This window comes from Lycium barbarum, chromosome 2, assembly GCF_019175385.1.
Source record: "Lycium barbarum isolate Lr01 chromosome 2, ASM1917538v2, whole genome shotgun sequence".
Lineage (NCBI taxonomy): Eukaryota > Viridiplantae > Streptophyta > Magnoliopsida > Solanales > Solanaceae > Lycium > Lycium barbarum.
The window spans coordinates 21,921,344-21,993,432 of record NC_083338.1 but is presented as its reverse complement, the minus strand read 5'-3'; the positions used below and the strand labels follow the sequence as shown (position 1 = coordinate 21,993,432).

General features: G+C 37.1%; 1 protein-coding gene and 2 long non-coding RNA genes across 3 annotated transcripts; 1 reads left to right on the top strand and 2 right to left on the bottom strand.

Annotated features, from left to right (window-relative positions):
- Positions 1-27,038: 27,038 nt before the first annotated feature.
- LOC132626346 (uncharacterized) lies at positions 27,039-30,918 on the top strand. The gene is made up of 2 exons (XR_009577244.1): positions 27,039-27,599; positions 30,535-30,918. It is a non-coding gene; the product is annotated as an uncharacterized LOC132626346 (long non-coding RNA).
- A 4,737-nt stretch (positions 30,919-35,655) lies between these two features.
- On the bottom strand, positions 35,656-38,553 carry LOC132629401 (uncharacterized). The gene is made up of 2 exons (XM_060345062.1): positions 38,439-38,553; positions 35,656-37,924 (listed from the first exon to the last, which is right to left on the bottom strand). Exon 2 carries the CDS (start codon positions 37,436-37,438, stop codon positions 36,089-36,091), a length of 1,350 nt encoding a protein of 449 aa, XP_060201045.1. The 5' UTR covers positions 37,439-37,924; positions 38,439-38,553; the 3' UTR covers positions 35,656-36,088.
- An 8,699-nt stretch (positions 38,554-47,252) lies between these two features.
- On the bottom strand, positions 47,253-50,977 carry LOC132626345 (uncharacterized). The gene is made up of 2 exons (XR_009577243.1): positions 50,727-50,977; positions 47,253-50,285 (listed from the first exon to the last, which is right to left on the bottom strand). It is a non-coding gene; the product is annotated as an uncharacterized LOC132626345 (long non-coding RNA).
- Positions 50,978-72,089: the final 21,112 nt, after the last annotated feature.

Below are 72,089 nucleotides of genomic sequence, written 5' to 3'. Positions count from 1 at the left end.
CAAGTCACGGCCACACACACACCTTCATAACACATACATTTCATGCATCTTTATACTCTACAACACACTTAAGCATCTATAATATATAAGAAAAAGCTCAAATCTTACCTCTTTTACTTTGAATCTTCACTTGGCTACACTTGCAAACTTGCCAAGATTTGTGTTTCCCTTGCTCCAAAGAACTCTTCACTAGGTTAAGAACCCTTCAAGGAATTGTTTAGCTAGGAGAGGTATATTGTTGATGAAAAAAATTCCCAAAGTTCTTATTGCTCTTGCTATGGCCGAAATGGCCTAGGAGTTTCTCTCCTCTTCCTTTTATTCTTTGCCTTCTCTTGAACTTTCTAGAGAATTAATGAAATAAGATGACTTAGTCATCTTTTAAATTGTTTCATTAAATTCATATGTGGGCTTAAGCCCACCACCATGTTGGACGGCCAAGCATGGCCCAACACCACAAGCCCACCTTTTTTTTTTTTTGTTCTATTTTTGCACTTCATGAAAAATTAAATTTTTCCAACTTCCAAATTTTCCCTTCGTCTTCCTCCATGTTCTCCACGAATCATATTGCGAATTTACCTTTATGCCCTTGACCTTTCTTAATATTCCCACTCCCAAATTCTTCATAGCAACTCATATTCTTAACAAAATAAAAGTAAGGCCTTGCTTGTCATCTTCCCGCAATTACCTTGAATTATCCGATTGTAGAAAAATGCGGGATATAACATCCTCCCCCCTTTAGAACATTCGTCCTCGAATGTTAAACTAGCCTCATAGTGTATTGTAATACTTCGGGGAGGTCTCCTTTGTAGATACCTCACATATCCCTTAACATATCCATTTTAGGAGCTTAGGTTGCCTTTAAGTCGTAGGTCAATTGATTTAGCTCCGAACGCTGGCTCTGCGTTAACAAGTCCCTATTGTTGGATCTTGAATCGTCATAATCCATTTTAAGTCCAACATGTCCTCCCCCCCCCCCCCCCCTTTGTTAAGAGGGTCTGCACACGCCTATGCCCTTTAAGTAATCGTCGCTTCCCGCGATCTTTTACCATTGTAATTCCTTCTTCGTAGAGTTTGTCACGTTTATTCACTTGTTAGATATGTTCCCGTGTATCCTCTGTCAGCTGAACTTATAACGTCCATAATTCTCTACTCTGATGTCCTATCAATGAGTGGTTTGTTGCGTTGGAAACTAGACTCGATGAACTTCATTTTAGGCTTTCGTTTCACCTTAAAACACTTCACATGCTAAGAGATATTCATCCCCAAAGTTGAACTAAAATTTTCACACAAAACATTACCCATCCCTTCTCCAAAGTCGTACTACTCCATTTCTTCCACTCATTTCCTTATAAAACCTTCCGGTATACCTTATATACGTCCTTCACTTATTAAATATACTTAATAATGCTTTCTCCTTATATTCCAAAGTGGTTTTACTTAACCCTAACTCAACGTACTTCTGTTTCAAATTTGATAAGTGTTCTTCGAAGATACGGGGTGTAACATCTGAAAACCATGGGCAGCAAGTGCCACTTATTTTACATGTTCATGATTTTGGGAGTTGTTTTAATTACCGAGGAAGGCTTCAGATAGCCTGAAACTACATAGCCACCGTAGGCTGAGGATCGCTCCACCCATGTCCTGGACGATCTCTCATAATGACTGGATCCTTTCATAATTTATTAAATCTCATGTTCCCTGGCAAGGACTGAGTGTTCTGCTGGCGGGACGCATGCACCAGACCATGTATTGGTTATAAGTTATTGCTCTCCCTACTTATGATATTTTTACCATGTTATATATATATATATATATATATATATCTGCGTGTGTGTGTGTGACTAGGTTTCAGTTTCAGTTTCAGTTTCACTTTCAGTTCTTGTCATTATTATTTCATGTCCCATGTTATTTCATTCAGTTGCTTTACATACTAGTACATTCAAAGTGCTGACGTCCCTTTTCTATTTCCCGGGGGTCTGCATTTCACGATGCAGGTACGGACTTACAGGACGACAGATGTACTCTATAGGATCATCCACGTATCAGCTTTTGGTGAGCCCCATCTTCTTCGGGTTTAGTAATTATTTACTTTTATGATAGCTATGTATCTAAGGTATGCTGGGGGCCTTGTTCCAGTAAGTATGTTTAGCATTGCAGACTCATGTTAGAGGTTTCATAAACTAGTCAGCGTGTCATGTCAGATACTCAGAGTCGTGTATCCATCTTTGGCTCAATTTATGATGTTTCCGCATTAATGTTTTAAACAAGTATTATATTAAATATTATGACATATCATGTTTTTTAAATGCTCATCACATTACATGCTATAGTCCGCTCATGTTATGCCTCATGATGATTCAGCAAGCCATGTGGTTCGCTCGGTCACATACAGCAAGGCACCGAGTGTCGTGTTTCGCCCAGGCCATGGTTCGGGGCGTGACAAAGCTTGGTATCAGAGCACTAGGTTCATGTGTCTTAGGAAGTCTATGAAACCATGTCTAGTGGGGTCACTTTTATATGTGTGTGGCGCCCACACATATAAAAATTTGACCACCAAGAAATTTAGGATTGTCTCACTTCTTTCAAGTCTTGATCGTGCAATAGAGCTATATTCTCAGAAATCACTCGAACTAGTGTGTTGTTTCTCATTCTACCAAATAATCCTCGTCTCAATGGATGAGGAAGATGTAAATCTAATCATTATTGATGTGCTGCTTTTAGCTAGAGTCATCAGGAATTATTCTAACTCGTTCCATGAAGCTTAGAGCAGTAAGCAACATTCTCTTTCCATCAAATTCCGAACATATCGAATAGGTAAGCGGTGAGAAGGAAATTCGAGACCCAAGACTTGCCAAATGGTGAATGGTGTGTTTATCAGGTGATAGTACAATTTTAAAGACACGTTTCGGTATGGTAGTGCACATAGGTTATATACCTTACAGAATAAGTTTATTTGGATTCTTTGACCATGGAGCTATAGTATAAGGATGATAGTTCAGATTTAATACCCTACAAGGTAACATGTTATGAAGTTAACCACGAGCAGATGATATTGAATTTCTAGGGATAGTTTTAGATTATTTAAGCTTATTCAAATCAGACCTAGAGAGTATGACGTTGGTAAGTTACTACAAGAAGCAACTATTACTATGAGATAAAAAGATATGACAATTCCCTCTTAGGATTATGTGATTAAGTATTTATCCCCGATGTGTACAATATGATATAATTTTGAAAGTGTATAGGAAGTTTGGGGTTAGTTGTTCCAATTTCTCGTTTGAGACATATGAAATTTTCCTAAGTGTGATCCATGTCTATAGTTTAGATGAGCAGGAAAAGTTAGAAATAACCTTATGTTTCACTTTAGTACTCAGAGAAGAATTAGAGAATATGGTGCTAGCAAGTGGTTAAAATAAGCATAGTAAGTAAGTTTGAGTAGATACAGTGAATTAGAAATTTTCAGCAGAGTTAGTAGAAGTACGATTTGAGTTACTTAGTCAAGTTAATACTAGTGAGCGTGTAACCGTTTGAATACACCGAAGGCGTATTATAACCCAAAGGGTTTAAGTTAAATTCGAGGTATAGAAATGGGTGAAAGAAGAAAACCATCTAAGCAGTAAAAGAGCAAGCTAAAGAAGAAAAGCCTTAAGAGTTATGAGAAAAAAGTTTTCCCCAAGACTGATCAAGCTAGTATGCCAGTTATGTACGTTAGAAACCCGTTCAATTAATTAATCCAGTTTTTCCAGTAAGTAAGACTTGCTAGAAGAAAGACGAAGAAATGAGTCGTCACTATTTTAGAGGAAATTAGCAGAATCATTAGATAACCACTTATCACTAGATTAAGAGATCCACGGGCTTTAAAACGTTAGCTTTTGAGCTAAGGGGGAGATCGTGCGATAAGGTTCCAATGTAGATTATGTGTTTCATAAGTTGATAGGTGTTAATGAGATTATGTCAGATGATCAAAGTTTCATGTATCCAAGATAAGGTGTGTAGAATACAATTTTTGTCATGCCCATTGAGATCAAGTACTAGGTAAATATGTAATGATAAAGTTCTAGATCGAATAGCGAGTTTAAGGGCGTAACGATTCCAATTCCAGAGTAATTCATGCACTACGCGTTATTAATGGTCAAACGTACTCTACTCATGTCTAGCATACATAAATCATGCCCATGATAAAGCTTAAACTTCACTTTTAAGATACAAGAATTAAGACTCAATACGATAGTAAGCTGTGCAAGGGAATGCCTTTTCATGTTTCACACATTAGGTTGTGCTCATGTCTAAAGTTAAAAATTGCATTCATGTCCCAAGTATCTATAGTGCTTTTATACCCATGTCCACGTTCTAACTTCTAAGTACATTCCGGTTATGATGTTGACTTTGATAATAATTGAGGGGAGGGTAATATAAGGCTTAAAGACTAAGAATCCTATGGGATGCACACTTAATCCTTAAAAATGAGGGGAATGACTTATTTTGACTCCAATGGTATACTACCTACATTTTCACGTACTCGTGCCCACAATAGATTTATTCGAGCATCCACCTATAGAAATAGCATAATAATGATGTCGGTAGCCAATGAAGAGAGTAAGTCAGGATGGATGTCAAACTCACGATTCTATATGATTTGTACTTATGTTCCTTTGGCTAATGTTTTAAACTATCTCGTAACTTGTCACAAAGGATGCCCTCTCTCTCACTAAGTACATATATAATGTTTATGATCAAGGTGACTTTCCACTTATGTCTTAGGTCCTTGACGAACGAAGTGTTCACGTAAATGCCATGTTGCTTATGTCTCTATCTTTCATGTCATGCTATTCGCGTATTTATGTTTCATGTCATATTAATCACGTTTCCATGTACGCATGCTCCAAGTTACGTCCTTCATGTTCAATGTACCCATGTCCCGCCTATACTCTAAACTGAAGCATTTCATATGATTTGTACCTACAAATTCCTTTCCTTTATGATCCTTTATGATTCGCTCACGGTAATGGGGTTGATGAACGAAAAGCAAGATAATCTAAGGTATTCACATCTAAGTTTCAGTGCGAATAAGAGTTCCTTTCCTGCACCCTATAGTGCCTATTTTTGGGAGTACTCTACTCACATTTGACGTACTCATTTCATGCCATGCTCGAGTTTCACACTATATGTTGGAATCCTATTTCTATTATATGACTCATGTAGGACTCATTTGCACCAATTTGCGATTTCAATCAAGGCCTAAGTCGTACTCTTATCTCATATGTCTACCGTAGTGACATACAAACATCTATGATCAAGTCTCTAAGTGTTCAAATCCTACCCGCGCTCAGTATTTCAACCCTCATGTTGTAACAATCATATTTTCGACATTCAGATCCCATGTCATGATATCTATGTTTACACGTATTCGTATCTCATGACAGTTTAGCACTCATGTATTCATGTCAGCCAATCTTCATAAATTTATGTCCCACGTTATGCTTCTCACGCCCAAATAATCATCTCATGTTCATGCCTATTTTCCAGTACTCATGTCATTCGTGCGTACAAATTCTCTTCCAAACCCCATGTATAGTAAACAAGTAATTATTCAGCCAATATCCATGTGTTCAGTCTAGCTCAGTATCCATGTTAGCCACATTAAAGATTAATTAATCACGCTATATAATAACATCATATGTATTAAGATACCCTGTGAGGTTTCTGTTGGTACTTTAGTTAATTGGCAGGCGTTTGAGAAATGTTGTGAGAATCCGAATTACGAAGGAAGTCCTGCCATAATTTTTGTAAATTCCAGAGATAGTAGTAATTCTTAACCACTATTCATAAATCGAGGAAAAATGTTTCCTGATTCTAGTTTATGTAGGTACTACTCAGTTTCATGTTCCCACGTACATGTTTATATGTAATCATGTATTCAGTTCTCATGATCCATGACTATGTTTTCATATAATCATGTCAAGCTCTTATGTTTCAGGTCATTTGCATCACGTTCATGTATTCATGCCATGTCCAGTCTCATACCTAACCAAGACCCATCATTCGAGTATGAATGATCCCAAGGGGGAGATATTGTAACACCCTGTATCTTAGAACTCATGCTAGACTCGTATCGTTAGAGTTTTAGCGAAAAATTTGAAAGTTGTACGTATTACGAAAGTGATTGACCAGCCTACTTCGGGCACCTGTAACTCCGTGATTAGTTGATAATTTGAGAAAACTAAAAACAATAAAGTTGTAGCCCTTTGGAATAGCTTTCCAACGGTATCTTGTGGAGCTCAAACAGAGCTCTGTGCTAAGGGTTATGCCTATTTTACTAACGCTAGTTAGAGCAGAATTTTCAGATTTTAGGTTACGTTTTTTAGCCTTTTCCTACTTGAATTGGGACTCCTTATTGTATTATTTATGAAGCAAAAACGTCTATAACACTATTATAAAACCTAAGAGACTATTATTTTTCTCTCTACCTCCATCCCTAAAGAACCTAGACACTTCAATCTTTTAAGAAACTCATTCTTGCAATCAAGAAAAAATCAAGAAACCTTCAAGAATTTGGTTTGGCAATCTAGTTTCCTAAGGTTTCCTCCAAGGTAAATATTTTAATCAAGAACCTTTGTATTCTACAATATTTATCATTTATAAAGACTAGAACAAATCCATCCATCCCGTTATCCTATTAATTTGGTGTTTCCCGATAATCTAACCGTTGAATCGAGCCCAAATTTTAACTAAGTGTTCATAACACATAAGTCTAAAATATGAATGGTGGAGATTGGATTTGGAGGTTCGGAGCAGTACCCTTTGAGCCACAAACAGTAGCTACGAAAATCAGTGAAAACTCTTCTCAAGGTTTCAAATTCAAAGCTTTTGGAATTCTTCTTCAAAGATTTAGACTTTTCTTCAAGTTTGGGAGCGATTAAGGTATGTAGAGTTACTATCTATGTGTGGGAACATCATTGTTCTTCCCCACGCTTCATAATCCATAAATTATGATTCTTTACGAAAACTAGGGTTTCTATACCATGCTCATGATAACCCTAGGTTCATGTCCATGATTATAGTATGTATGAATTGTTATAATTCCATCATTGAGTTCTTAATATTTCTTTATGATTATTAAGAATCTGTACGTAATCTATGAAATATCCATATATCTCATTCCATGGGTTCATGCATGCTAGTTTATGATATATTATGCTACTTTCAAGAAAATACTATACATGTTTTACAAGTTCATGCAAGCAAGCTATAATTTATGATATCCATGTACAAGCAAGTTATATTCATGAAAACCATGGGCAGCAAGTGCCACTTATTTTACATGTTCATGATTTTGGGAGTTGCTTTAATTACCGAGGAAGGCTTCAGATAGCCTTAAACTACGTAGCCACCGTAGGTTGAGGATCGCTCCACCCATGTCCCGAACGATCTCTCATAATGACTGGAGTCTTTCATATTTTATTAAATCTCATGTTCCCTGGCAAAGACTGAGTGTTCTGCTGGTGGGACGCATGCACCAGACCATGCATTGGTTATAAGTTATTGCTCTCCCTACTTATGATATTTTTACTATGTTATATATATATATATATATATATATATATATATATATATATATATGTATTCATGTTCATGACCAGGTTTCAGTTTCACTTTCAGTTCTTATCATTATTATTTCATGTCCCATGTTATTTCATTCAGTTGCTTTACATACCAGTACATTCAAAGTGCTGACGTCCCTTTTCTATTGCCCGGGGGCCTGCATTTCACGATGCAGGTACGGACTTACAGGACGACAGATGTACTCTATAGGAGCATCCACGTATCAACTTTTGGTGAGGCCCTTCTTCTTCGGGGTTTAGACATTATTTACTTTTATGATAGTTATGCATCTAAGGTATGCTGGGGCCTTGTCCTAGTAAGTATGTTTAGCATTGCAGACTCATGTTAGAGGTTTCATAGACTAGTCAGTGTGTCATGTCAGATACTCAGAGTCGTGTATCCATCTTTGGCTCAATTTATGACATTTCCGCATTAATGTCTTAAACAAGTATTTTATTAAATATTATGACATATCATATTTTATAAATGCTCATCATATTACATGTTATATTCCGCTCATGTTATGCCTCATGATGATTCAGCAAGCCATGTGGTTCGCTCGGTCACATGCAGTAAGACATCGAGTGCCGTGTTTCGCCCAGACCATGATTCGGGGCGTGACACGTACTCAGTAAGTATCATCAGTCACCCAATAAGAAAGTGACGAGGGTTGGACCAAAAATACTCTCTTCGATAACCTGTGCAATAAACATATAATATTGGTAGAATAAATCATTGAAACAATATAATAAGATATGCATATACATGAAATGCATGAATAATGAGTCAAAAATCAAGAACGCGTGATAAAGATTTCAAACTTTACGCAACACTAGACAATCCTCGTTTCAGAATCACGTGCGTACACTACCCCGAATACTTGGATTATGCAGTGACTCATGGGGATGAATTCATATCCACGTCATATCTAGCCTTAGGATCAACCAAACATGGACAATTCACGTGTACACCTTAAACCTCACAGAAAACTTACGTGTCATAAACACATCCAGGTATGAAATGAGATGTAAATTATAATTCATATGTACAGTGTAATGAGTAACAACTAATCATTTATTAGATTGGGTGCACCTTAATAACTCAAGTGGGGGGTGAATTGGGTCATACCTTAATATTTAGGACTTTTACGCTATTTGTCAAATTGTGTGAATAATTGATTTTCTGCAAAGAGTAAATAATATATTATTTTATTAGTAAGCACATAAAAAAGGAGACCACATAATTTGGAGATACTATCACGTAAGGAAATTCTAACCAAATTAGAGTCCTTAATCAAAAAGGATTCTCAAACCGTGTATTACCAAAAATATAATCAAACACCCCACAAAACCCCTCCCTCAATCCTATCACACAAAACATAGATCTCCCATAGGAACATATTCCTTCAATGACTCAACAGATATCAATTTAAGATGAAATACTAATCCTCGACACAATACAAAATGTCATTATAATGGAGTAGTCCACCAAAAAATATTGTCACGCTTGCTCACGCGCTCTTTGAAAGTGCTCCCTAAATATCTAACCCCTAGTAAATCCAAAATCTGAAAAATTATGGTCATCATAATTTCAACTCTCCGCAAGAGGAACAAACGAGCATACCAGAATGCCCAAGAGTATATTTTGACCATTCGGATTGTGATCCTCCAATGGCTCAGACTCCAACACTGATACTTGTAAAAATGGACGTTATCCTTTGAAACTGTTGGGGCTCTCAGCACTCAAATTTTAAGAGAAGCTTAAACTGTATATTTAACTATCATCATCCAATATTTGTTGCTTTATTAATTATCTGACTGACCATCAAACCCTTGTTAATGACCTTAATTTTACCAATATCTCGGAGGTTTTGGTTGTGGTCAGTCAGTCGGTATGGCCATTCTGTAGGATAATGCTGTTCTTAAAGTGGATAAAATAGACATGACGAATCAATAAATCATTGCATGATTGAGGTACGTAATTTCCCCCACCCCTAATTCCATTTTCATAATTTATGCTAGCCATACATATGCTAATTGTTCCTTACTTGAGGATAACATTAAGAGCGTAGCCGACTCTTACAGTGATCCAGGCTAGCACGAGGTGATTTTAATAAATTTTTAACACAATTCGAAAGATGGGGAGGCAACCCGCTAAAACCCAACTGCTTGAATAAATTTACAGATTGTATTAATCACTGTAATCTAATGGATCTAGGGTTTAAATGATCTAGGTATATGATGCAATAAAGGATATGGAAAGACAAGAAAATAACAAGGAAATAAAAGGGATAAATAGATTGACACAAAATAAGACACAATTTGGCAACCAAAGTTCTAGATTAACTAAGACCTCCAAATTGCATACAACTAAGCACCTAATATCTTAGGATGACCTCAAGGGAATCTTAAGTTCCCAAGCAACCAATCCTCTCAACAATCACACAGTCAAAAGCTTCCACAAGCTCACAACTCTCAAAGAGTATGTTTAACATCAATATTCATAAAAAATTAGAGAAATGCTTAAGTCTACTACTTATACTATGGAAATAAGGAAGACAAGCTAACTATTAGAATTATACCCTTAATAAGGGGCATTGTTTGGTTGGTCTTTCTTGGAACTGAAACTTGAAAACGTTTGCATGTAAGTAGTAGCCTTTTTGCATGCATAGCCATCTTCATCACGCTTCTCCATTCCGTCCTCCCATGCAATCAGCAACACTTGGAATCCCAGGAAGGCTCTAGAGTGTACTCAAGTACGTTTATCTTCATGAACAACCCTTGCAATGCTTGAAGCTCACGAGCCTGGCTCTTTGTGAAAGGTCTTAATGTAACTTGAGTTGTATCATTCTACCCTTGTTGAAAAGAATTTTTCCTCAAATTTAAGGGGTCACCATCATTTATGCCCATAGTTGAGAGATCACACACATTGAAGGTGTTATGAACTTGATATTTCGGAGGAAGATCAATCTTGTATGCATTGTCATTGAGTCGCTCAAGCACCTCAAATGGACCATCTCCTCTAGGCATCAACTTGGTCTTCCTTTTGTTGGGAAACCTTTCCTTGTAAAAGTGTACCCAAACCTAATCACTGGTTCAAGTACAACTCTCTTGCGGCCTTTATTTGCTCTCTTGGTCGTCTCTTGATTCTTCTTCTCAAGGTGAAACCTCACCTTTTCATGAAACTACTTCATGGCCTCGGACCTTTTGTTTCCATCTAAACTTAACAAAAATATCTTGAGACAAAGGGGTGAGTTCTAGAGAAGTTAGTGGGTTAAAACAATAAACAACGTAACCTTAAATGGAGACATGCCAATCGTACTATGAATGACTATATTATATGCAAATTCAACTGAAGGCAATTGATCTTCCCAAGATGCTAGTTTTCCCTTAACCATGGCCCTAAGCATAGAACCCAAAGTCCTATTCACAACCTCGGTTTGGCCATCGGTTTGTGGGTGACAAGAGGTAGAAAACAACAATTTAGTCCCAAGCCTTCCCCACAATTCCTTCCAAGAGTGGCTAAGGAACTTAGAGTCCCTATCACTCACTATGATTTTGGTAATACCATGTAATTTGACCACATGTTCAACAAACAATGATGCAACATGAGACGCATCATCAATCCTATGAAATGCAATCAAATGAGCCATTTTTGAGAAACGATCAACAACAACAAAAATGCTATATTTTCCCCTTTTAGTCTTTGGCAAGACCAACACAAAATCCATAGAAATTTCAAGCCAATGTCTTTGAGGGGTGGGGAGAGGGGTATACAATTCATGGGGAAGGAGCCTACACTTAGCACCACGACACTCTATGCATTGACCATAAATTTGAGCAATATCCTGACGCATATTAGCCCAATAAAATTGCTCTTCAAGAATTTCCAAGGTTTTATCAATCCCAAAATGTCCCATTAATCCCCCCATTGTGTGTCTCTCTCACAAATAGTTCCCTTTAAGAGATCATGGGCACACATAGTCCCTTGTTCTTGAACAAGACACCACCAAAATTCGAATAGGGAGTAGAAGACCTATCCCTAATCCATATTTCCCTTTCCCATTCTTCGCAATCTTGAAAGATTTTTGCAAAGACGGGGTCCTCGGGATGTAATGTCTTCATACTTTCAAAACCCTTCAATTTGGAAGACAAAGTATTTATCAAAACATGTTCTAGACAAGGCATCCGCCACTACATTGTCCTCCTCTTTTTGTATTGGATTACATAAGGGAAAGTTTCAAGGAATTCAACCCATTTGGCATGCCATTTGTTCAACTTACCTTGGGCCTTAAGATGTTTCAAGGACTCATAGTCTATCCTAATAACAAACTCTTTAGGCCACAAGTAGTGTTGCCAATTACCCAAAGCTCTAACCAAAGCATACAATTCAAGATGATAAGTGGAGTAATTCAATGTTGCACCCTTAAGCTTTTCACTAAAATAGGCTATGGGTTTTTGGCCTTACATCAAAATGGTGCCAATACCTACTTTACTAGCATCACATTCAATTTCAAAGATTTTGCCAAAATCGAGTAATTGCAACAACGGTATGGAGCTAAGCATTTGTTTCAAGGTCTTAAAAGCCCTTGCTTGCTCGTCACCCCAAGAAAAAGGCTTATCTTTTTGGATTACCTCGGTTAAGGAAGCGGCTATGGTACTAAACCCTTTAGCAAACCGCCTATAGAAACTAGCCAATCCATGAAAACTTCTCACATCACCAATGGATTTAGGAGTCGGCCAATTCTTAATAACGTTTATTTTGGATTCATCAACCTCAACGCCCCTTGAACTCACAAGAAATCCCAAGAAAACAACTTCATCAACACAAAAAGAGCATTTAGCAACATTAGCATAAAGTTGTTCTTGTTTAAGCACTTCAAAAACACATTTCAAGTGATCAACATGCTCATCCATGGTTTTACCATACACCAAGATGTCATCAAGGTAAACAACCACGAATTTGCCAATAAAAGGTTTCATCACATGACTCATTAAATGCATGAAAGTACTAGGAGCGTTAGTGATACCAAAAGGCATCACCACCCATTCATATAGACCAAATTTGGTCTTTAATGCCATTTTCCACTCATCTATGAGTTTCATCTAGATTTGATGGTATCCGATCCTAAGATTTATCTTAGAAAATATGCATAAACCATTCAATTCATCAAGCATGTCATCAAGACGAGGGATAGGATGGTAATACTTTACTGTTATCTTGTAGATGGCTCGGCAATCAACATACATGCGCCATGTTCCATCTTTCTTTGGCACTAAGATCACGGGCACGACACATGGACTCATACTTTTTCGCATAATTCCCTTTTCAAGGAGTTCATCCACTTGCTTTTGAAGTTCTTTGGTATCATCTGGGTTGGCTCTATAAGTTAGTTTGTTTGTCAATTGATATCTCGGGACAAAGTCAATTTGGTGCTCGATTCCCCTTAAAGGTGGTAATCCTTTTGGGAGATCTGTTAGGAACACATCATCATAATCCTGCAAAAAAGAAGAAATAGAACTAGGAAAAGACAGTGTTAGTTCGTTAATGTGCAAAACATAGTCCCTATGTGTGAGGAGGATCACCGGTTGACGCTCCTCCAACTCCTCCCTAATCTCTCCTAGATTTACCAAGAGGTCTACCTTAGCCTTTCCCTTTGACTCTTTATTTTTCTCGCTTCCCTCTTGTGGACTACTTCCCTCACTATTTCCTTGTACACCCTTGCCCTTCTCCTTCAATTCCCTCATTTAGTGATAGACTTTACCAACTTGCAAAGGTGTTATAGGACATAACACATGTTTGAGCCCATTGTGCACAAGTGTGTACCGATTTGTTCTCCCATCATGCTTGGTCGACCTATCATATTGCCAAGGTCTTCCAAGCATAGAAATAACATCACAAATAATCTACTCTTGGTACTTCCCAACTTTGAACTTGATAGAAGCTTGATAAGTCACCTTCAACTCTTCACATTCATTGAGTCATTACTGTTTGTAAGGATGTACATGATTGGTGGTGGGAAGTTTCAAGAAATAAACCGACGTAGTACTAGAAACATTTGCACAACTCCCACTATCAATGATCATGACACACACATTTTGGTTGATGACACACTTCAAATGGAAGAGATTCTCTCTTTGGCCAGGATCATCCATGGCCTTACTTATCATTGTTCTCCTTACCCCATAGTTAGGGACGGTGATCTCCCCTTCTTAAGGATTGGTCATATATGTAAACACCTCATTTCCAAACAAATTGTAATGGTGATATCTCCATCACCCTCCGTATCATCTTACTCTTCATCACTCCTAATCTCATCATTCCCATGATTACCCTCACCATCCTCTTCCTCACTCTCTCTCACATTATCATCACTACAAGCTTCTTCATACTTCACAACAAAGGCTCTCCGATTGGGGCACTCACCTACCCTATGGCCATATCCTTGACACTTGAAGCATTGGAATGGTTTAGATTTCGTACCTCCTTATTTTGGAGCAAAATTTGGAGGTTTCTTCTCAACTTGATTGTTCTTCACAATGGGCTTCTTGGATTCTTGCATGGTGCCCTTATTCTTTTTCCAATTTGAAGAAGAAGTTCCTCTTTCTTTGTTATTCCCATAAGGTTCTTCATCATAGTTATGATATTGGTAATCATGACCTTGGTAACCATCACGAGCTTGGTAACCTCCTTGTCTACCCATTTGAGGGATAGGGCCATTTGTTCCACTTCTACCTTGTTGGGGCCTCGTATTTGTCCCCATTGCCCTAAGTCTGATTAGCATATCTATCGTACACCTCCTATTCTACCTCATCTTGGTAGTCATCATCAAGTGGTGGATCTCCCCGAATTGGTTGACGGTTATTTGGATGGTTATGGGGCTATTAAAGGGTCATTTGGTGGTTCATGTGGAATTTGGTCTTATAGAGGTGGTGTGTTTCATTAGGGTATTGGAATGTTGTGTGGTAGGGTGGTGTTTTGAGGAGTGGGGTTATATAATCGATGGATGGTTCCGAATAACAATGTAGGTGAGTTGTCTTGACGTTCCCTACTCATAGTTCCTTGGAAATGGACTTGAGGAGAGTATGACAATTCCCTAATACTTCCCTTTGGGGCCCCTATCTCTCCCTCCACATTTCCCATTTGATTAGCCAATTTGGCTATCATGTTAGCCAAATTATCAAGTGTTACTCCCTGGGTGGGAATTAGAGTTTCATCCCCATTCGCCATGGTACCTCTTAAACAAACACCCAACAAAACATGCGAACACGTTAGGTTAGTGAAAACAACTCACAAACTCTCAAAGTATGCGCATCTTTGGTTGCCTCACAAATTGCTACGACCAATGATTGTATTCTTGTTAATGTTGATTAGTCATAAGGGATTTAAGTTCTACTCTTGGCCGGAATATATTCTTGTTAGACTTAGAAGAACAGATGACTCAATTCAAACTAGCGAACTTGAATCAAGAAGTTTCAATGAAGTTAAACGAGAAAAGAACGAAAGAATTGGTACGAAAACAAATGTGACTCAAGAACTAATCAACAACCAAGATAAGGGTGATTACTATTTGTTAATTAGTTTATAGAATCAAAGAAGTGGAATGGAAGTGAAAGAAATCGACTTGAATTAAAATACGATTACCTTGATGTACGACCCGTATGAAAATTATATGGTTGAACCTTATAATGTACGGTCTGTATATCTTTTGTACGCCTCAATGTTGAGTTGAAACCTTGGAAAAGTATGGCTCATATAGGTTATATGTGTAGAAATATGATCTACCTTCAACTTTATATGGTGGATGAACTTGGGATGTACGGTCCGTACAAAATTGTATGGGCCGTATTTTCTGGACCGTATCTCAATGACCCAAAACAGTGAGTTCACAATTTGCTAAGCCAAGTACGATGGGATTTGTACGGGCCGTACAATTATGTATGGTCTGTCCTTCTGAGTGTATATCTCTTCAGTGAGTTCGATTTGTATCTCATTTTTCTTGGATCTTGGGCTGAAATTTTGACCTTTATTGACCTAGTAGGCCCACTCAACCTAGGATATTTCCTTTTGGGGGCTAGAAAACACTTTTCCAAAACTTTGGTGAAAATTTTTGGATCAAATTTGTACCCTTTGGGTTCTTCTTCCTTTGAAGTTATGAAGGTTGCTCAAGAACACGTGAATAATCAAATTTCTAGCTACCCTCAAATCAACTCTAGATAGTCCCAAATTTCGGATTTAGGCTCTGTTTTGCTAGGATAACAAAGCCCAATGGTTTTTATCCTTCAATTCTGCCCTATCTTCAAGACCCATCAATGTGTTGTTCAATCTCTTCAAAGTTTTCAACTCAACAATGGTAGATCTTTCAATAATGACTCAAAAGACTTGAAACTTTAGATTTGGACTTGAATAACACTAGGAACAAGAATCTAGTTTCAAAATAACAAAACAAACACAAAATTTTTGGGGTTTTCAAATTTTTTACTCTTTTTTTTTTTTTTGTAGTAACAAAACCCAAGACTAGATTTGTTGGACCAAACCTAAACTAACCTCTGATACCAATTAATGCAATAAAGGATATGGAAAGACAAGACAAAGGGATAAATAGACTGACACAAAAGAATACACAATTTGGCAACCAAAGTTCTAGATTAACTAAGACCTCCAAATTGCATACAACTAAGCACCTAATCTCTTAGGATGACCTCAAGGGAATCTAAGTTCCCAAGCAACCAATCCTCTCAACAATCACACAATCAAAAGCTTCCACAAGCTCGCAACTCTCAAAAAGTATGTTTAACATCAATATTCATCAAAAATCTCGTAGAGAAATGTTTAAGTCTACTAATCATACTATGGAAATAAGGAAGACAAGCTAACTATTACAATTATACCCTTAAGGAAGTGAGGGCCTTTTTTGGTTGGTCTTCCTTGGAATTGAAACTTGAAATGGCTTGCATTTAAGTAGTAGTCTCTTTGCATGCATAGCCGTCTTTATCACTCTTCTCCATTCCGTCCTCCTATGCAATCATCAATACTTGGAATCCCTAGGAAGGCTCGACAGTCCTCAAGTACTTCCCTCTTCATGAACAACCCTTCCAATGCTTGAAGCTTACGAGCTTGGCTCCTTGTGAAAGGCCTTGATGCAGCTTGGATTGTATCAGTATACATGAACTAACTAGCAAAAGAGAGAGCACAATATTTTAGAATTTCATGATAGAGCATTAGCCAATTACAGTTGGCTTAATCTTTTTCTAGGTATGGGGGTCAAACGTTTACCAAAAATTCACTTTGACCGTAACCTCTGTTACTATCCTTATTTCGCCTACTAGCCTAAAACCCCTATCTTCATATTCAAAACAATTTGGACATTCACATCCCATACTTTCCTAATATAGTCTGTTATGCCCTATTTTGAACGGGGTCCAAGATAGTTTGCAACTTCACGGTTCTTCTAACTAGTTTTAAAAGGGTTAGAGTCGCCACCTTATTTTTAAGGATAAACAGGAAACCTATATGTATTGTGTGTCTACTCCATTTTAGTCCACGAAATCTATGAAATTCTAGATAAGGGTTTTATTTACCCCGAGGGGAAGGTATTAACCATCCCTTAGAGCTTGCCCAAAGACAGTCTTTAAACTTAGTTTAATTGAACACTAAAGGGGGATTATCTATCTGTTTATCATTATTATTACTTGTTTTCAAAATATTATGACCTCATGAAAAGCTACACTAGGTGATAATATACTAAGTATATATAGTGTATAAAAATGTATTTATATCAAGTATCAAGTATTCATAAAGAATGTATAGTAAAAAAGAATATATAAAAGAGTGTAACGAGAATGTACCTCATAAGTATAAAAGTATATCTGTTAGTACAGAGAGTGTATATATATATATATATATATATATATGTTAGTGTAAAGAATGTGTAACTATATTAAGAATATATAAAAAAATGTAAGACTATGTTAAAAAAAAATATATATCAAGGATATAAAGAATGTGCGTCTATGTATAGTAAAAGAATGTATGTATATTAAACATATAAAGAACATATTTCAAGTGTAAAAGAGTGTACGTCAAATCTAAAATGTATAAAGAACTGTATAACTAGGTATATTAGTGCATAAAGAATGTAAAAAATAATTTACGAATATTCATTGGTGTAAAGATTTTATATAACGAAATTATTCAGAAAAGTGAAGTTTATTTGACTTGTTTCTACCGTTTAGTTAAAAAGAGTGTTTGTTTAATGAATATCCCATCAAAAGAATAAGAAACAAAATAATTGTAAAAAGTATTGGTAAAAAATAAGTATAAGGAATTGTGGATAAAAAATGAGTCAAAATGTGTAATGCCTCTAAAGAATAAAAGATTTGTAAATAGACGACTTAATATTTGCCTAGCGTCAAAATGTGAATTTAACTTAATTAAAAAATGTATTAGTGAACACAAAACAATACAAAATGTAAGTTGTATTAAGAGTGTATAAAGAATCTAAATTAAAGGATGGACTAGTATTTTTGGCTAATCGTCAAAAGTGTGAATTTATTTAACGAAGTATTTATACCAAATCAATTTAATCTATTTATGAAAGTATTGACGGCCTAAGTCTTGCCTAAAGCGAATGACAATTTTAATTTTAACAAACAAGGCGACAAGTAAATAAATATATCAACCCGTCATTCCAAAAATAAAGTTTCCACTATACTATGAGTTTATGTTTTGTACAGTTCTATAAAAAAAAATGCGGAAACTAAATACAAATAGTGATTCGATGAAGTCTCCGGGTTCCTTCCGAGTGTCGTCTTCGGGATGTATCTCCGGGTACCTGTATAAACACTTAGTAAAAGTGTTAGTAAGAGAATAAATAACTATCGAATGAATTAAAGAAATAATGAATAAACTTAAAATAAAAAACCCGTCTTTTGTACCTAGGAGGTCTTGGAAATCGACGGAAATTTCTTCATCGGCCATTTGTGTCTAGTATTCGCCCAAATAAATTCAAATACATGCGAATAAAAGGTAATTGTACAATTGACCACCAAAAGCATTTTTTCGGGCACAAAATCAAACATTTATTGTAATTGAAAAGATTTTGTAAAGTAGTCCAAAAAGCAATAAAACAACGCAAACAATAGCAAGTGAAGCTGATAGCCGCAAATCTTCACAACAAACAGCCAACAATTAGGAGCATTAGCAGGAGCAAAATCATCAAATAAAAATAGCATAATAGTGATAGAAGAAATCCAAAAATGGGGACAACGCAGTAGCAAAAGTTTTTTAAAAAAAATACAGAGCAAAGAGCAAGATATTAGTGAACCAAAAATGTAAAAACAGTCCAGTATTCATCATTGGCCACCGAAGTAGTATTTTTTGAGCATAAACCAACAAAAGTAATGTAAAATAGTCCGAAAATGGCGACTGTAAGGGTGAGAAGTAACCCAAAAATGTGCATCCAGTCAAGAATTAGCCCGTCGTTAGACACACACACACAAAAAAAAAAAACATTAGCTATACAGAGCCACGATGGCATCTCCGGCCAAATCTTGGCCCAAAATCCAGGAACCAAAACAGCCGTAAGCGAGCAAAAATATGTAAGAATCAGCTGTAGAAAACCACAAATTACTATACGAAACAGAGACAAGAACAACTGGGTATCAAAATAAAACACGCTTAGGATGAGGCCATCGAAGCCAGCCATGGCGGATGACGAAAAACACCCATTCGCCGGAGCACAAAGACTCCGACCAGATTTGAACTGGAAAAAAAAAAACGCACACACACACACAAAAAATCGTTAGAGGAGGAAGGGAGGTAACAACGACTGGTGGTGGTGTCGTTTGGTTGCTGGCTGCTCCGGTTCACCGGAGCTAGAAGCTCCTCGCCGGAGCAGCGAAGAGGACGGGGTATGCGGGTTGGTTGGTCATTGTTGTTGAAGCTCGGACAACAAGGGAAAGGGTACGGGGAGCAGCGCCTGGTGGTGCGGTCAACTGCCCCGGTGTCGTGAGTTCACCGGAGCGGGCTGCGGGTGAGAGAGAGGGAGACGTGGCGTTTGGCTGGTGGTTTCGTGGTGGGTTTCTGCCAGAGCTTTGACGTTGGGAGTTCGTCGGGGTTGGCTCGGCAGTGGAGAGAGGTGTGGCGGAGGGAGTAGAGGGTTGTGTGGTTGGCGACGGTTTTGTGTAAAAAAAATGAGTTCATGAAAAAAAAAAATAACCCCTTCTATTCCTTTATAATACAAACTAATCCCTTCTATTGTCCAAAAAATATAAAGTCATACCCCTTTGTCCCCTCAATGCTCATTTTAATCTTTGAGTTATTGTCCAATGGGGATTTCACCCTTTTAACCAATGTATAAAAATTTATTAATCAATGGATCAAAAATCCAACTCATCACCTCAAATGTCAACTTTTAAAAAGGTGACGAGACCTTGACTTGATCGAATTTTTGCTCTGCGTTTAAAAATTAATTGCTCCAATTTTTTTTGCACTAACGGACTATACTAAAATATAGTTAACTAATACATGTATAAATAGTAATGTAAGTATAAAATATAAATAATAATGTAAGTATAAAATATAAAAATGTACTGCTATAAAATAAAGAGACAATTATTAATTGCACAAAATGGTAGTATTACGCTGTACATGTGCAAAAATAATGATTCTTAAAGATGACAATAAATTGATAAAATTCCTAAAATAAGGATAATCATCAATTAATTGTCGAAAAATGTAAAAATGTGTAAAAAAAACTATTTCGTGCTCTTTTAACGATCAGGGTTCCCCGAAACGTTAATTTTAAGCACGTCGAGCCAAAATTGGGTGTCAACATAGTCCATCGAAGTTGGTTACATGGTCTCACATTATCACAAACTATTACTACAATCCAAAATTCAATTCGCCATATGACTGGTCAATTCTTACAAAATCACGAACGCACTATTTGAACAGATTTTAAAAATATTCTCAAACAAGGGATGATTTTTGGACCTCAAATCACGTATTCAATGGCTAAATGAAGGAGATGTAAACCCTACATTTTTTCACCTAATAATCTTCCAACAACGTTGTCAAAATAGAATTACTGCTCAAAAGGATTCGGTTAGTAACTAGTGTTATGATCTCGTTGAAATCCAAGACACCATTATGTTACCTTGTACACCACATATATGAATACATCCTTTCCTAATAGGACTGAATCCACCATTTTGTCTGTCTCAAGATATCTCACAAAAACCTCTAACAGACTCGGAAGCTTTGCACACTTTAAAATCAATTGGTCCCCTAAAAGCTCCAGGACTGAATTGGTTGCATCCATTGTTATATCAAGAATAACAGGACAACGCCCTTCTGTAATACAATTTTGTAAAATCATTTTTACAAGCGGAGACATGCTTTCGACCATCAATGAAACCTATACAACATCTTTGCCTAATTCTAAAAGTAAAAATGCTACCACGCTCAAACAATTTTGTCCAATCAGCCTCTGTGATATCATATATAAGTTGGTTATAAAAATAATTGCAAATCATATAAAATCACACTCACAACTAGTTATCAGCCCAACTAAATCCAATTTCCTCAAAGATGGTAAGGCGGGGATAATGCGATGTTCGTCCAAGAACTCTTCACAAGTTTTCAGAATAAACATGAGAAGATTGGACACATACTCATAAAATTAGATCTTGAAAAAGCTTTCGACAAGATTGAATGGTCCTTCATCAGAAGGGCCTTGCTATACTCAGGCTTTCCTCCAAACTTAACTAAGTTAAATTTATCTTGTATTTTCAATACTCCATGGCAATCCTAGTTAACGGATCACACACTGATTTTCTCAACCATCAAGAGAAATTCGACAGTGAGACCCTCTTTTACCCTACTTCTTCATTATGTGCATGGAATTGCTCACACGTTCTATTCAACAAGATAAACCATATAATTTGCCTACTATCAGATTATGGCACCAAGGACCTTTCTTTTCCCGTCTCTTTTTCACATGTAGTATCATTCTTATTTATAAAATTACTAAAATAAGATGTCACGCCATAATTGATATATTGGATTAATTTTGCTCATCCTTCTGTCAAAAGATTAATTCGATAAATTGAAAATCTTTCTTTCCAAAAATTGTAATGCATCAAATAAACAATTTGTCCTTTATTCTTTTAGTATGCAAGAAGGATCTGCCATAGAAAAATTTAGGATCGTCTACTCCTATGCGCTCCAAGAATCTAATTCTTAGAACAATTTGTGTAAGAAGGTAATGCGACAGAATGTAAATTCAACATAACAATTTCACGTGGAAAACTCCTTGCTCAAGGTTTTCAAAAACCACGACCTATCTTCCTATAGAATTTACCAAAGTCTTCATTAAATCAAGATGTAACACTCTGTAAATTCAAGTTAGGTTTAAACTCATTAAATGTTTGTGGTTAGTTAGAAAGGAGTGATAATATGATTCATTAGTAATACACAAGAGTTTTCGAAGTCATTTGGGGTGTAAATAATTTTCTAAGGCCATGACAAGTTGAAAAGTGCATAGAAATCAAAAGTTCCAACGGAGTTTGCATAAGGACTAACCTTAAGCGAGTATCGCCCAAAATCGGTAAGGAATCTGAGAAAACTCAAAACATGAAAGTTGTAGATATTTGAAATAACTTTCCATCCATATAAGTTGTAGATATTTGAAATACCTTTCCATCCATATAAGGCTCAAGTAAAATGGAGGTCTGTACAAAGAGTTATGACTGATTTACTAAAGACGTGTAAAATAGAAATCCCGATTCTTGTAGGATTAGGTTTAAAGCCCAAGCCTTTATGATAACCTATAAATACAACTCTAAAACGTTTTATGTGAGGATTTTCGACCAGAACTGCTACCAAACACTTAAGGTGAGTTTTTACTCAAATCTCTATTTCAAATACATTAAGTTAACACTAGAGGAACATTGAATCATTATTTGGAATCGCTAGATTGTGGAAAATTCATTCAAGGACAAATTTCGGATGAAGCTCTGGGATTTCTTCAAAAAAGTAAGCCCTCACTCATTAATGGATTATATGAAGTTTTTATTATGTTTTAGACACTGAATGTTCGGTAGAATCACGAAATAGAATTGCTTTAGTTGCACTCCATCAAAGACAAAACCCTAGTATTTTTTGTTGTATAATTCCCTCCAACCAGCCATATTAAATTGGGGTTTTCTGCTAATCGAACCATTGGATCGAGTTCAAAATTTAACTCAGTATTCATAACATATCGGTATTAAATCTGAAAGGTGGAGATTTGATTTGGAGGTCCAGAGCAGTGCCTTTGGATCTATGAACAGTAGCTACGAAAATTGGTAAAAACTTGTAAATATAATTGTGCAGTCTTCAAATTGGATGTGGAGTGGTTCTTTGAAACGTAGAGCTTATGTTGAAAATATTTTAATGGGATTTAAGAAATGTCTACTTTTGAAAAACCTTCTTTTGAAGTATGCATCTTTTCAATTATATTTTTCAACCTTTAAAAATGTCTTTGACAAGGTTTGTGTGCGAGGGACAAGCCCGCTTTAAACCTTATATGTATTATACATATCTGCGATTCCCCTATAAAGGGACGATTGAAAATTGATTTATAAAGGTTTGAACTTTGAACATGATTTACCCCTATAAGGGATGCTTTAAACTTGATTTCGAAGGCTTTGATATTTGATGTGTTTTGCCCTTTGAACGGTTTTCCTTGAGTAAATTGACTAATTAGTTGAGCTTTGTTTCTAAATCGTCTAATGGCATTTTTGTACCCCTATGAACGAGATGATGAACAAAATCCATAATTAGTGATTCAACTTTTATGCTATGATGGTGATTGAGATTATAGGTCATGATTTCTATCATTTGTGTTTAGCCTAGCTACTCGGGAGGAAGGGTAGTCACTATGGATCCCAGTGGGGTTTTCCTAGTCATTCGGGAGGAAGAGTGGCTATCGAGGGTCGATAGCCCCGATGTGGTTCATGCCTAGCTATTTGGGAGGAAGAGCAGTCATCGAGGGTTGAGTAGCCCCGGTGTGGTCTTTGCCTAGCTATTCGAGAGGAAAGGTAGCCATAGAGGACTGATAGCACCAATGTGGTGCTTCTATGCAGTTTAGGGAACCTTAAATGGCCATCCCTTCGTTATATTGATTTGGACCTGTATTGACATGTGTTATGCTTTGGTTGTGTGTGAGTGGCTTGATAACAACACGGTTAGCGGAAGACTTTAGAATTGAAAATTAGAAAGGGGGAAGGATTGATTCTTGAGAAAGAAGTTCACAAGTTCAAGTATTTGATACTTAAAACGTTGTTTAATAGTGAAAGAAGGAATTGAATCAATTAAGAAGAAGAAGAAATGGAGGGAGGGAACTCAAACAAGGAATCTTACCATCGAAGAATCCGAGTTGCGGTTCAAAGTAGAACAAAAAGGGCATAACCCAAAAGAGAACCTCAAAGGTCTCCACAAACACAAGGCTAATATTATTAATATTCAAACTTAGTTACAATGAAAAAGAAAACACCCCTTTATATAGGAGAAATGGTGGCTGCCACCCTAAATTAATTAAGGTGCAATTTCCAAGCTGCATAGAAGACCACCAATTCTTTGTTCCAAAGTGCATAGAAGACCACCAAACATTTGTTCCAATGTGCATAGAAGACCACCAACACTTTGTTCAATAAAAACATTAAATGTAGTCAACATTGCATTAAATGACCTTCTAGAAACACAAGTATGGGCTGCTGAACTTGTTTCTTCTTTGGGCATGTTTTGGGCCATAATCCAACTCATCTTGGTCTTCAATTTGGGCCTCCAATTAGTATTAAGACTTTCCCAAAAGATCTACTTTGGGCTGGAGCTATTCCTCCATTACAAGACATGTTTTCATTACCAAATGAAGCCCATTAAAGCATCTTGATATTTTTTAGTCTTCAACGAAAATTAAGCTTCCTTAGTTGCTATCATTCTCCCCCTCTTGTAGAAGATTCATCCCGAATCTTGGTAGTGACCTTTTTTGCTCCTTAATGTAAATATTTGAACCTCCATGGTTTCTATCACTTGTTAATGATTTTGAGTTCATGATTTCAGGTTCGTAAGTGAAAGACTTAGTATGGTAAATGAGTTGAACTTGATTTATTTCCTCGTTGTTAGTTTCTCACTGATGATGTTTACTAAGTTTGATGATTTACTTTACTTTTGGTTTTCGAACTGTTTTTGAAAGAACTTGAGGTAACGAGAGTGACTTAAGGATTCAATGTGATTATTTCATTATCATTGACTTATACTAGAAGTTCATGAGATGTTATCATTTGTTTTGAACTGGTTCTCAATACGGTTTTTAATTACACTTATTACTTATATATTTTACTATTAACTATTGTTCAGAGACACTCACTCAGTACCTAGTACTCAGGCATACCATTGTTGTTTTTAGTAGTATGTTAGGTAACGAAGAAGAACAGGTTCATGGTACGCGTACGGAGTTGGAGAACTTGCTACTTTCTAGACTTATTGGTGAGCCCACACCCTTGTTCATGGGACACCCCATCTATCTAGTTTTATTGTTTTAGTTTTCGGGTTATCTCAATGTGTTAGGCTTTGTTTATCTTCATGGAAGCTCCATAGTAATACATTGTGTTGTGGGTGTTGACACCCAATTTGGGCCCTCCTTTTTTATTTAATTAATTTCACTATGCTTCTTAGTCCTGAAAATTCCCCAAAATAAGTTTTTGAATATTTTCGCTAATTACCAGACTAATTTTTTGAGATATTATTAAGATTATTTTTATCATTCCTAAAAAAAAAAAATTACAAACACAACATTTTATAACTAAAATCACTCGAAAATAACGTTGATATTCCGATATCAATATGGGTGTTGGCATTTTTCCTTTAATCCTACTTGTTGTTGTACCAATAATATTTTACTCTGCTTTGAAACTAAATATGTAAATTAGATTTCTTATATTGTAATTTATATATGCATGCATTTTGCGAGAATTAATTAGGATAAAGAAGCATATTTTAATTGATTGAAGTAAAAAAGGATTAGAGAAAGTAAGATTAGGAACTAATTCAGCTAATTTTTAAACTTGGGCCAATCCTTATTTCTTGAAGGATCTTTGACATATATATACATCTTAAGGAGAAATATTTACGAAACGTGACGATAGTTTTATATTTACAAAACATAACATTACAAATCCTATACAAAACATGCTTTATATTTTTAATTTTTTTTATATTTAAAAACAATATTTTTTTTTAATTTTTTTTTTTTTTTAAATTAATATTTTTTTCGCTCAAAACCTTATGTATGAAAGTCGTATGAAGTGTGTATATTTCGCTCAAGACTTAAAAAGTTTGCTCAAAATTTAGTGTATGAAAACGGTATGAAAAATGTATGAAATGTGTATATCTCGTTCAAGGCTTAAAAAATCCGCTCAAAATTGTGTGTATGAAAACAATATGAAATTTGTATCTTGCTCATGTCTTAAAATTTCGCTCACATTTCCGTGTATAAAGTTCATGTTAGATTTCTGTGAAATTAATACAACTACAATAACATTGTATACAACTTTGATACAATATTTAAGACTTAAAATAATCGCTCAAATTTTTGTGTATGAAATGTGTATATCTTGCTCAAGGCTTAAAAAGTTCGCTCAAATTTTATGTATGAAGAACGTATGAAATGTGTATATCTTGATCAACGCTTAAACATTACGCTCAAAATTTTATGCATGAGAATAGTATGAAATGTGTATATCTCTCTCAAGACTTAGAATTTCATTCACATTTTTTGTATATAAAGTTTATATTAGGTTTCTGGAAAATTAATACAACTACAATAACATTGTAATAATTTTCATACAATATTCAAGGCTTAAAGTTTTCGCTCAAAATTTTGTATATGAAAATTATATTAAAAATTTCGTTCACACATACATATTTCATACATTTTTCATACAACTTTCATACACAAAAATTTGAGGTAATTTTTTAAGCCTTTGAGCCAAAAAAAATAAAAAAAAATATATATACAAATTATTTTTTTTAAATAAAAATATTTTTTTAAAAAATATATTTTTTTTATAAAAAATATATATATTTTCTGGAAAAAAAAAATAAAAAAACGAAAAAAATATGAAAATCCGTCATGTTTCGTAATATATCGTTATGTTTTGTAAATAAGGAAAACTATCGTTACGTTCCGTAAATATTTCTCCTTAACATGTATGTATATATATATATATATATATATGTAGTTTTCCCTTTCTTCTTGAAAGCCATTTTCAGCAGCCCAATTCGCCAAACAAATGCCCCAGCCCACATCCCCACCGACCCGACCCGGCCCAAACACCTACAACTAAAGCCCCCTTAAGTTCCTAATCCATCTTCAGTACAGAACCAAGCAAACCCTTTTTCTCTGCAACTGAACCAAGAGATCCCCTTATCTCTTCAACGTAAGCCTAGCAATATCCCACCAAATCCGCCTGCTGCTCACCTCTCACATCCGCTTACAGCCCTCTTCTCCTTTCTCACACTCCATCTCTGAAGCTTGCAGGCCCATGTGCGATTTCAGCGGATTTCATGGTAAGTCCCATCCCTATTTTCATCATCTCATCTGTTGAAAATATCTCCCAAAATTTCCCCCCTTTCCCTTATTTTTGAATTTCGAATTCTTGCTTCTTTGTGGAGCTGTTGAAACCCTCAGTTGTTACCTATAAATAGAAGCCCTTAGTGAGCTATTTAGGACAAGTTTCAAGGGTAGAAAATCCCATTTAAGTCAACAAGGTTCAAGTGTTGGAAATTCCTCTGGAATAACCCAAAAAATCTCATCTGTTTTCTTAAAAAATCTCTCTTTTAACTCTAATTTTGTTTTGTCGAATTCTTGGTGGTTCTCGGCTAAACAAGCTCTTCAAGCGGATTCGGAGACTCGACGACGACGTTAGCCTCAGTTTGCTGTCACGGAAAAGGTAATCCCTAGTTTTTATCCTTTAAATTCCGTCTTAATATGTCCAGTATATTATTGGTGTGCGACTAGTTTTGTTTAGTGTTTGTTTGTGTTATTGTTTGAATTAGACTACTCTATAGTTATGTATGACGGAGATTGTTTAGTTGGGTGAAAAAGATTATTGTGTGTGTACTGGTTTAGTGTGGCTTAACTCTCATTTTAATTAGTTCGACTAATGTGACATGAACCTAGTTGTTCCAGATTCAAGTCACAATATAAGTTAGTCCTTGTTTAAACCTGTATAAAATATGATAAGGATCAGTTTTAAGTTTAAACTAATTCTAATGATTGATTACTCAACATTCCTTTAAGTTGGTTTAATTGGGTAGAACAAAAGGAAGTATCATTTAGATGAGCTCAAGTGAAGTGATTAGTTAAAAAGGCTGTTAAGACCATGTGTAGTTTATGCAGACTTGTTTAAATTTACTTCCGTTCCTGAGATTCAGATTGCTTGACTTTCAATACAAAATTTGCCTAGATACTGTCCTAAACCTGTGGTTCAGCTCTACTTCCTTCTGATTTTGTTAAGCACCTTAAATGATCAAAGAATCACATTTTTTTTTAAAAACTACCCCGATGGTCTCTGATAAAGTCACTGTATTTAGTCATTGGAAAATTCATCTCCTATATATCTTTCTTGTCTGATTTAAAGATCTGTGTACCATTGATGTACTAAAATCTTGTCACTGCTGCTTCCTCTTTCTTTTTGTTTTTTAGTTGTTGTTGCCACATTTACTTTGGCACTTTATTTGTATGGTTCTGCTACCTGATTATATGCAATAGGAATAGTTAAGTTCCTTTATTTCTAGTTTGATGAATTAGATTAAGTATTTAAGTTCCCACTCTTTTGTGTTTGAACGATCTGTGACCTCTTAGCATATCTTTGAGAATTACTTTTGTTTCTCTTTTAAAGTGAGCATGTTGACTTGCTGTTCAGTAGTAACATTTATCACACTCTTAAAGAAAGAAAAGGTTCGTCATAGGAATTAATTTGTACCCACTTCAGAATAACTTTTTTCATATTGTGCTAATAGATCATATATGTTTGGCCCTGAGTTTCATGAGGGCATTTGAAAGTAACTTGGCTGAGAATAGAACCTGGGTGAGTGGTGGTTGAAAATCATGTTAATTAGACATCAAAAAAAAAAATCAGTACAATCTTGCATTCCCTATTTAGTAATCTTGTTAAAGTTAGTTAATGTATTCTTGGAAGAAATGTTTTTGTTTTAAAATAGTTGGGCTGTATCTGTTCAAAATTCCTTTCAAAAATCTGAGTTTGTAGTTAAACATTTGGTTTTCTTTTCTTCTAAAATATTGAACTGCATTTAAGGTAAAAGTTCTCTAAACTTTGATATGGTTGGATGCTCCATTTTTCTGCTTTATTTGGGCCATGAACTGCTGCACTCTCTAGCCATTTTCTTGCTATATTCTGGGCCACGAACTGCTGTATCTCTGTGATGCCATTTTGGGATTAGCTGGCTATTGTCGATTACTACTTCTTGTTGCGACATTTCTTTAGATTGCTGCACTTTAAAGGCTCTCAAAGTGCTACATTTTTGGAAAAAATTAGTTGCTGTCTTACTGTTTAAAATTAGCTGCTGTCCAATTTTTGTTATATCCTATTGCTGCTGCTTTTCTTGCCATTTGCTGCTGCCTTTCAAGGGCAGATTGCTGGCCTGAACGTTGATTAATTTGAGTTGAGTTATGTCACTAAGTTAAATGCTGCATTTTGAGACTTAAAGATGCCATCTTTAAGTCCAAATTGCTGCACTCCTAAGCTGCTACATTTTGAGACCTAGCTGGTGCACTTCGAATGTTGGCTGTTCGAGCCAACTGCTGTTGTGCTTTCGAGCCAATTATTGCTACATTTCTTGATAAGTTTGCTGCATTTAGTTGGATCATTGTTGCATTTTTGAGATTGAAAGATGACATCCTCTTGAGTAAATTTGCTGCTGTGCTACACTTGCTATGCTGCCTGTAGTTGTGGCATATTGTTAATTACTATTTTTGCTGCTGCATTTGGCAAATTGGTTGCTGCATTACGATGCTAGTTTGGGCTGAAATTACTGCTGCGTTTCGGCCAAAATATTGCTACAGTTTAGAGTAGATTATTGTTGCACCTTTAAGGCTGTTTGGCTGCATTATGAGGCTATCTCGTTGCGGCCTTCCGAGGGCAAAAACAGTGGCTGCAGTTGAGAGTTGTTTGCCATAGTTCTGGATCAATTTGCTACTGTTTTGAGGCCAAATGGCTGCTGCTCTTTAAGTAGATTTGGAGCCAAAACAACTGCTACGTTTTTAGGTATTTTGGAGGCTTAATGTGTCGCACTTTGAAAAAACTTAGCTGCTGCTCTTTGTCTAAAATCCAAAAGAGCAGTTGCTACACTCGAGAAAAAATAGTTTCTGTCCATTTTTTGTTTGATGCACTTTAAGCTGCTGCTGCACTAGGAAGAACAAATACTACATTTTGATATGTTTGTTGCTGCATTTATAAAAGAGAAACTGAAACTACACTTTGGCTGTTGTACTAGTTGTTTATTGTTGTGATTTTGAGCCGAGTTTTGGGCAACTTTGAGGCTCATTAGCTGTTGCTGTTTGGGCTGGCTGATCTCTTTCTTTCGAGACCATTGCTGGTGCATTTTTGGGTCAGTTTTGAGGCCATAATTGCTGCATTTTGCTCGAAGTTTTGAGGCCATTGCTACTGCTTTGTTCAGCCCACGGCTGCTGCATCTTTGGCTTCGACATTTGTTGTCTTGAAACTGTTTTAGAGCAGCTTGCTAGTACTGTTGTCTTGATTCTTTTATCTAGCTCTCATTAATTAAAGTTATATATAGTTTCCTTTTTCCTTGTTGAGAATTGTTTCTAATCCTTATCTTTATTTTTTTTATTTTTTTCATGAGGAACCTTGGGAGCATTTGAAGTTATGGCAACTCCGGATTCTGCCCATATCAGAGAACCGCCAGTTGCAGGATTTAATTTCTCGTGTCTAGCGTCCCCGTCTTCCTTCCTCTCTTTAAATTTCGTGTCTTCTTGTTATCATGTATATACATGTTTATATTCTTGACTAACATTTTTTATGGATTGTATTTGTAGCATATTTGTTTCTCGCTTGTGTACGAACTTGCGGGAAAAATGGTTTAGTATGATAGTGAATTTAGTCATTTACTTCCCTTCCCTTTTTAGATACCAATCCCGATTTAGAGTGAAAGACATTTTACTAATCATTTTAAGGGAATGTTTTTAGTATATTTTCTAGATTCAAATTATCTTCCACAAGGAAATAAGCTGATGTTTTTTTTTTCTTTTACGAGGACACTGTTCTAAGTTTTTTTTTTTTAGTCACACTTGATTTCATAAATAAGTAACAGATCTGATTTCTTCACAAAGCATATCGCACTCACGTTTTTACACTCTTTGTGATCCCCAAACAATTAGTTTAATGGTGCAGATTTTCAGAATTGGGCAACGTCCTATCTAGTAGATTTAATCTTGAGGCCTAAGTGATCTTAACACGTGACCTGTACTTTTTTTAATTGCTATAATACTATAACCTATTGGAACAGGCCTAATTTTTTAAGTTTAATACAAGGAAATCATATTAGGATCCAAGTATAGTGATCCAAATATTTTTCAAGAACTACAAGGTATATACTCTTCTTTATATATAAAGATCCTATTTTATATGTATGTATACTATTCTTACTTTAAATACCTTTAATCATTTTCTCATCACATGTATACGTATGTACGTTATATTATAAATACTTATCTTTAGTATACATTATATACAACAATCATATTATACCTCATCTTCTAAAATATACATACGTACTCTTTTGAAAACAATATATATATTCCGAATACATACAATTTTACATCTTGTCTTAATTGCTTTCCTTTATTATGAGTGTACCAACATGCTATTTTCATATGCGCATATCGTACCTGTACTATCTTATTTTTTATTTTCCTTAGTCAATTTTCATTATATGTACACATATAGTATCATCGTGTCATCATAACTATTTTTTAAGTATTCACCTAGGGTATACTATCACATATGTAGATTATTTTCTTGTAAAAAATATACATCTCCTCATTCTATATGACATTTACTATTCTCATATAAAATAAATATCACACATATTTTCCTCATGCATACATTAGTATTAACTACTTCCTTTATAAATATGCATTTACTCACATAGTTATATTTACATTAAAAACCTCCTTTTTTTTTATTCAAATAGTTTTGAGAGAGTAGTTTCTTTTTCGCAATTCTTTAAATAGGTGATAATAAATAATTAGATAGTCCCTCTCTAGTATTAATTAAACTAAGTTTAAAAAGACTGTCCTCGGATAGGCTCTGAGGGATGCTTAATACCTTCCCCTCGGGGTAAATAAAATCCTTACCTAGAATTTCACAGGCTTCAAAGACTAAAAATGGAGTTTACATTTTTTTTACAAATGGTTTCCTAATATTTCCTAAAATTAGGTGGCGACTCTGAAAATTTACAAAACCAGAGGAAACATAGTCATAAGTTGTGAACTAGTTTTAACCCGTTAAAAATAGGGCATGACAATGGGTAGACTGTTGAAGTTTCGTATGACTTGTTGTGGTCTTTCGCTAGGCTTATGATTATTTAATTACTTATTGACTTCCGCTGATTTGTTATAAGTATGGGCATGTTTTTATTAGCCTTTAGTAGCTTTCTAATTAATTCTAATGACCTAACAATGAAAGTATAGACGTTTATTGACTTTATAAGGTACTTCCGATGTGGCTCCTGAGCCTCGGATGCCTGGGCCGAGGGTCGGTTTTGTAGCGTGATAAGCTTGTCATTAGAGCCAGGGTTTAGAAGTGTCCTAGGATTGTCTATCGAGTTGTGTCTAGTGGAGTCTTCTTCATACAGACTAGCTACTTGTATGGATGTATCACTAGGACATGTATAGGTGTTTCTGATTTTTCTTGATTCTAGATTGTGCTGTAGAGCTTGAACTTCTCCTTAGGATCGTTCTGTCGTATTCGATACTCGTTGCTCACAGATATGGATTAAACTTATGTTAACAATGCTCGTAATGCTCATAGTAATGGGGCTGGTAAAGCGATTGCTAACACCGCTAATGGAGGACAAGCTCGACTTTATAGTTTGGCTCGCAGGGAGACGGTTAAAGCCTCAGACGTTGTGATCACAGGTATTCTAACTATTTGTTCTCGATGCATACTTGTTGGTCGATCTGGGTTTAAATCCTTGTTATGTGACTCCGTACTTTTACCTTTAAATTTTTTGGTGGAGAACCCGAACAATTGTTAGAACCCTTTTCTATGAATACCCTGTTATTGTTCTTGTAATTGCTTCTAGAGACTTGAGTAGTTGTAGTAAAAAATACACTTGGAAAAAATTTCTTTTGGTGAAAAGAAAGCTTGATTTATCATCAGGCAAACAAGTACATATGTCCTACATTGCTGCTAAGACTTAGGCAAGCAATAAGAAATAAGTTTACACTATCTTTCTAGGTGTGTTAATATAATCTCTATCCACTGTCTTCCTTGTCTATTTTCCTTTCTCCTCCTTTTGCTATTTAATCGTATATACACCTCTTGTTGGATCTTATCATAGACTACTCTTGGCAATGTTACTTTCATTTGCCACAGTGCTTCATTCCTTGCCCTCCAGATATTGTATACCAATGCTACCAGCACAGCTGTGATGAAGTCTCTGCAATTCTTACCTCTTTTATTCCTTGTCATTCTTCTCAGAATTCCATGGACTTCAGTGTTCTGAATTCCTGTCCCCATCCAATTCATTATATTGTCCAAGAAAGTACTTAAGAACTGACACTCAAAGTATAAGGGTGCAATGCTTTCAACTTCTCCTCCACGTAGGACACAACTTTCATCTGTTATGATTCCAATCTTCTTCAATCTTACTAGACAACCAATGAAGCAGTGTTTGGGCGTACTTAGAGCCCGTTTGGATTGGCTTATAAGTTGACTTATAAGCTGTTTTCAGCTTTTTTGAGTGTTTGGCTGGCCAGCTTAAAGTCATTTTATGTTTAAAATAAGCTCAAAAAAATAATTGGACCCATTTGACTTAGTTTATCTAAAGCAGCTTATAAGCTGAAAACAGCTTATAAGCCAAAAAAAATAAGTTGGACCAGCTTATAAGCTGCAAACAGCTTTAAGCTGTAAGCCAATCCAAACGGGCTCTTACTGTACTCCATATACCCTTTCTGCAAATAGTACCCACTTTGGATGGTGTATTTCCCATCAGCTTTCAGCCGCCCGTCCACCACATGACCACATATCCTTGCTTATATCTATCTTTGATGCTGCATATTTTCCTCCTATACCAGCAGTAATCACTAGGTAACATTAATGGTGTTGCATCACCCACCACTGATAAGAGCGGAATAGGTGACGCTTTCTGGGATTCACTTGGCAATTGGATTACTGGTCTCATTGGATCCCTTTACAATACCCACAAACACGAAATTCGAAATCCACAAGTTTTTTTGAGGGCTCAAGTAGCAGTCAATCGTAGTTTGCACCCCAAAATCATAGAGACTGATGCCGAGGAAATTAAATCTTACATCTGACCTTACATTTTAATTACGCGTTGTCTGATTGCAGGTGGTTACTCATATTGAATAATCAACAGTTGACTCACATTAACGAGGAGCAAAACAGTGTGGGTGATTGTCTAGAGAAGGAAGGTTGCATCTCTAACTACTATGGAGACATGCTCATTTTGATAGAATCGCCAGGATTTGCTCTGCACGCTTTGGAAGATGACAAGGGAGGACGCTCCTACAAGCGAAGCATTCCTTCACATCGAGTCATTTCATCTGCAAATTATAGTATATATAGTAGTTGACCCCTCCTTTTCCTTTTTTAATCAACACACTTCATTTTTGTGGTTCGATCGGCCGGATCGGGTTGGGACAACATCCCATACTCCTTGTACTTTTGTTTAAATAGTTGAATGTAGCTTATCTTTTCAGACCAAAAAAAATCTCTATGAAATTAAACCACTTGAAATTCTGATAATCTTGTACGTTAAAGGCAACAATATAATACCCACTTTCTTAATTAATGTTGTGCAGGTTGTGTGCATATACTAAAATAAATAACTAATAAGTATTACTAGATGAGTTCCACTTATATTACCGTTATAAAGAATTTTTATAATTTTAGGTTACACAAAATATATTTATAGGTAACTCTTCATTAAAGTGACATCATAATCTTAAAATAAGATAGATTAATTGCTATAACACATATAAGTATGAATATAAAATAATTTCACTGTCCGTGTATATAAGTTAAACTCTTGATAAATATACTTAATTTGTGGCACAGTGAAGAATCAGATGAATGATTAATCCATTTCCGGTGAAGATCCACTCGACGAAGCAAACGAGATGGAACAAAAAAGAACAATTAGACCATTACAATATCCTAGATAATGTTCAAAAGAATCACCACTAATTGGAGGGCTCAATACTTATCCTTTCGCAAAAGTCGAACACTGTTCACACCCTTTCGCAGAGATAGATAACAAACTCATTATATACTCTCTCCCTTCTAATTTAAGTGTGTTAGTTAATTAGATACGGAATTTAAGAAATAAATAATTTTTTTTTGAATTTTGTGATCATAAATTAATAATGTGTATAGTTATTTAAATCTTGTGGCCTTAAACTTGTCATGTAAAATTTTAGAATTGAAAAACTTACTAAATATAAAAAGAGACACTCTTTTTGGAACATACCAAAAATGTCAAACTTAAAAGCAACATTTGATTGATGACACGTCAGGATAACTTGTTAATTCAAACAAAGGTGTTAATATGATATACTCATTTTTTTTTAGTTAATTTTCTTGAAAAACTGTCTTGAAATTAATTATCAACTAGGTAATATATCATCACCCTTATACATCAGAAATTATTTCCTTCTCATTCGACTCAAATAGTATTCATTGGATAGTTTTTGGAATGTGAACGACTGACGTAGGATGATGTCAAATTATTCTGAAATATATCTCTAAAATTAAGTACAATATTCATAGTATATTTGTTTTTAGCATATAATCTAATAACAAGAATGTTGTAACATTCTTATGGAGAAATGCATGTACTCTATATATAACAATATAATTAGATATTGTGACCACAAAATGCGTCTATATCTTTGCAAATTCTATTGTGTCCTTCCCGTCATGACCTTTGCTGAAGAAGATGTTGGTGTAATCAGAATAAAGAATTTGCTTGTAAATTGTTTTTTCCCCATTCTTTAGCGTTTCTTGCAAAGGACCAATAACACTTGTAGGCTTTGGATGCAAGAAAATGGGCACAAAAACCCTATTCTTGCTCCCATTAGTAATCACGCGATGTTCAACACTCTTGTATTTGTCATTGCTCATTATTTGAAGTGCATCGCCAATATTGATTACCCTTTTCTGATCATCTTTCTCGCCTTAAGGTATGAAATAAATTTACCTTTCGGCGATGCTGTATTACCTGCCCACTCTATAATTGGTTCCCCGGGAAATTGGAAGCGAACCACCTTTTTCTGGCAATCAACGTTAGCATAACAGGAAGCTAGCCAATCCATGCCCATAATAACATCAAATTCAATCATATCTAACTCCACCAGATCTGCCTTAGTATCTCGGCCACATATAATTACAGAACAATCTTTATATACCTGTCTCGCTATAATAAAGTCCCCAATCGGTGTAGCTACTTCAAATGGCTCTATAGGTTCGGGCGTTATACCAATTTTACTAGCGACGAGAGGAGAAATATATGACAAGGTAGAACCTGGATCAATCAATGCATATACAGACCGAGAGAAGACCAATAATGTACCTGTAACCACATTTGGCGATGCCTCCAGATCCTGGCGGCTGGCCAAAGCATAAATGCGGTTCGAAGGACCGCTAGTACTGGAAACTCCACCACGGCCTCTGCCGCGACCTGCTGGTGCTGGTGTACCCTGCCCCGTAGGGCGCATAGCCACCGAAGAAGATGATGACCCCGCGGCTGATCCGGTAGGCTGCGCTGCACCTCCTAAATTACCCTTATACGGGCACTCTCTCACAGTATGGCCCTGGCGGCCACAAGAAAAACAAGCACCTGTAGCACGGTAGCACTCTCCAGGGTGGTACCTCCCACAATGAGAACACTGAGGCCTGGGTGGCCTCGTCTGACCGGAACTCCTGTCTACCCGCGAACCTGAAGCCCTGGAGCTCTGTCCTGCTCCTGAATGCCCTGGGCTATCAAATCTCCTGCCCGAGAACTGTGGAGGTGTGCTCTGTGCCGGCTGGGAAGAATGTCTGCTAGACTGCTGCTGCTGCTGAGGCTGCCTACTGCGAAATTCCCCAGAATACCCAGCTGATCTGGCCCTCTTGGGCTGCCTCCGGTCCTGACCCCTGTCGGGCTGATGCCCCTTATGCCGGTCCTCCCTACCCTGGGCGTGCGCCTGTATACGGGCAATATCCATCCCGGGCTGAGCGTCCATAACCAGACAACTATCGACCAAATAACGGTCCAGCCCCATAATATACCGGTGCATCCTGTCAGTCATAGTAGCTACCATGGCAGGTGCATATCTGGCCAATGAGTCAAACTCTAGACTATAATCTCGGACGCTGCGGCCCCTCTGTCTCAGCAATAAAAATATGTCGGCCCTAGCCCGCCGTAGCTTCGGAGGCAGAAAGTGGCCAAGAAAAGCCTCAGTAAAATCGTCCCATACTGCTGGGGGAGCCGTCGTCTCTGGACAACTCCCAGGACTCATACCAATTAGCTGCTACATCGTGCAACCGATATGAAGCCAACTCAACTGACTCGGTCGCAGAAGCCTTAATCAACCGTAACGTACGCTGCATCTGCCTGATAAACTCCTGGGGGTTCTCTTCGGGCTTTGTCCCGAAGAACTCTGGAGGATTACAAGTCAGGAACTCACGGGCCCTCGAACTATCATGTCTGTCTGCACGATCACCCCCAAGTCCGTGCCTATGAACCTGCCCTGCTATCAACCTGGTCAACAACTGGACCGCATCCCTCATGGTCCCATCCTCCGCCCCTGGCTGTGGAGCTGGAGGCTCGGGCACTGGAACTCCGGGAGCTGGCGGTGGAGCCTCTGGTGGTGGCGGTGTAGAGGAGCCCTCTGACTGGGGCATAATCTCGACACGGGCCCTGGTAATCCTCTGGGCCTAGCTAGTCTCCCCTGCTGCTACTGACTTGGCCTTCTGGGCCGCTGTCACCTTTTTCGGAGGCATCGCTGAAAACATAATAATATGTTAGGGAGAAGTCATCCTGATAATATAGCTCTATCGCACGATCTATGATAAGAAAGAAGGGTAGCATCCTAAATGTCCTGTAGCCTCCTGTTTATAGATGTGGTGCACAACACACCGATAAACAAGACTCTACTAGACACGGTCTGTAGACACTCCGAGGACGAACCGCTCTGATACCACTTTTGTCACGACCCAACCCCGTGGGCCGCGACTGGTGTCCGTGCTGGACACCCGTACGTACCCAATAACCCAAACTAGCATATAAACAGAATATACAGATATAGTAGGCAATTGGCTTTACTAATTACCACAGATAAACAGATATAACGCGGGGAAGCCGATAAGGCTATCGCAGAACGTATCAACCCAAAACATATACACAACCCACAAGTATGTCTACAGACCTCTACGGATAATATCAGAATCATAAGACGGGACAGGGCCCCGTCATACCCCTGAATAACATATATATATGTACAATAGAAAAGTCTGTACCAAAATATAGGCTCTGGACAAGAGAGCCCTCCAAGACGGCAGAGTAGAATCCTACGCGGGCGGATCAGCGAATCGGTCGTCTGTACCTGCGTGGCATGAAACGCAGCCCCCGAAGAAAGGGGGTCAGTACGGAATATGTACTGAATATGTAAAGCCTGGAGTACAGTAATAAAATCATAATTGGAACAGAACGTACAGAAAATGAGTGTAATGTCCAAAATATCAAATGCATATTTACAAAACATAAATAGTGTATGCAAAAACATATGCCATGTCCGGCCCCCGTCAAGGGACTCGGTGAACAGAACGTGGTCGCCACCCCGACACTGGCGCCACAACACGTCATACTCCAGAGTAGGGAATAACTCCGTAACATATCATATCATATCAGGTGGCCATATCGTATCATATCAGAGTAGGCGTACATGGCACAACATACTCCACAACCCATGTACATGTATACCTGCCCCCTCACATCGAGGCACGGCGAACAATGCAGTGGAATACGCTTGATAACATATCCTGGCCCGGGCTCAATGAAGGAAACATTGAGGCATCCACGAGTGGAGTAGTGAGAAACTAAATGCAATATAAAACAAAATACATTCACAAAGACTCGATGGAATATCTCGATAACAAATCTTAATAATGAAATAGCACGATAATCATAGTGCGTGTAGTTCGGATATCACAATAGGTTACATAAAAATAATCTTTCTGGGATCGTTTCCATGTTCCAAATAATTTATAAGACTCAACGGAATACTTGCAACAATTGTCATTTAGCAGTTAGAAGGGTAGTTAAAACGTTCCCTTTGAAATCGCTCGAAAATAGGTCAATACACAATAGGAGAGAAATCGGGAATAGTGGGCCCACCTCGGGTCAATTGAGGTGGTGGGCTCAAATTATATACATTAAGCTTATGGAGTCGTCTATGAAGGTGTTAGGGCAATCCCATATCCTCTTAGGTAATTTATAGACGCTTACACTATTCTTTCAGCAAAGCATGGAACATATGATTCAATTCTATTGAATGAAAAATGGTTAAATTTAAACTTGGATTTCTAGGAATAGAGTCGTCCCCGAGGCTCGTATCCAAACCTATTAGGTCTAAGACATGCCAAGAGAAGGAAAGGTAAAGCTTTACATACCTTATACGCTCCTTACGCCTCTCCAAACTCAATTCCCGTTTCCTCCAAAATCTACAATTGGTCATAATTACCAAATATCAATTACAAGCCTTTAGGAATTCAATCTTAACTCATACTTGTCTACAGAAATTTGGGAAGCATCTCCCCTATACATACAGCATCCCCGAGAATTTAACTCGGCCAAAATGTCAACAACAACAACCACAACAACACCAACAACATCAACAATCGAATTAAAACGCATTCTAGCATGAATAGTATTCCTTTCTAAATAGTGCGACAACTCCTAATCTAACTTCGCACTTCCAATCCAATATCATTGTTTTCATAGTCATTTACTAATCAAGATCATTCCAATACAATTCGGAAGAATTTCATATCATTCTACAAAATATTTACAAAATATACAAAAATTCCACCAAAACCATAATTTATCCGAAAACTTCTAATCTTCGACATAAATATTCATAACACATTTTCATCTTCCAATTTCATTAACAATAATCATAATTCGCACCTTAACAATTTCATTTTCATCATTACATAAATCTACCATAAAATCACAAAACTTCCCATAACAATTTAACAACCAATCTTTCATGCTAATATGGACTAGCATTCTTCCATTGACACCACAAGGCTACAACAACACAATTAACATCATAAATAAAATAGGCTCATCCTTCTACACACACATGCACACCCACGGCTTACCCCCCTCATTTCCAACTTCAACCAAAACCTTTAAACTTTCATTTCCAATGTAGAGTTCACAACAACCACAACTAGAATACTACATAAAATTAATTCATTTTTGCCTACACAACAACACATGCACACGGCTATATATATATATGTATATTCATCATGCAACTTCCATATTTTCATGAATTATTCTCCTTTCTACATTCCACAACATAAATAAAACCTTCATAACACATAAAAAGGAATTAATTCTTACCTTTTCTTCCTAGCTTCTTCACTTGACCCAAGTGTCATATCTACGAAACAAGCAACTTATCTTCCGAAATAACTACACCACGTTGTAGAGGACCCTTGAATTAGTAGAAATACCACAAGAAAACAATTTTTGAAGCAAGATTTTAAGGGGCAAAATTTATGGGTCTTGGCCGAATGGCCCTTTTTTTGTGGTGTTCTTGCTCTTGTTTTTCTCCTTTCTCAACTTGTCTTGAAAGTTTTAATAGATGAAGCTAATTTAATCACATGGAAATTATTTAAGAGTCATGGGTTGGGCTAGCCATATGGCCGGCCACCCATGCTCCAGTTGGGCCTCATCTTCTTTTTTTTTTTTTTTGAATTTTTCTAGCCCAATTAATTGTGGCCCATTTTGTAGTTCCCGAAATTAATTTCCGAAATTCCCGATTTTTGCCCCTCGCCTTTCTCGCTATTTCCACATTAATGGTTCATGAACAACACACACGTATTAAATAAAATCAAACATGACCTTATTTCTTTCAAGCCCAAATTATTTCAAATTTTTCCAAATAGACAAAAACACAGGTTATAACATCCTCCCCCCCCCCCCCCCCCCTTTTGAACATTCGTCCTCGAATGTTAAATTAATCTTATAGGGTCTTGTAAGTATTTTTGGGGAAAGTTCCTTATATGGGCAGCACATACAACTTATTCATTAATCGGTATAACCAGTTACGAAATTTAAATTACCTGTAGACATAGGAAACAGGCGAGGGTACTTCTTCTTCAGCTTCCCAGGTCATCTCCTCCCTGTTATTGTTCCGCCACAATACCTTAACGGAAGCTACATCTTTATTGTGCAATCTCCTCACCTGGCGATCCAGAACGGCTATAGGTTGCTCTTCGTAAGACAGTTCCTCCGTCACTTGAATATCATCTACTGGAAATATTCTGGAAGGATCACCAACACATTTGCGGAGCATAGATACATGAAATACCGGATGTACTGCTTCCAGATCAGATGGTAGATCTAGCTCGTAGGCGACGTTCCCAATCCTTCGAACAATCTGATAAGGCCCAATATATCGCGGACTGAGCTTTCCCTTTTTACCAAATCGCATTACGCCCTTCATAGGCGACACCTTCAGAAATACCCAATCACCAACCTGGAACTCCAAAGGTCGACGTCGTTTATCAGCATATGACTTCTGTCGACTCTGGGATGCTAATAACCGCTCTCGAATGAGTTTTACCTTATCAACCGCCTGCTGGACCATATCTGGGCCGATTAATTCAGTTTCGCCAACATCGAACCAGCCGATTGGTGACCTGCATTTTCTGCCATACAAAGCCTCATACGGTGCCATCTGGATACTGGAATAGTAGTTGTTGTTATAAGCAAACTCAATCAGCGGCAGGTGATCATCCCAGCTACCTCTGAAATCGATAACACAGGCCCGCAACATGTCTTCTAACGTCTGTATAGTGCGCTCGGCCTGCCCGTCGCTCTGAGGATGAAATGCTGTGCTCAGACTCACCTCAGTTCCCAATCCCTCCTGAAATGATCTCCAGAAATTCGCTGTAAACTGGGCACCTCTGTCAGTGATAATAGATATAGGAACTCCGTGAAGTCTTACTATTTCTTTAATGTATAGTCTGGCATAATCCTCAGCTGAATAAGTAGTTCTGACTGGAAGGAAATGGGCTGATTTTGTCAGCCTATCCACAATAACCCATATGGAGTCCATATTAATTATCTCCCACTTCCATGTCAGAATTTCCATTTCTTGTAACAGTCCACCCGACTTTTGATGTTCAATCTTAACCTGCTGACAATTCGGGCAGTGGGCAACGAATTCTGCGATGTCCCGTTTCATGCCATCCCACCAGTACAGGCATCTGAGGTCATGGTACATCTTCGTCGATCCCGGATGAACAGAATAACTGGCATAGTGTGCTTCGCTCATAACTTGCTGCCGTAGCCCTGCAACATCAGGTACACACAACCTGCCTCTGTATAATAATGTTCCGTCCGGTGTAAACTCGAACGGAGTCTTCTCCTTTTCATGGGCTGTGTCTCTGTACTGTGCCAAAACAGGGTCTTCATATTGGTGCCGCTTAATATCTTCCCTAATAGATGATTCAGAAACCCCTCGGACAGAAATCCTCGTACCTCCAGAATCGGCCCTTAACTCCATGCCCTTCGTTGACAACAAAATCAAAGACTTTTTCGGAGTTTGAAAGAATTTTGGACAAGTGTGCAACCATTGTTACAAGTTATATATAAAGGAAAACTAATGAAAGAACTTAAAAATCGATGTATGGGAAGAAAATGAGATGATATATGATCTAAAAGCTTCTTGTCCTGACTGAAATTTGTAATTGAGTCACTCAATTTATAGGGTTTGTGGGAAAGATTTAGTCAACTATTGAGATGTGAAAGTCAAATTTGAACTGTAAAATTTTTCTTTCTGGCCTAATTAATCACATTGCAGTCCTTGAATGGCGCCTTTTTGTTGGAATTCCAAGTCCTAATTAAACTTTCTAAAGTCTATTAACAATGAGAATTACTGTTTAAATTTCAATGATAACAATGATGGTTTCTGCCTTTTTGACAAATTGGCAATCTTGGTCTTGCAATGGGTTGTTGGAACATACCTCCATTTCATTTATTTGTGTTTGTTTCTATAAACTCTTTATAAAATGATTACTTTGTTTATGGTAATATTCTCATTCTTTTAATCTTCAAATTCGAAACATGAACAACAAATTAATTTTGATGAAGGACTTGACGTGGAGCGTTATCCCACCTAGTACAGGATCTAGTCAAAACATGTAGAGTTGCCGGACCCAAGATATTTATAGTTTATACTTTTATCTATTTTTAATTAAAATTTCTCTGTTACTTTGATCCGTAACCTTTATATATAAAGTTAAATCTCATCTTAAGATAAAACCTCTTTAAATTATAATCTATTGATGCATTTTCTATTAATATTACCTTAAATTGATTAAACTTTCTCAAAAACAAACTAGGGGAAGTTGGCCAAAAGGCCATATTGAAAAGTTATTTTGCCAAAAGGCTACAAGTGTTCAAAAATTGGTGCTTTGGCCACCATTTATGACGTCAGCATGTCAGAGATGTGCTATGTCAAACCCCAGCCCCAAAGTTTTGAAAACTACACTTTGACCCCACAACCCCAACATTTTTATTACCAGAAATAGAAATAAAAAAAAAACAAAATATTTCCCTCAAAAAGCTCCTGTTTTTTGCAGTTTTCAGACCATTTTTTCGGCGAAAATTATGGCTTTTCACCGGATAATCGGTCCCTAAAGACCGAAAGCTTCCATAGTTTAGCCATTGTAAGTAAAATCTGGTAGAAATCGTTGAGAAGGAACTTTCCTCATTGTTGTAAAACCTCACTTTTCTGGCGAAAATTCTGGCCTCATTCCGATATTCCGTCAATTCTCCATTCAAATACCTCAGTTCACAACTGGTAAGAGCTTTATCCCTGCTCTTTTTGGTTCTGCATCTGGTGCAGCTATCCAATCAATAATAGACTACAGTCATCAACGAGTCATTGACCAGGCATAGACTAAAGTCATAGTCTATTATAGATTTTATTATGGCGTCGATTGCACAATATATTATAGTAGGTGGTGATTACATGGGTGAATGGAAGGAGACCCCAAAATGTTGGAATTGAAATTCTGTGAGCAAGGTGACAGTGCTGATTGCCGTGGGTCGCAATGGTACGTATAATGACTTGGTTACGAGCGTAATGGAAAGCGGGGAGTTAAATTGTGAGGCTAGCGACTTGCCCATTAGTTATATGATTAATGCTTTACCCACTAGGGGAAAACCCCATCCTTCTTTCATAACGAATGATAGGTAGGTGGTATTGTACATGCTTGATGTTGTTGCTGATGGTTCTAGGCCTGTTTTAAGAATAAATGTTGTTGAGAGGTCTCAAGTTGGTTCTACATTAGCAGCACCACCCCCACCCACAGACCCACCACTGCCACAACCGCTGGCCGATGAAGCTTTAATACAACATAAGGGCATGGGTGATCATTTTATGAATGTGGATGATCCTGATAGTGATGATGAAGAGTGTGATGGAGATGGTGGGGGTGATGGGCAGACACCAAGTGGTTCACAAAGCAACCACAACTTCAATGATGGAACTGATTTTTACTATGGGTAAACATTTGAGAACAAAGAGTATTTAAAGGTTTTATGAAGAAATCTGCAATAAAGATCCCGTTTTGTTTTAAACCAAACAAGAGTAACAACAAATATTATAAGGTGGAATGCACCTCTCCTACTTGTGGTTGGATGTTGCGGGCCAATAAGTACGACAACTCGGATAGGTTTGCATTTACAAGTACGTTGGTGATCACACTTGCTGGGTTGAACACGTTAAGAGCACTCATAAGCATGCCTCGGTAGTTGTCCTTGCATCAGTCTTGAGGAATGACTATATTGACAACAAAGGGCCAACGACAAAGGAAATCCAGAGGATGGTTTTCAGGGAGTTCCATTGTAAACTAAGCTATTGGCAGTGTTGGAAGGCAGGTGTAACGGCTAAAAATAGGGTTAGGGGGACACCGGAGCACGATATGCTTGCTTACCGGCTTATTCGTACATGGTTCAAAATCTAAATCCAGGTTCCAAAATTTGCATTAGTCTTGATGATGCGGACATGTTAAAATATTACTTCGTAGCTTACGGAGCTTGCATTCGAGGATATAAACGCATGCGAAAGGTTATTGCCATTGACAGCACACATTTTTACGGCAAGTATGAGAGTATGTTGTTGTCCGCCGTCGCACAGGATAATGAGAACCATATCTATACAATTGCTTTTTGCATGGTGGATAAGGAGTGTGATGAATCTTGGACCTACTTCTTCGAGCAGCTGAGGTATATAGTCGTCGATGAACCAAACTTATGCATCATCTCTGACAGACACATGAGCATAGCCAATGTCGTTTCCAAAAATTTTGAGCATGCTCATCATGGACTATGCATGAAGCATCTTAGTGATAACCTTCGAAAAAAATTCCAATGTGGTGATTCTTATCATGCATACTGTGATGCAGCAAAGGCATATGGCTACCAGGAGTTCAATGAACATTTTTAGCAATTAAAGGATAAATGCCCCGAAGTAGCTAATTGCCTCGAGTTTGATATTGGATTTGACAAGTGGAGCAGGGTATATTTTCCAGCAAATAGGTACGATGTGCTGACAACAAACATTACTGAGTTGCTAAACTCAATATTGAGGGATGAAAGAGAGTACCCTGTGACTGCCTTATTCACTTCAATTTCTAAGAGGTTTGCAAAAATGTGCAGGTAGAGACGTGTAGATATCAGCGGTTCAATCAATTTATTTTTGCCTTCGGTTGAAAAGAAACTAAGGGAAAAGATGAATGAGGGTGACTCCTTGTTTGTCAATAATATAAACAGGGATGCCAATGAGTTCATTGTAGTCGGCAGCGGCCTAACTGCCAAAGTCAACCTACTGATCAAAACATGTACTTGTAGAGAGTATGACTTGATGAAATTACCGTGCGCTCACGTGATGGAAGCCTTGAGATTGAAGTACGGTCCTAATTATGGTTCAAGCATCTACGAGTATTCCTCGCCCATGTGTTACGGTTCGCTTTTACGCGGGTTAAGGCATAAAAGTTACTACGCGATTGTTGGTGCTCTAATTGGATTTTAGTATTTTAGAGTCGCCACCTAATTTATTTATGAAAAACTAGGAAAACTGGATTTAAAGATTTTTTCCAACAATAAAAAAAAATCTTTTGGACCAAAGTTCGAGGTAAGGATTCTGTTGATCCCCTAGGGAAGGTTTTACGCACCCTAGTATTATAGATCTGTAGAATACGGTTGACCTACGAGCTTCAATATGTGATTAATTGTATTTACTTGCTTAAAAGTGTTAAGTTTCCGCAAAATGACATTTTTATTCATATCATAATTTCGAGGAAAAAATTCGGCAAAAGTCTCTTTATAAAAAGGGGTATTGGTTTAGAAAATCCATGTAAGTGTTCAACTCACTTTGTTGCTGGATTAGGACACACTCGAAATTTCTCCCGAGTAGAGTCACTACTATTCTAGTCCTAACAAAATGAGTTTAGTACCTACAGATTTTTATACTTATAAAAATATGGAGTATATCTCCGATTTGTATACATATATATAAGAAAAAATCATAAGTTATATTAAGTCCAAATTTTAATCATTTGAAGCCCATAAGTCAACTTGTATTTCAACCAAATTCCGTCTTATCTTTTAAGTCCGGTGCAAGTAAATTTCCCCCTGATTTCGTTCATAAAGTTTTGGGCTTAGGCCCAAAATGTATTTCTTTTTTGAAAATTTACTCAAGTCCCAACCACAAAACTCTCTTTGCTTTTCTGGAAATTTCTAAGTTTTGATCTTTTATTGAAAAAATTTAGCTCAAGTTTAAAGAATGCTCATTATCTTTTACAATCACAAAAACTGTCCTCAAACCCATTTTTTCTATTTAGCTCAAATCAAATTTAAAGTCCAGTAAGCAGTTGCAGTTCTTAATAACGGGCTTAAGGCCCAAAACCATTTTATTTCCAACTATTTCGTCCCAAATTTTGCCAAATTTTATTTCCAACTATTTCGTCCCATCTTTTAGAATCATTTAGCCTTATTAAAGTGTTGAACTAGTTTTAAGCCTCAGAAAATCAAAATAAGTATCAATTTCATACAAGTTTGAGATTAGCCGAACTTTGAAAATGTTTTAGGCGACTTCCCGAAGATACTAAGTGTATTTTTCTTCCTAAGTTCTAAACATACATAAGGCTTCCAAAATTTCCAAGCGTTTTTACTTATACAGCATGTATACATGCAAGATATATGTGAAGTAAAGGAGAGAAGAAAGTAGATTTCAATTGATGGGCCTACCCAAGCCCATCAGTGCCATTTTCACCCATGAGTGGGCCTTCAATATGTTAGCTTCCCTTGTCATTTCTCTCACGGACTCGATAAAAAATAAAGAGAGTTGGACCTCTGGCCCAACAGGTGTAGTGCAGGAAAGTGGCCCGAGTGGCCCAAGGAGGATTTCACATAAACACACAAAATGATAAAGATTAGTATCTGCTTCTATGTATTCAAATAATCACATAATCAGCTAGGGTGAAACATATAAGTTAAATAAACATGCGGATGAAACAAATTCCTGGTTAAGATAAACAAAGCCCAAACTTAAAATAAACCATCAAAAGAGAAGGGAGTATGAGTAGATTGGACAAAATACTCATTTCATTAAAACAGAGGCCCAATAGTCATGAAATGGCATAAGCCCACACAACACCAATTATATTATAAAGAAATGAAGGAATATACACTTCTATACACCAAATATATCACTTCATATATACTGGAGTGTATATGAAGTTAAATATACCTTGTATATCAAAGGGTATACCTTCCATATATATGGAGAATTCAACAAGGAAAAGGCAAAGAGAGTTTGAAAAATAAGACACTTAACACCAACTCCATGCATACATAGGAAATAAGGTAAAGTGCATAGACACAACATGCAGTATGCTGGTTAACACTAAGTAGGATGAAGGAAATTCGTAACAAGTTCCATATACAGAGGGAACAAACTCAATCCTTCATATGAAAGATGCTATCAAACAAGAGAGAGTGAACGAATGCAGTTTTATTACAAGCATCATACAATTTATACTTTGTTAATTTAGCCATCAACATTCATTTACACACCTCACTAAGTGTCAGTGTAATTTCAGCTAAAGCATAGGCTAAACAACAAATAGTGTGGTCCTTATAACCCCAAATAAGAATCAATTAGGGAACATATAGGTCAATGGTTTTTGTCTAGTCTACTGATGTGTCATGCTGATTTCAATAACTGTCCATTCAGATTCAGTAAATATAGAAGCTTCAATTTTGACATTAACATGACAACAACAATGTTTAATTTAGAGACAGGGGAAGCATACATGCCACAGGAAGAAAGCTTGACATGTTAAACATCATGAATCACATAAGTCCTAGAACACACTCACTTTCAGTCTAGGTCCCTACTCATTGCTTGTTTACATTGTACTTAGGTCTACTGTTGACATTTTCTAAACATAGAAAAGCAGTCATTTAAGGTCATGGAAGATGAAATAGGCATGTACAGCAGAGTCAGGTAAGATACAAAGTGCAGATTTTCCCAACAGAGCACCCCAAAGAAACTTGCAGGATTCCACAAATCATTAACCAAATCCACAGTTGTTAAGTTCAGAATCTTTTAAACCTTTCTTACATACCATTTTTACTTTGAGACTTAAGACACTGAATCATCAATAGAATGAAAGTCTCTCAACTTAGAACAGACATCAGAGGAGCATACAAAGGTGTTGGCCACTTACCAAATCAATTAGTCTATCATGGACTTAGATATAAGTTTATAGTTTTGGGAAAATAGGGCCATGATGAGATTATACATAAGGGCTAGTCATTTTTAAAAACCAGTTAAGTATTACTGAGTCTTAAAGAGGCAGTATTCTTCAGGTTTAATGGCATTTTATGTCATCAATGGAACAATATTACAGAGGCAGCACTGAGATTAAGCAAACTATCACAAAGACGCCTATCACATTATATCAGGATCAAAAGTCATTAGTGACCTTATGCACTATGAACAAGACACCAGGATGCTTTACAGGGATCAAACTGAAAACTTAACAGAACTAATCATGCTTATTACAACCAGAGGGACCTTGAGCCAAACTCAAACATTTCATAAGCAAGGGATAAGATTTCAGCAGTCTATGAGATCACCAACCAATGGAACATTTAAACTATGTATCATGCTTTAAAGTATTCTAGATCAGAACCAGGCATGGCATTAATCAGTTGACATAACAATGTTCACATTGCCCATATTTAGATGATATTGCAAGGACTTAACAGTGCACAATATTGAAACAAAAGGAGCACTAATGGCAATAAAGCAGGTATTAGAACAGGTCAGGACTACCCGAGACTCAGTAAATCAAACAACAAGGTCACAAAAATGAACTAGACAGCTAGTACTACCATGTTCAACCAATATCACAGCTTTCAGACCATGAGACTACATTTCTCATCATGAATTCCCAACAAACTATAACTTTATCACTTATTTCTCCATAACAGGACAGCAGACTGGGCCAAACTAACATACACTTAGAACAAAACTCAGAACCAACAATGTATTGAACCTAACCATTTCCTACTACCTTAATCCACATCAACCAACCAAATCACAAATAGAGCATGTTTTAAACAAATCAACCCAGGTTAATCTTTATATACATGTGCTTGTCTGATTAAGCTATTCATACACCTAAATAAACAGGCTGAAGCTAGTTAATACAAAACATGTTTTGCCATACATACCAATCAAACTAATCACTCAACATGTCTTAGCCAACAAACTAATTACCCTTCAAGTCATCTAAACAGTAAATGATGCAACTAAACTAAACTAAACTGCCTAAACATGCTATGAATACCTATTACAGAGACATACCAAACTTTAACTAAACCAAAATAGACATATAAACACTTAACATAAACACTTAATAGGAAAAAAAACAATTAATAGACCAAATAAAATACTCAAAAAATAAACACGAGAGGGGATTACCTCTTTGATGCACAGCCTTGGAAGAGATTAGACTTGGAAGAACCTTGTTTCCTCAATCCCAGCACTCAGCCACAGAATCAACACAAGAAAACAGAAAAAAATAACTTTGAAATTTAAACTCACTTGAACTATTGAAGTCTTTAAAGCTAAAATGCTCAAAACTCAAGTATATCGATTATGCAAGTGAAAATTCAGTTGCCCTCCTCCTCAAATAGTGAGGATTAGGACCCTATTTATAGAATCCCCAAACCCTAATTTCGAATCGATGTGGGACAAGCTCAGATTTGTGAGATTCAAGTCTCACCTTGAGCATCAATGGCCCAGATTCGAGCATACAAATGGATAAAGGGTCAGATTTAAGCCAAAGCAAATCAATCCTCTTGGTTCCTCATGAACCAATGAAAAGCAAGGATTCAAAATCACAACACAACAAAGATAATTAAAGAAATTCAGTCACTTGATCATTGTAACGCAGAAATTAGAGGGGGAAAAGAGTTGACCTTACCGTGATAAGGTCGCATTTGGCGTCGTTTGGAGATGAAGCATTAATTTTTTGCCTCAAACGACCGAACCATGACTGCATAAAGTGAAAGCACACTGTGCCATTATCCATTTTGGGATGCTGACACTGAGAGAGAAAAAAAAGTATGGCGGCTAGGGTTTTTCGCGAAGGGAAAGGGAAAGGGGAGGGTAGGGAGGCGTTTGGATGAGGAAATGAAGAGTATAGGGGTATCACCCCTTTTATTTTTGAGTTGGGCTAGGTCGATCCAAATTGGACAGGGCCTGCTCCTCAATTAAAATAAAAGAGGCTGATCAATACAGCATATACATATATATACACGTGATTAGGTAAAGACTAATTAATTTAGACCCTTAACTATGATTAGACAAGGTTAATTAGGCAATTAAAGACTAATCTTTGCAAACAATGGTCTTAATTGGCTTAATTTTAAGACCAGGCTATTTCAATTATGGTCGTATCTGGTCCAATTAGCCATCTTAGGGTGCCTATTTGGTTCAATTCAGTCACTTGATCGTTGTAAAGTAGAAATTAGAGGGAAAAGAGTTGACCTTACCGTGATAAGGTCGCATTTGGCATCGTTTGGAGATGAAGCATTAATTTTTTGCCTCAAACGACCGAACCATGACTGCATAAAGCGAAAGCACACTGTGCCATTGATAACGTACAAATCCACTCCTCAAAGAGAAAGTGTACACGGTTGTGTGCAATATAATTTACCCATCTATGAGTCGGGGTTGATCCCACAGGGAACAATATACTAGGCGATTTAAACAAGGAATTATCACTTTCTAAGCTAAGCCAAACACTTGATAATAATTTTGGTTTTTATGATTTTGAAACTACCAAAGATAAACTAACCTAGAAAGCAAGTAAAATGATCAATGACCACAAGCATGGACACAAGGAACTCTCAAGTAACGATCCAATATATTTTATGATTTTACAACTAAGAGCGGGTTTATGTTAATAGATAATGGTTTCTAAAATCTCATTGAAAGTCTTCCAACCAAATCAATGAATTTCACTCTAAGCTTTTACAAGACTTAGAGTGTGATCTCGAGCACAACCAATTGAATCTCAAGTAACTTTCCTATTCCTAGCTCAAGTTATTGGATGGATTTAATGACCCAAATTCTTATTAATTAATCTTTCTCAACCTAGATTTCCTCTTCCGAGCTCAATCAAAGTAAATGGGCGAGTATTAGGGTTAGTTAATCCCTTAAGAAACATTAAAGAACAAGATTAATTAAATCAACAAAGACCCACTTCAATAGCAATAAAAATCATTCAATACATAATCAAAACAAGAGTTTCATCCAACACTTTAATCATAAAATATTTCCATAAACATGATTCAAGTGAAGAAAATAAATACTACACACTTAGATATACAATACAAAGCAAGGAATTGAAGAAATGAATTAAAGGTTTAAGAAATGCTTAACCAAATCTTCAACCCCAAAGTGTGGTGTAGGAACCTAGTCTCCAAAACTTGTATGAAATGGCCAAAGATATGTTTTACAAACCCTAAAAGAGTATTTATAACATTCCAAAAACGGGAACAAATTGTGGACAAAAATGCCCTGCGTGCAGCACATGCTGCAGCAAGTGCTACTCGCAGGCGCAACATGCTGCAGCAAGTGCTACTCGCAGGTGCTGCATGCACAACATGCTGCAGCAAGTGCTGCTCGCATGCACAACATGCTGCAGCAAGTGCTGTTAGCATGTGCTGCCAGAAAGTGTTGTTTGTTCTATTTTTGCTCTATTTTGCTCCGTTATGCTCTTCGGGCATCTTATCCTACAAAACGACATAACTACACAAAAAGTAACAACAAAAGTGCTTGAAGAGTCACAAAAGCTTAAGGAATTAGCATCGAATATCCTGTAATTTCGCGGCACATCAGCCATTACCCGTTTTGGGATACTGACGCTGAGAGAGAAAAAAAAGTATGGCGGCTAGGGTTTTTCGCGAAGGGAAAGGGAAAGGGGAGGGTAGGGAGGCGTTTGGATGAGGAAATGAAGAGTATAGGGGTATGACCCCTTTTATTTTTGAGTTGGGCCGAGTCGGTCCAAATTGGACTGGACCTGGTCCTCAATTAAAATGAAAGGGGCTGATCAATAAATATATATATATATACGTGATTAGGCAAAGACTAATTAATTTAGACCCTTAACTATGATTAGACAAGGTCAATTAGGCAATTAAAGACTAATCTTTGCTAACAATGGCCTTAATTGGCTTAATTTTAAGACCAAGCTATTTCAATTATGGCCCTATTTGGTCCAATTAGCCATCTTAGGGTGCCATTTGCAAAAATGACCTTAATTAATCAATCCAATGATTTTGGCCCTTTCATGCAAGGTCACATTTAAACTAAATAACAATTTTAAAGGCTAATTTTGCAATAATGACCTCAATTATAGAAATTGACTTTCAATTGGGCTATTGATTGATTATATCAATTATAGCCATTTAATGGGCAATCTTCAGAATTAATCACAAATAATTATGATAAAATTATAATAGATTGATTAAACAAGAATTGAGGGTTAAAAATGATTAATTTATTTAATTAACCAGATTCCTTGCATTAAACAGAGTAAATACTTGCAAATTGACATTTTAACAATTTAAATAATTAAGTGAATAATTATGGTAAATTATTTTCTCTTCTGGTTAATTTAGCAAAAGTATTATAATTGTAAAAATACTTAAATTTATTTAAAATATTATAGAAATTATTTTACCAAATAAAATTGGTAAAATATTATCTAATAATTTTATAAAATTATTTTGACTTCTGAAAAAAATACATATTTCACTCTGCTTACTGTTCAAGGACTATGGGCAATTAAAACAAATTATGGGAGGTCCAAAATTAGATGTCAACACCCTGTATAAAGTTCAGTCTTCCATTCTTGCATTTGGTGAAACTATTAATGTAGTCCCTCCAAAGTCAGAATGGGAAGTCCCAGAGAAGTACGCAAACATGTATATTCCTCCACCCCTCTACGACCCCAAACTTGGAAGGAAGAGAGTGAAGCGTATTCCTGGCATCGCGAAATCTTTCAAGTCCAAGGGAAGTAGCAAAGGGAAGAGAAACAAGTGCTCAATTTGCAAGGGGCCTGGTCATAAGAAAACAACGTGTCGATATTTGAGAAAGCATCCCACTTGATATTTTTTTTTTAATTTGAATGTATTTTTATTGCATTAGTTCTGGAAACTGAATGCAAGTTCAATATTTATCAACTTTGTTTTAGTCTATCATAGACTATATGTGTTATAATATACCAATTTATTGGTCTATAATAGTTCATAGTTAGGAAATTAATCTTCCTTTAGGAGATCTATACTCCCCAATTAAAACCCTTATCATGCGGAACTGAGTAGCATAATGATTACTTTTTCAGAATACTACGCGTTTCACATCTAATCACACTGATAAAATACAAATTTAAATGACACCTCCATGCCCAAAGCAACGTGTCTAGTAGCCATTGGGTGATGATTCACTTAACCGATGCGAACAATCTTCATAGCTTCTTCAGTCTTTATTTCCTCCTTTTCAAATAAACTCAAGCCCATAGAAATTCACGATCATTCATCTCCAAAATGCCTAGAAGATTCCGCCTTCGTAGGCATCCACGGCTACAAACTCTATCACCAGACGTTCTTCTACTACGAAATGACTTCAAACGGCTCTTTAGGGGGCTAGGAGAGGACAGGGAGAGATTGACAAGGTCTCTTAGCAAGATCGAGCGATTTTTGTGTGTCCTCTTGCAGGCGAAGAATATCGACCCAGATGCCCTCATAACACCCCCCCCCCCCCCCCGAAACCCCCTAGTTTAGTTTAGTTATGTAGTTTTAGTTTTTATGTATATTTTCATTTTGTTGTAAGTTTTTTCCAAAGCTTTCATTGGTGAAAGTTGTAGATGGAAGCTGCTTTTGGGCTTTCATATATGAAAGCTTTTAGATGTTTTTGCTGTTTTGGTTGGGGGTTGCAATGAAATGAATATATGGTTGATGTTCATATTTCTTGTGTTGTGTTTTATTTATGTCCTTTTCTAATTTTTGCATTTGTTTTCTAACTGTAGAAATAAAGCTTAGTGTGTTGGGTCTATTAATAGACATAAATGATAATAAACGACTATGATCTATGATTACTCATTGACACGATATATGATGGACCTTTAAGGTTGATTATAAACCACGGGAATAAAGGTGACTATTGGAACGAAAAGCCTACTAAATTTGCACAAGTCTAAAAGACCAAAAACAATGAACCCCAAACCCTAAATCTTAAAAAAAATAAAAATAAAAAAAGACTTGATACTATATCAAACATTATAATAATACTTTAATACATCATATTAGAATCCCCATCCATTAGACACATGATCAAAATAGTTTTAGGACACCTAATGGTCCTTAAATCACTAATATTAGCCTAAAAAAGCCAAAAATAAATAAAATAAAATAAATAAATAGACTTGATACTATTTAAACATTATAATAACACTTTAATACATCATATTAGAGTCCACATCAATTAGACACATGATGAAAAGACCTTAAGCACAAGTAATGTTGTCCTTAGAACAAGGTTGTACGTTGAGAACAATAACTTATTGTCAGACTAATTGGATAGTAGTGATATGATTACCATTACTTGTGCTTAAACTCTTTGGATCATGTGTCTAATTGGTGGGAACTCTCATATGATGTATTAAAGTGTTATCATAATGTTTAAATAGTATCAAGTCTTTTTATTTATTTTATTTTATTTTATTTATTTTTGACTTTTTTAGACTAATATTAATGATTTAAGGACCATTAGGTGTCCTAAAACTATTTTGATCACGTGTCTAGTGGATGGAGACTCTAATATGATGCATCAAAGTGTTATTATAATGTTTAAATAGTATCAAGTCTTTTTATTTATTTTATTTTATTTATTTTTGGTTTTTTTAAGATTTGGGGTTTGGGGTTTATTTTTTTTTTTTCGGTCTGTTGGACTTGTGCAAATTTAGCAGGCTTCTCATTCCAATAGTCACTTTTATTCCAGTGGTTTATTATCAACCTTAAAGGTTCAACATAGATCATGTCAATGAGTAATTATAGATCATAGTCGTTTATTATCAGTTATGTCTATTAATAGACCCAGCACACTTAGCTTTATTTCGACTGTCAAGACACGTATTTTTTTACAACGGTAATAAAATAAAAAATTCGTAAATTTACAACGGTAACAATACACCCTTCCCTATGTCTGACTCAAAATTCAAACACCTCTATTGTCTCTTTTGTTGATCAAACACCTCTATGGTCTCTTTTCTTGGTCAAGCTCCACCATTATCGTTTTTCTTGATCAAAACACCCAAAATGTCTCAGCTATCCCAAACATCTCAACCACAAGATCCCGAATTTTTTTTCTGCGGTGAATACACTGTCTTGAATACATCACACACCCTAAACAATCCAGGTCGCAGATTCTTTATTTGTGCAGCTGGAACTGTGAGTTTCTAATTTAAAATGTATGCGTTTTTTATGTGGTTTCAGTTTAAAAACCTCTAATTAATTGTTGTTTGTTTCAAGAATATGGTGGCTGCGACTATTTCAGGTTTATTGATCCACACCCCAACAAAACACCAAACAAATCTCAAATGAGCCCAGGACCTAGCAGGAGCCTAGGTAGACCTGAGACACTGTCACGACCATAATAACCGTGAGTGGCACCCATACTAATTCTCCTAGTGGGCGAACCATCCCCTTAACCAATTACTTAATCATTTAAACAGTTATAAATCAATAACCAAAAGTAAATCATAAATCTATCCAATCATGCCATAAATAAATAAACTGCGGAAATCCTATCCATTACAACCCCAAAATCTGAAAGTCATCGTACAAGGACTCTAAAGTAATAAACTGTCTAAAAAATAGATAGCGGTCTATAAATGTAAAAAATGTCTGGAATGAAAATAGACATCAACAAAGAATGTCTGGAATGAAAATAGACATCAACAAAGAATGTCTGGAATGAAAATAGACATCAACAAAGAAAGATCTTCAGGCGGCATGGCATGGATAGAAGCTCACCCTCGGATCTGATCAGGAACTGACCTCAAGCTAAATATGAGGTCTGGACAATGTCTCTGGCACACAATCTGCACTCAAATAAAAAGTGCAGCAAGGTAGTATTAGTACAAACACTATGTACCGGTAGATATCATAGGTCGACTAAGATTAGTATCATGCAAGCGTTCATAAAATTACTAAGATAGGCAGATAGGCATAACATCACATAACCAAATAATGTCATCAACAAAAATCAACCAACACAGGAATAAGATAAGTCCAGCCACAACCATCAACAGGAATAATATAAGTCCGATTCAATGCAATGCAACAATGATAGTATCTCAACCGTACACACACGCTACTAGTAATTTTCTCTCAATAGTCATGACATGTAGGGGACCCATGGTGTTCATGTACCACTTGCTCCTGAACTGACCTCGGATCATGAACCCATAACTAGGCCACATCCTCACCCCCTATCAAATGTGCCTTTATATATACATACATATATATATATATATATATATATATATATATGTATGTATGTATGTATGTATGTATGTATGTATCTGATCATTATATGAATCTCAACGTATTTCCAGTCCAACAGTCAATATAGAACATGATCAGTTAATAATATCAATGTCAATTAATACAAGGCACTATGCCACAAGTCATAACAAGACTTAGATAAATCAACTCAACACAACATATGCAACCACCTCAATCAACAAGAAGAGTATATATTGACTCCATCCTTCTCAAAACACAACAATTTAATCTCAAGTTTCGGTATATGAAGAAAAGCCAACAAGCCCACCTAATCAAAATTTATACCAACCAGATCATACTTCCTCTAATCAACTTTACTACATATACAATCAACTAACCAAAGTCTAAGTCAAGTAAACCATAACCTACCTCAGTTGCAGAACTGGAACAGTGCAAGCTACTCCGCAACAACTTTTCCCTTTCGTAATGCTTCGGAACGTTCAAAGTCTAGCAATGTAATGCTAAGAGAGTAATGAATTATCTACTCAAACAAGAACAACAATTGGGGAAGAAAACCCAATTACTTCTACCCTTTTCAAATGGGTGAACTATCACTTTTTGCAGTTTCATCATAATCTTAGTCAAAACGATCATACTATCCCCAATTCATGGGTTTCTAGTCAATTCAACCCCTTTCAAACAAATTTTAGGCTAAAGGTTCCATTTTTATGATAATCCTAAGTCTCAATATGCAATTTCCACCATTAATAATCAAATTCTCATCCTAAAAAGTGATAATCTACACTTCTAGTTGAATAAACAACAATAAAATCAACCACCCATCAATTATGTAAGGGTTTACAACTTCTAGGGTTTTGCCCTTTCTCTCCATCATTAGAGGACCTTGAATTAATGTAGGAACTTAAGATGAATAAGGAATGAAAAATGAAAAGGGTTGAGACTTACCTTCAAAAGAGAACCCGCCAAGACTCTAGGAATTTCGCCTCTTACTTTCTACGGAACAGTTTTTGGTGTTATGCGGTGAATGACTCAAAATTCCACAATATAAAACCAGTTTCTGCCTTCTGTCGACCGCTACAGAGGTAAATGTTTCGCTGCAGCGGTCTCGCTATAGCGGAACTTCTCCTACTACGGCGGACCTCATTAACTTCCCCGACTCCTCGCGGCGGCAACTCTCACCCAACTATGGAGAACTCGCTATAGCGGTCTTACACCCACTGCAGCGGTCGCATCCGACCAGTGAGCTCTAGTTTTTTACAAGATTTTTACCCAAAATCCCGACATCAATCCGAGGCTCTACAAACGCAAACCAAACATGCACATCAATGTAAAAACATGCTACAGACTCACCCGTGGCCTCGAGATTCCCAACGGAGGTCAAATTTACTAAGTCACCCCCCAACAAAAATAAGTCAAATTTTCAAATGAGTGCACAAATACAATCAAAGGCCTCTATTTCATAATTCTAGCTCCTTAAGTTATCACTAGACTCGCTCCTAGTCTCAAAAAGGAACTAGCAGGGGTAAAATGGTCAAAATGCCCATAACGACCTAGCGGGTCGATACATCAGATACCAATTGAACAACCGTTCGTCACCGAACGGACAAGGAAAGGAAACAAGGGTAAAGGTACCTGACTCAGTGAAAAGCTGGGGATACTTATTACGTATATCTCATTCAGTCTCCCTAGTAGCTTCCTCAATGGAGCGGTTCTTCCACTGAACCTTCACTGACGCAAGCTCCTTAGACCTCAACTTACGAACCTCTATCTAGAATAGCAATAGGCTCTTCCTCATAAGACAAGTTCTCATCCAACAAGATTGAATCCCAACGAATGATAAAAGAACCATTACCATGATATCTCTTCAACATAGAGATATGAAACACTGGTGAATGCTAGAAAAACCTGGAGGCAAAGCCAACTTATAGGCTACCTCCCCTACCCGGCTAAGATTCTCAAAGGGACCGATGAACCTAGGATTGAGCTTGCCCTTCTTCCCAAACCTCATCACACCCTTCATGGGTGAGACTTTCAATAAAACCTACTCCCCAAGCATGAACTCAAGATCTCGGACCTTTCGGCCCGCATATTCCTTACTTTGAACCGCCAAGAGCTTTTCCTGAATCACCTTAACCTTGTCCAATTACTCTCTCAAATGGTATGTACCCCGTGGCCTTACCTCAAATGGATCAAGCCACCCAATAGGAGACATCTCCTCCCATAAAGAGCCTCAAACGGGGCCATAGCAATGCTCGAGTGGTAACTATTATTGTTGACACCTAATTTTCTCCTCATAAAATGCGTATTTTAATTTTCAAATTTCTCGAGTCCAAGACTGAGTAAGGATGCCCTTAAAAAATTAAAAATTTAAACATCCCCAGAAAATTGCAAAAATTGACGTTTAATTATTATTTTCATAAAAATTAACAATTACAAGAAATTATAAGTTATTTACTTTCACAAACGTGATTTGAAAAGAAGATACATATCTCGCTCCGTCTAACTTGGAAAAATTGTTAATTAAAAATGACGTATGAATTACGGCTCATTTTGACCGCATTTTTTTTTACATTTTTAAATATTGCTCGGAAGTATATCAATATTGGGCTCATTTTGAAGATCGTATTTTAAAACGACGTATTATAATTTTTATTTCATCAAAATATTATTTTACGAGGGGCGTATTAGACTAATTAACCTAAAACTATATCAAAACTATGCTATATTTTTATAAAAAATAAGAAGGGGATTTTATCCATTTGTACCTTTGTTGGTACTATTTGGATAAGGTCTTTTTAGGGGAAAAACTACGGCCAAGTGGCCTATTTTTGTCCACAGAATTCTAAATGCTTAGCTGGATGATTTTAAAAAATTGAATAAGGATTTTGGGGGGAAAAATACTGCCAAGTGGCCTATTTTTGTCCAAAGAATTCTAAATGCTTAGTTGAATGATTTTGGAAATTTGAATAAGGGTTTTGGGGGAAAAATTATGGCCAAGTGGCCTATTTTTGTCCATAGAATTCTAATTGCTTAGTTGGATGATTTTTAAAATTTTGAATAAGGATTTTGGGGGGAAAAGCTATGGCCACATGGCCTATTTTTGTCCATGGAATTCTAATTGGCTTGCCTTCAAATAGAAGGGATGGACATTAAGAAAGAGAGATTTTTTTTTTGGGAGGTCACGTTTTTGAGAGAAAAAAAAGGGAATCTTCTTTTTTCTATTTTTGGGAAAAGGAGAAAAAAAAAGAGAAAAACAAAAAGAAAAAAAAAGAGTTCAAATTTGGCATCCTAAAAGCTAAAGTTTGATTTATATATTCAAAACTTAGCATCAAAAGATACAAATATAAGATATACATATAGAAAAAGAGAAAAAAAAATTAAAAGAAAAAGGGGTTTAAAGATTTGTGAAGTGTTTGGTGCTTGAAGTAGATTGAACCAATCCTCATTTTGATCTTTAGGTTGCCCCATCAAAAGGTAACCTCTCATTCTATCCTTTATTTCATTTCTAGTTATGATTATATATTTACTATGATACTTGTGTTAGTTAAAAATAATTCTTTGCTAGCTTAGTCTTGTTTGATGATTAAGTGGATATTATGTGAATCTGATACCATTTGAAAAAATGAAAATAAATTAGAAGTTTGATTTAGACAATATTAAGTGATTTTAGGTTAGTTAAATTGATGCCCTTTATTTCATTTCTAGTTATGATTATATATTTATTATGATACTTGTGTTAGTTAAAAATAATTCTTTGCTAGCTTAGTCTTGCTTGATGATTAAGTGGATATTATGTGAATTTTATACCATTTGAAAAAATGAAAATGAATTAGAAGTTTGATTTAGACAATATTAAGTGATTTTAGGTTAGTTAAATTGATAAAAATAAGAAAAACTTTCATCCTTTATTTCATTTTAAGTTATGATTATATATTTTTTATGATGCTGGTGAAGTTGAAAAGGATTAGGTGCTAGCCTAACTTTGTTTACATGATTAAGTGAGTATCCTATGGATTTATTATTATTTGAAAAAATGAAAAAAAAAATTAGAAGTTTCATTTAGACAATGTTAAGTGATTTTAGGTTAGTTAAATCGATAAAAATAAGAAAAAGAGATTTCATCCCTTATTTCATTTTAAGTTATGATTATATGTTATTTATGATTCTTGTGTAGTTCAAAAGGACTATGTGCTAGCCTAACTTTGTTTACATGATTAAGTGAGTATCCTATGGATTTATTAATATTTTTGACAATGTTAAGTGATTTTAGGTTAATTAAAATTGATAAAAATAAGAAAAATATTAGCTTAAGTTAGAATTTTGACATTGTGTTGATAGGTTTAGTGTGATTTATTCATTCTTGTTAGCCAAAAAAAAAAAAAAAAAGCAACAACAACAACCTTAGTTCTTGTGAGTTTGTTACTAATTCATAGCAACTATTGGGCCTTTTGCCTAAATTGTCCTTTTATTTATAAGTATGATAATTATGGGCTTGGTTTAAAAGTATTGTAATTCATCTTTTTGGCTTTGTAAATTAAATAATTGACTTCGGCCTATTACTAATGTTTTGTACACCTATCTTTTGTGACCTCCCCAATTTGTTGGTGGATCTTTCGAGGCCCACTAACATTTTTAGATCGAGTGAACCCCTATTATGGAAGAACTAAGGCATTGGAGCATAATTTGGAGCGGAAATATTTATTTATACATTTTTCTATTGGGGTTGGTCGGCCCAATTCCCTACTCTTTATATTATTTACTTGATTATATATATGCTTGTATATAAATTGGAACCCTGAATGAGATTATCACGCCTAAGAGTTGTCAAAATTGATTTTCAAAATTAAAAAAAAAACCGTTTAGGCAAATTTAGGATTGCGGATGATTTTGAGGATTTTGGATACTTCTGATATGATTTTGAAATTATAGGAAAACTTTAGGACTACTATGATTGATTTGAAACTTGAGTTGGAAAAGATGTTTTGTAAACTTGGATTATCATTTTGGGTGAACTGTTTTGACTATTAAAAAGGCTAATGAGTTAACTTTGAGACTTTTCGTAAAGATTAAAACCAAGAATTGGATAAAAGTTCTAAAAATATGGCTAACCAAATGGAGTATATTAGTATGCTTATAAAAACTATTTTCAAAAACTATTTTCTATACTTAAAAACACTTTTTCTAAAAAACCCTTTTCTAAATTCGGGTGGGCTTACATAGTATTCTACTTGGGTTAACGCCTTCGGGTTTTAACCTAGGTGTTCAAGTCTAAAATCCAAAAAAACGCCTAATTTTGGGCAAAACTCTACCATTTTTCGTTTCTTGAAAAGAAGTGTTTTTGGCATGAATGACTAGTTTCTATTTGCAGAAATATGAAATAAAAAACTGTTTTTATCACAAGCAATTTATATCTACAAAGGCATACTATTAGAACCCGTAGGTCAACCGTATTTTACGGATCCTTAATACTGGGGTGCTTAACACCTTCGCCGGGGGATCAACAGAACCCTTAACCATACTTTGGTTAGATTAGGCTTCTTTTAAAATTTAACCGTTTTAAATGAACCCTTTTCGAATGGGTTTTCTAATTTCCAAAAAATTAGATGGCGACTCTAAAACATTATCCATTTAGAGTACCATTACGTAAAGGTATATTTTTTCTTTTTCCCGGTACGATTGACAACCGTACTTCCCCGGGACAGTTTCCTTTTTAAATGAGGCAAGTGAAAATACGAATCGAAAAAATATCGAACCGCTACAATTATTATATGCAAACTCTGCCAATGGTAAGGACTGGGCCCAATGACCACCAAAGTCAATCACAAAAGCTCGGAGTATATCCTCTAGAACCTAAATCATTCGCTCAGACTGACCATCTGTCTGAGGGTGAAAAGCTGTACTAAGATCCAATCGAGTGCCCAACTCGGACTGCAAAGTCCTCCAAAATCGAGACGCAAACTGCGTGCCTCTATCAGATATGATGGAAATAGGGACCCCATGCAAATGAACAATCTCACGGATATAAATCTGGGCCAACTTCTGGGCAGAATAGGTGATCTGAACCGGTATGAAATGAGCAGACTTGGTCAATCTATCAACAATGACCCAAATAGAATCAAACTTACCCAAGGTCTCTGGAAGACCAACGAAAAAATCCATAGCTATCCTCTCCCACTTCCACTCAAGAATGGGCATCCTATGAAATGGGCATCCTTTGAAGCGTACCCTTGGGTCTCTGGTGCTCGTACTTAACCTGCTGGCATTTTAGACATTACAAAACAAACTCAACAATATCACGCTTCATTCTAGCCCACCAATAGTGTTTCTTCAAGTCACGATACATCTTGGTAGCACCAGGATGAATAGAGTATCTAGAAATGCAGGACTCCTCAAGAATCGTCCAAATCAAGTCACCAACACGAGGAACGCAAACACGCCCCTTGATCCTCAAGACCCCCTCACCATCAATTATGGCCTCCTTGGCCTCACCACTCAAAACCTTATGACAAATCTTACACAAACTTGCATCCTCGAATTGCCTGTCCTTAATCTGCTCTAGAAACGACGATCTCGCCTTTACACAAGCCAACACCCTGTCTGAATCAGACATATCAAGCCTCATGAAACTATTAGCCAGAGTCTGGACCTCATGGCTAACGGACGCTCCGAAATGATCAAACTAGCTAAGCTACCCATACTAGCTGACTTCCTGCTCAAGGCATCCACTACAACGTTTGCCTTGCCAGGATGATACAAAATAGTAATATCGTAATCCTTAAGCAACTCCATCCATCTCTGCTGCCTAGAATTAAGATCCCTCTAAGTAACCACATGCTGAAGACTGCGATGATCGGTGAAAATCTCACAATGTACACCATAGAGATAGTGCCTCCAATCTTTAAAGAAAATACCACCGCTGCCAACTCTAAATCATGAGTGGGATACTTCTTTTCATGAATCTTCAGTTGTCTGGTAGCATAAGAAATAACTCTCTTTTCCTACATCAACACAACACCCAACCAGAACATGAAGCATCACAATAAACCATAAAATCCTTGCCCTCCACGAGCAATGCTAGAATCGGAGCTGTAGTCAATAAATTCTTGAGCTTTTGAAAGCTCTCCTCACACTCATCGGACCACTGAAAAGGTACCTCTTTCTGAGTCAAACGGGTCAAATGCGAGGCAATAAAAGCAAACCCCTTTACGAACCGACAGTAGTAACTGGCTAACCCCATAAAGCTGCGAATATTTGTCACTAATGTAGGCCTAGCCTAATCTTTCACTGCCTCAATCTTCTTAAGATCAACCATAATCCCCTCTTTCGACACCACATGGTCTAATATGATACAGACTCAAGCCAAAACTGACACTTAGAGAACTTGGCATACAACTCCTTGTCTCTCAGCAACCCAAGAACAACCTTCAAGTGCTTCTCATGATCCTCCCTACTTCGTGAGTAAACCAGAATGTCATTAATAAACACTATCACAAAAGAATCCAATTATGGCTTAAAAATGTCATTCATCAAATCTATAAAAGCAGTTGGGGCATTAGTAAGCCAAAAGGACATAACGGGAAACTCATAGTGCACATATCGAGTCCGAAAAGTTGTATTAAAAATATGTCCGGCCCGAATCTTCAACTGATGGTAACCCGATCTCAGTCAATCTTAGAAAACACAGAAGCCCCCTGAAGCTGGTCAAATAAATCATCAATGCAGGGAATGGGGTACTAGTTCTGAATAGTGACTTTATTGAGCTGGCGGTAATCAATGCACATCCGCATAGTCCCATCCTACTTCTGCACAAAAAGCACAGGAGCGCCTCAAGGGGAGACACTCGGTCTAATAAACCCCTTACTTAAAAGATCCTGAAGCTGCTCCTTCAACTCTGCCGGTGCCATCCGATATGGCGGAATAGAAATAGGGCGAGTCCCTAGCTCTAAGTCAATACAAAAATCAATATCACGGTCTAGTGGCATACCTGGAAATTCTGCGGGAAACACCTCCGGAAACTCACGTACTACAGGATTTGACTTGAGAGATGGAGCCTCTACACTAGTATCACAGATATGCGCCAAATAAGCCAAACACCCCCTATCAACTAGCTTCTTTGTATGAATAAAGGAAATAATTTTCTTTTTGGGGGGAGGGGGGGACTAAGGTTACCCTTCCACTCAAGTCTAGACACCCCAGGCATAGCTAAGGTGACTATCTTAGCATGACAGTCTAGAATTGCATGATAAGGAGCTAACCAACTCATGTACCATACCTCATAAATGTGACAGTACAAGACTGGTATACTCTATCTACAATCATAGAGTCTCCAACTGGAGTAGATACATGAATAGGGGCATCAAGAAAATCACAGACCATATCGAGACCCATTGAGAAATATATAGATACATAAGAGAATGTAGACTCCGAATCAAACAATACAGAAGACATCCGGTGACAGACTAAGATGTTACTTGTAATGATTGCATCTGAGCCCTCCGCCTCCGATCTGCTAAGAAAGGCATAACAATGAACCCGTCCGCCACTGGCCTGCGAACCTCCACAATCAACCTGTCCTGTCTGAGCTCCACCCCTACCAGGCTGATGTCCACCTCTACCTGATTGGAATCCGCCCCTGCTAGTCTGGGTGCCACCTCTACCAGCTGTGTGACTGCCATGCCCAGTCTAAGCACGGTTTCCACCATAAGATCTTCCTCTTCTAGATGATGAAACTGGAGCCCTGGGAGCCTGGTACTAGCCACTCTGTCTAAGTTAGGGACAATTTCTGTTAAAATGCCCCGGCTTAAAAGCATCCGCAGTCGAGCGTCGGACGCTGAACAGAAGCTAAAGAAGCCGAGTAACCAGCATAGTCTGGGAATCTGTCCTGTGAACCCCTTGGCTGACTACAAGAGTACAGACTGGCACCTGACGGGCCTCCAACTGAAACCTGCATGGCTGGCTGAACAGGGCGTCCCAACTAGACCAAAGAACTCTGGCCCTTAGAGAAAGGGACACTAAAACTACCACCCTTTCGGGGCTTCTTCTCTGCATACTTATTATAACCATCCTACCTAACACCTTCGACGGTCTTACCATGATACACCAACTCCTAGAAAGAAAAGCCTGAGGCCGCAAGATGAAGAGCTGACAACTGAAGAGCAGTGTTCAACCCTTTCACAAATCTCCTAACTCTCTCCTCCTCAATAGATAATAGCTGGAGAGCGTAACGAGACATAGAATGGAACCGAGCCTCATAAGCAGCGACTGACGAATTACCTTGCTCAATATTACTAAACTCATCACACCTCCTGTCCCTCAAAGTAAGAGGAACATACTTCTCTAAGAAGACCTGATAAAACTGAGTCCATATCAACGGAGACAATCCCGTTGACCTACACTCCACAAAAGCCCTCCACCACAACTTGGCATCACCCAAGAGCTGGAAGGTCATAAACTCAACACCTTACTTCTCCACCGCCCCCATCTGATGGAGCCTCTCATGACAGTTCATGATGAACTCATAAGCATCCTCAGCCTGTCATAAAAGGCTGGAGGCTTCCTCTTAGTGAACCTCCAAAGCAAGTCATGCTCATCACAGGTCAACACCGGGCCTGCCACTGGTCCAACAAGTCCTGGAACCTCATCTAAACGTGGGGCCACAGCTGCAGCATGTTGTACCCCTGGAGCACGAACTCTGTCCGGAGCCTGACCACCCAATCTCCCACCCCGGCTAGCTGGAACGGCTGGTAGCACACCTACCTCATTCAGACCGTTCAACAGGTCCAACACTCCACCCATAACATCTGTCAACACTGGAGCAGCAACTACCTCTGGTTGAGCTAGTGCGCCTGCAACCTCTGCTGCCTCATCTGTAACTGCCTGGGGCGGGGGGGACCCAGCGTAAGCCTGACCAGCTGCAGAAGCCTCACTCCTTGCTGCTGCTGCTACTCCTCTGCCTCTGCCTCTGCCACGGCTACGGCCCCTGGCCTGGTCTCCACCGCGTACTGCGACCCCAGCAGCCTACTCAGGTACCTCATTCGCGGCTGCTCCCGCACGAGTCCTCACCATCTGTGAGAGATTAGACTGAAAACTCATATACCAATTTGACTCACCCAGATACTAGTTGGAATCAAGTAGAACGAAGAAAGAAAGAATTTAAATTTTTCTGGTATCCCATAGCCTCTTGAAGATAAGTACAGACGTCTCCAAACCGATCTACAAGACTCTACTAGATATGTCCTTGTACAATGAGATCGACGAACCTAAAGCTCTAATACCAACTTTGTCACGACCCAAATAGCTGTGAGTGACACCCACACTAATTCTCCTAATGGACGAACCATCTCCTTAACCAATTACTTAATCTTTTAAGCAGTTATAAATCAATAACTAGAAGTAAATCATAAATTTGTCTAATCATGCCATAAATAAATAAACTGCGGAAATCCTTTCTATTACAACCCCAAAATCCGAAAGTTATCGTACAAGGACCCTAAAATAATAAATTGTCTAAAGAATAGATAACTGTCTATAACGTAAACAATGTCTGGAATGAAAATAGACATCAACAAAGAGAGATCTTCAGGCGGCGCGACATGGCATGGATAGAAGCTCACCCTCGGATCTGATCAAGAACTGGCCTCAAGCTAAATATGGGGTCTGGATGATGTCGGTGGCACACAATATGCACTCAAATAAAAGGTGCAGCAATGTAGTATCAGTACAAACACTATGTATAGGTAGCTATCATAGGTCAACTAAGATTAGTATCATGCAAACGTTCATAAAATTAATAACATAGGCAGATAGGCATAACAGCACATAACCAAATAATGTCATCAACAAAACAATGATAGTATCTCAACCGCACACACACGCTACTGGCAATTTTCGCTCAATAGTCATGACTTGCAGGGGACCCGTGGTGTCCATGTACCACTCACTCCTTAACTGACCTCGGATCACGAGCCCATAACTAGGCCACATCATCACCCCCCTGTCAAATGTGCTTTTGTGTGTGTGGGTGTGTGTGTGTATATATATATATATATATATATATATATATATATATATATATATATATATGATCACAATATGAATCTCAATGTATTTCCAGTCCAACAGTCAATATGGAACATGATTAGTCAATAATATCAATGTCAATGAATACAAGGCACCATGCCACATGACTCAGATAAATCAACTCAACGCAACATGAATATGCAACCATCTAAATCAACAAGAAGAGTATTGACTCATTCCTTCTCAAAGCACAACAATTTCATCTCAAGTTTCAGTATACGAAGAAATGGCAACAAGCGCACATAATCAAAATTTATACCAACCAAATCATACTTTCTCCTATCAACTTTACTACATATAAAATTAACTAACCAAAGTCTAACTCAAGTAAACCGTAACCTACCTCAGATGCAGAACTGGAACAATGCAAGCTACTCCGCAACAACTTTTCCCTTTCGTAATGCTTCGGAACGTTCAAAGTCTAGCAATGTAATGCTAAGTGAGTAATGCATCATCTACTCAACCAAGAACAACAATTGGGGAAGAAAACCCAATTACTTCTACCCTTTTCAAATGGGTGAACTATCACTTCTTGCAATTTCATCATAATCTTAGTCCCAACGATCATACTATCCCCAATTCATGGGTTTCTAGTCAATTCAACCCCTTTCAAACAAATTTTAGGCTAAAGGTTCCATTTTTATGAGAATCCTAAGTCTCAATATGCAATTTCCACCATTAACAATTAAATTCTCATCCTAGAAAGTGATAATCTACACTTCTAGTTGAATAAACAACAATAAAATCAACCACCCATCAATTATGTAAGGGTTTACAACTTCTAGGGTTTTGCCCTTTCTCTCCATCATTAGAGGACCTTGAATTAATGTAGGAACTTAAGATGAATAAGGAATGAAAAATGAAAAGGGTTGAGACTTACCTTCAAAGGAGAACCCACCAATACTCTAGGAATTTTGCCTCTTACTTTCTAAGGAACAGTTTTTGGTGTTATGCGGTGAATGACTCAAAATTCCACAATATAAAATCAGTTTCTGCCTTCCGCCGACTGCTGCAGCGGTCCATGTTTCGCTGCAGCGGTCTCGCTATAGCGGAATTTCTCCCGCTATGGCGGACCTCATTAACTTCCCCGACTCCCCGCGGCGGCGACCCTCACCCCACTATGGCGGACTCGCTACAGCAGTCTTACACCCGTTGCAGCGGTCGCATCTAACCAGTGAGCTCTGGTTTTTCTCTAGATTTTCACCCAAAATCCCAACATCTATCTGAGGCCCTACAGATGCAAACCAAACATGAATATCAATGTAAACACATGCTACGGACTCACCCGTGGCCTCGAAATTCTCAACGGAGGTCAAATTTACTAAGTCACCCCCTAACGGAAATAAGTCAAGTTTTCAAACGAGTGCAAAAATACAATCAAAGGCCTTTATTTCAAAATTCTAGCTCCTTAACCAAATTTGAACTGCAAAATAGGCTCAGAGAATCTTTAGAGAATGAGGAATTACTTCAGTCGTTGTTTAGAGAATCTGAAGAAAAGAAATCACTTGAAAGTTATGTTGGGAGAAGCCGAAATTAAGAGGGATGAAGTAAAACATAGGTTGATGGTGGCTGCAGTGGGATTGGGTATTTCATTTTGGCGTATGAAGAATTTTGGACAATATGAAGCGGGTCTTATTTATATAAAAAAATATATGTGTTTGTCCTCAAGCCTTATAACATCCCTATTGAGTTTGTGTATAAACTTTATTCATAGTTGATAATAGTATATATAAACTCACAGTCGATGATCAACAATCATCGTAGCAGATAATAAGGTATCATGTCACCGATAGATAATATATTAAGAAGTGTAAAAACAGTCATATTTGAAGACATCCAAGTTCACAATGAAACAGCACACTTAGATACATAACAGTCATACTAATTGTTTGTTAAAACAATCATATTTGAAAACGTCCAAAATATTTATGCACATCCAAATTCAAAAGGCAACAACACAATTATATACAAAGGTTTCAATGATCTAACCTTCATATAAATTAATCCGAAATAGTCAAAATTAATTATTTGTTAAAACTGTCAGACATTAGTATTGATTGTTTCTCATCATCCACCACACACATTTAGCAAAAACCTAATTGTTTGTTACAACCCAAATAATTAAATTAGTTGTCTGAAGAACCATTAATCTGGGTGAGAACACCCGACACAACTTTTTCAGAGTCAAACTCAACATCAGCTTGACTCGTCTCACTAGCATTCCTATCATTAACCTTAGCAAGGACATCTGCTGCCTTCTCAGCTTGAACAGCTAGCATAGAGAGCTCAACCTTCTCGACCTCAACCTTCTCTCTCAACTTCAGAAGCTGGTCTAGGGACCTCAACCTTCTCAAGATCAACACTAGCATTCTTTTCATTAACCTGAGCTGTTGGCACATAGACATTTCCTACCTTCTCAGCATGAGCAGCTAGCATAGGAAGCTCAAACTTCTCAAGTTTCTCAACTTCAAAAGTAGGTCTAGGGACCTCAACCTTCTCATGAGCAGCTGGTCTAGGGATCTCAGCAATTGGCTCAGCAACTACATTTAACTTGTTGATAGCTGATGGTTCCACATATGCTTGTGCTGCATGTTTTGGACATAATTAAAAAGAATGCAAATCGTAGACAACAAAATTATAACAAAAAAATTCAAAATGTTCACCTTTCTCTTTAACAGTCTCCTGATTCTTCTTCTTCTTCTTCTTCTTCTTCTTCTTCTTCTTCTTCTTCTTCTTCTTCTTCTTCTCCTTCTCGCTCCTTCAAAATTTTTTGCCTCTGCATAAGCTAGAAGAACATTCAGAGACTTCTCCATCTTATCCACACGCTGCTGCAGTTTTACATGCTCTATTGGCACTGATGGCCCCCCACTTGGTGCGACACGACCCCTAGAAGTCCCAATGCCAGCATTACCATCAAAATTTTCTGAATGAATATCTTCCCCATCATATGAGAGCTCCTTGGACTCCTTTCCAAACCTACTATGACGCTTCGAGGCATGATGAGTATCCTCATCAGAATTCTCCTTGGGCTCCTTTCTCAACCTACTAGGAGCCTTCGAGCCATTCTTTGATGTAAGCAATACAGTCACACCTTCCAATTCAATCTTCAATTTATCTATGATGGAATCATCAATTTCGTCATTAAATGCCAAAAAGTCTTTCATGTAGTCCGGCTCCAGCTCACGCATTGTGGGGATGATGTAAGGGTCAACAGGGGAAAAAGGGTCATTAGTACTATAATGACCAATCGGGTCGTTACAACTCCACAACACCAACCACACCACTAGCCATTCGGCACACAACCCAGAAAGGGCTACTATATCGAGTACGTCCAAAGAATCACGGATGTTTCCTTCTCACTTATCATCATCAACACCTAACACACGTATTATCAATGTATCATGGAAATGAGGATGAATACAATGGAAAATAACAATATCAAGTGAATCATCGCATTCCCAATCGTGCCACACATAGACACATATCACAATATCAATATCAAGTCAAGTCCTTCCCTCTATCCATGATAATGTCAAGATAAATGAGAGACAACCGTATCATAATAACAATATGGCAACCAAGTACAAGTTCAATATCACACACATGGCAACAAGCTAATAAATCACAAAGAGGTAACAAGCCCGTAAATCAGCCAACAATACCAAACCTAT

What these genes read in the sequence shown, in the direction of transcription:
- LOC132629401 (XM_060345062.1), bottom strand. Translation starts at nt 37,438, where the DNA reads ATGAGTCCTGGGAGTTGTCCAGAGACGACGGCTCCCCCAGCAGTATGG.